Genomic DNA, 72,089 nt, shown 5'->3' with positions numbered 1-72,089 from the left:
GAGAAGTTATAGGACCTTAAGCAGACCTGGAGCCTCTTTGTTCCTTCTTTTCAAAGGGAGGAAATGATACTAAAGGCCTCTAGGTTCTTTTAGATTTTAATAGGCTTTGCCACATGTTTTATGAAAGGGACACACCAGAGTTCCTTTCAATTGAGTCATCAATAGTCAACTGATGCCAGAGAAATATAGAGGATAATAAGGGACTATTAGGAACTATTACATGCTAACATACTGGATAACTAGAAGAAAGATAAATACCAAGAAACATACAGTCTACCATCGCTGATACATAAAGAAATAGAAAATCTAAACAGACTTATAAAAAGGAAGGAGATTGAAGCAGTAATCAAAATTTCCCCAACGAAGAAGTGGGACAAAATGGTTTCATTGGAGAATGTTACCAAACATTTAAAGAATTAATTCCAATTCTTCCAACTCTTTCAAAAGTTGAAGAGGAGGGAACACTTCCAAACTCATTTTATGAAGCCAGCATTACCCTCATACCAAAGTCAGATAAGGACACTACAAGAAAGGAAAATCAGAGGCCAATATCCCTGATTAATACAGATGCAAAAATCTCAACAAAGTACTAGCCAATTAAATTCAACAGCATATTAAACAGATCACACAACATGGCAAAGGTGTATTTTTCTCTAGAATGTAAGCATGGCAACATATATACAAGTCAATAAACGTGATATGCCACACTGTAAGAATAAAGGATGAAAATCATGTTATCATCATAGTAGATACAAAAAAAGCATTTGACAAAATTCAACACACTTTCATGATACAAATTAGCTATAGAAGGAACATACCTCAATATAATAAAAGTCATATGAGAAAAATGCACAGTTAGTGTCATACCTAATGGTGAAAACCTGAAAGCTTTCCCTCTAAGGTGAAGAATGAGACAAAGATGTCTACTCTTAGCACTTCTATTGAACACAATATTGGAGGTCCTAGTCAGAATAAGGCAAGAAAAGGAAATACAAGTCATCCAAATCAGAAAAAAGGAAGTAAAATTCTCTCTCTCTCTCTCTCTCTCTCTCTCTCTCTCTCTCTCTCTTTCTCTCCTATTTGGAAAAGAATCTCATTACACTTCACTAATTGTTCTAGAAAAAATTTCAACACTATGTTGAATTGTAGTGGTGAAAGTGGGCATCCTAGTCTTGGACTAGAATTTTTTTAATTTTTTTTATATAATTGTTCATTTTTCAACAATATTTGATTTCCCCCCATCAGGTGTAGTCCCCATAGAATTTCCTTCACCAACGCACCCATGCACCATCACCACAGTCCCCTGTGCACCTCCCTCCCCCAGACCAGTAAGTATATTATACCATATGCAAAAATTAATTAAAAATGGATCAAAGACTTGGACATAAGTCCACAAGATACAAAGAAGAAAACATAGACAAAACTCTATAATACTGGTTTGAGAGTACTCGACTACAAAGGCAAGAGAAACAAAAGTAAAAATGAAAAGTAAGATTACACAGAATTTAAAAGTTCCTCCCTCTGGCGCAAGGGGTTAAGCACAGCACTATGAAGCTATGCACAGCCTCTGCAGCATGAGTTTGATCCCAGGCCAGCCAGGGTGCTACCCACAGAGTGCAGTAGACCTTTCCTGCCTTGCCCGCTGCTCCCCTCAGCAGTGTATTTCAGTCAGTCTGCCTGCAAATGAAAGAAACTTTTTAAAAGAAAATGCTTTAGGGGTTGCAATTGTATGGGGAATATAAAAATAAAATTTAAAAAAAATAAAATTTAAAAAATTAATTAATTGAGCATTAAAAATGTTCCTTTATCAAATGGAAGAAAATATTTGCACACCATACATTTAACAAAGGATTAATATTAAAAAAATCTTCAAAGAAGTCCTCCCTGGTGGCACAAGGGGTAAAATCTCAGCACTGTGAAGCTAGCAGCAGCTACTGCAACATGAGTTCGATCACTGGTCAGGGAGCTAAGCCATATAGCAGAGCGGACCTCTCCTATCTCATCCACTTCTCCCCTCAGCAGTGTATTTCAATCAATCTGCTTGTTCTGTTCCCCATTCTGTCTCTGGTGAATCCTCTCACCCCTCACACCTCTGGCCTGTACCCCAGGTCTTGTGTGCAGAAATTAATAAATCTTTTTTTAAAAATCTTCAAAGAACTCAATTCAACAATAAGCAAATAACCCAATAAAAAAATGGGCACAAGAAATAGACACGTCACCAAAAAAAACATAAGATGTCCAATAGGTATATGTAAGAATGGTCAACCTCATTTATTATCAGGGAAATGTAAATCAAAACCACAGTAAGGTATCAACTCTTACCTGTGAGAATGGCCCATCTCAAAAACTTTAGAAACAAGCATTAGCAAGGGTATGGATAAAAAGGAACCCTCTTATATTATTGGTGGGAACACAGACTAGTCTAGCCTCTGTGGGAAAAAGTACGGTTTTTGAAAACATTAAAAACTGATCTACAAAATCTCATACAACTCAACAAGAAGAAAACAAATAACCTGATGAACAAATGGTAGTGAAGTACCATAGTAGTGAAGTACTTTCTCAAAGAAGACATACGAATGGTCAATAGGACCATGAAAAAAATGTTCATTGTCACTTGTCATCACAGTAATGCAAATCAAAACCACATTGAGATACAACCTCATACCTGTGATAATGGCACATATCAAAAAGAACAGAAACAAGTGTTGGTGAGGGTGTAGAGAAATGGAAACATGTACAGACTCTTGGTGGGAATGTAGATTAGTTCAGACTAACAGTATGGAGGTTTCTCAAAAGATGAAAAATAGATCTCTCTTACAGTCCAACTCCTAAGTATCTACCTGAAAGATGCTAAATACTAATACAAAAGGATATATGTACTCCTATGTTCACTGTAGCACTATTTACAATAGTGAAGTTAGGGCAGCGCCTCGGTAACCAAGAACTAATGAGTAGATACAGAAAATGTGGTCTATATTCAAAATGGAATATTGTTCATCTATTAAAAATGATGAAATCTTGTCATTTGTGAAAATATGGATGGAACTAGAGGGGGTTATGGTAAGCAAAATGAGTCAAAATGAGAAAAACAAATACTGGCTTATTTCATTTATATGTGGAATATAAAGAAGCAAAGGAACAGATCTCTAAAAAAGCCAGAACAAATCTTTGAAATCTGACTGCATAGACATACTACCAGGGGGGAGAAGGGAACAGGATAAAAACAAGGGTGGGAAGAGCACAAGGGACCATGGTGATAGTTCACTGGTGAATGGGTGGTGGGAATTTTACGGGGACTGTAACCAAGATGAAAATGCATGCATGGCACAAAAATGATGTAAAATATATATAAAATAATTAAAAATAAATAAATAAGAACATATTAGAAAAAAATAATTAAAAAAGGAAATATGACTGCATAACTAAGGTTATCAGAATGCAAGGGTAGGGAGGGAGCATAAATAGGGGAGGAGGCCCAATGGGATAAATAAACAAACTTGAGATTTTGGTGATGGGCATGGTATGGTAACATACATTTGTAAAGTAATGAACCTTTATGCCAAAACATACAGTATTGTAAACCAATGTTACTTCAATAAATATAAAAAGAAAACATGAATTAATGATTGAACATCATGGACTTGAGATTTTTTGCCACTGGAAAATAAATCATATACAAAAGTCAGTTGAATCACAGTATAACAAAGCATCAAAAAAAGATATAAAGGAAAATTCCCATTTATACCAGTATCCAAAAGAATAAAACACTCATGAAGAAATTTATCCAAGGAGGTAAAGTTGTACAAACTGAAACTATAAGAAACTGCTGAAAGTAAATAAAGAAGACACAAATGAAAAGATATACTGTGTTCACACAGATTAGAAAATTAATAATGTTAAAATTTTCATACTACTCTAAGTAATCTACAGATACAATGCAACCTGTCAAATTTCTAATGGCATTTTTCAAAGAAATAGAAAAAACAATCCTTAAAATTTGTATGCACCACAATAGCCAAAGCATCATGATAAAGAAGAAAGCTGAAGGTGCTATACTTCTTGAATACAAACTATATTGCAAAGCTATATTAATCAAAAGAGTTCAATATATTAAAAACAGACACACATTGTTCAGTCAGTATGGGAAGCTGTATGGAGATTCCTCAAAACACTAAAAATAGATCGACATATTATCCAGTGATTCCACTCCTGAGCATATACCCCCAAAAACCCCAAAACACTAATTCAAAAGGAAATCTGTACTCCTATATTTACTACATTATTTACAAGAGCTAAGATACGGAAACAACCAAAAGTCCCAAAACAAATGAATGGATCAAAAAGATGTGGTATAGATACACAATGGAATGCTACTCAGTGATGAAAAAGAGATAAACTCATGCCGTTTGTGGCAACATAAGTGGAGTGGGGAGGAATTCTGCTCAGCAACATAAGTCAGAAGGAAAAAGATAAATATTATAAGCTTTCACTTATATGTGGAATATAGAGAAACTGAACAAATGATCATGGGAAAAAGACAAAACTTGCAAGGTGACTACAGATCTGAGTCACACGGCAGGGGGGTGGGAGGGAAGAGCATAAAGTACGGTGGTGATGGATCACAGGTGCTACAGTGGTAGAAGAACTACAGGGACTACACCTGAGGGGAGAAAACAAATACGGTACAAAAATGAACAACAATGTAAGAAAATAAATTTTATTTAAAAATAACAGATTCATAAATCAATGGAACACAATAACCCATGCATATATGGTCAAGTAACTTACAACAAAGGAGCTAAGAATACATAATGAGGAAAGTATAGACTCTTCAGTAAGTGATGATCGGAAAACTGGATGTCCAGTTAATATGACACCAGAAGCACAGGTAACCAACTCAAAGGTAAGCAAGTGGAACTACATAAAACTAGAAAGCTTCCACTCAGCAACAATCAACAAAATAAATGGACCTCTTTTTGATGCAGCGGGTTGAGTCCGCAGCTTCTGCAGTGCCAGTTCAATTCCTGGCCAGCCAGGAAAATACCCACATGGCACGGCAGACCTCTCCTGTCTCACCCCCTGCTCCCCTCAGCAGTGCTTTCAGTCTGTCTGCCTGTTCTACTCCCTACTCTGACTCTGGTGAATTCTCTCACCCTCCCGCACCTCTGGCCTATACCCCAGTTTTTGTATAAATAAATCAATCTTAAAAAAAAAAATCAGCAAAATAAAAAAGCAACCTAGGAATGGGAGAAAATATTTACAATTTACAATCTGGCAAGCATTTAATAGCCAAAATATTTAATGACCTCATACATCTCAATAGTAAAACAAAAACTAAACCAAGACCTCTATTTAAAAATGGACAATGAAACAAAATAAACATTTTTTTTTCCAAATTAGACATACAAATGGCCAGCAGATATTCAATACTGATAATAATCAGGGACATACAAATCAAAGCCATAATGAGGTATCACTTCATACCTGTTAGGAAGTCTATCATCAAAGAAATAACAAATGTTGGCAATAAAAAAAAAGGGAACATTTGTGCATTGTTGAAGAGAATATAAATAGTTACACTTATTATGGAAATTAGTTTGGAAGATTCTCAAAAAACTAAAAATAAAATGACTATATGACCCAGCAATCCCACTTTTGTGTATATATACAAATGAAATTAGTATCTGAAAGAGATATCTCTAATTCCATGTTCACTGCAGCATTATTCACAATAGCCACGATATGGAGACAACCTACATGTCCATTAACATATGAATGAAGAGGCTTCCCAGGTGGTGCAGTGGTTAAAGCATCAATGATATCAAGCTGTAGCCAAATACTGAGACATGAGTTTGATCCCCAGCCAGGGAGCCAACCTACATGACGTAGCAGACTTCTCGTGTCTCACCTGCTGCTCCCCTCAGCAGTGTATTTCTGCTCCCCACTTTCATACATTTCTCTGGTGAATCCTTTCACCCCCTGCACCTCTGGCCTATACCCCAGTTCTTGCATGCATAAATAAATAAAAATAAAACTTTTTAAAAATGAGTAATGTCCTTTTATACATTAGAATACTATTCAATCATAAAAAGGAAGGAAATTTTTCTTCAGGAAAAAGAATAACTATAATAAAGAAAATATCAAAATCACCAAGCAACTATAAACCAGAGACACACTGGGGGGGGCCACTGGGAAGAGGAGGAATTGGGGTCAAAATAAGGGGGGTGCAATTGTATGGGGAATATAACCAAGATGAAAATGCATACATTGTGCAAAAATGAAAAATGATGTAAGAAACATATAAAAAATTAAAAAAATAAAAAACAAATTTAAAAAAAGGAAGGAAATTCTGCCATTTGAGACAAAATGGATGGAACTTATGGACATTATACTAATTGAATAATCCAAACACAGAAAGACAAGTATAGTTCCTTGAATAATGTCATTTCATTCAGTGTTCTTTAGCTATAACTCAATAAGAACAAAGAAAAAAGCAATCACAGTTGATGGTGAACAAAATGTTATATTTTCATTATATATCAGTTCATTTAAAGTCACAGTTTCCAAGAACTTATCAATGATGTTAAGTGAAGACTTGCTGTTCTATATGATCTCACTTAGATGTGGAATATGAAAAAGTCAAACTCACAGAACCCGTGAGTAGAATGGCAGTTAGCAGGGATGGGGGAAACAGGAAGTATTGGTCAAATGGAACAAAATTCAAGTTATAAAATTAGTAAGTTCTAGGGATGTACTATACAGCATAGCAAACTATTGTATTGTATACTTGATATTTGCTAAGAGTAAATCTTAAGTGTTCTCTCACCAAAAAATGTAACTTTATGAGATGATGGATATACTGATGAGTTTGTGTTATCATTTCACAAGGTATACAAAGATTAAATCATCCTGGTTAACACCACAAAGAGATATAAATTTATGTGTCAATTATACCTCAATAAATCTGAAAAAAAATAAAATAAAAGGCCAAACCCACCACCCACCTCACCTAGCTGTTATTTCAGCTCAGCAGTCAAGTGAAAACATAAATCTCTGGAGCTCCGAAGTCTAATGATGCTTTGGATTTTATTCCCTTAGACAACTTGATTCCCTCAACCTTAAGAGCAGAGCAGCAATAACAATTTAAGCCCATTGAGGAGTTCTAGGAAGGTATAAAGGCATATCCATTTGTAAATAGAGTGATATATGCGTATGCATATAACCCTAGTCCCTAATGCTCATCATTCATGGATTTAATTCCTGATCTCTTCTTCCATGCTTGTACTTTTCTTAGTCCACCTTAACAAGACAGGCACCAGAGGCCGAACAGTCTGCCTCTGGGGAAGAGATACAGCTCTGTTGTCAGTTTTCATTTTACTCCACATGTAACATATAAACAGTGTGTGTGTGTGTGTGTGTACCCACGCACACAGGTGCGATTTTTAAGTCACTTTGTAAAACATCAAGTGTGACCCAGACACTCATTAATAACACCTAACTCTGCATTTCTGAGTAAATAACTAAATTGCCACTTTTCTTGTGTCATCTCTTCCAGTCTGTGTTGTCACTTTTGTACTTCAAGAGATCAAAATGTGGAAACTCTTTTAGTTCTTAAAAAATGTTACCTTCAAAGGCAAATCTACAACTGACTAGAGTTGACATGAATGGCTCCATATCATTACTCTCCCTACACAGGTTTCAAATTTTAAAATGCAATTTGATGGGTTTTTTTTCTGATATCGCACATAATAATTAGTTATAATTAGGAATAAATTGCTTCTAGGGATGAGTAAAGCATTAAATTGTATTAAAAGGAAATGTGCCTTTAATGTCAAGGCAACTTACCTATTTACATTAATTCCGGAGACCTAAGTAAGGAACCTGGGAATTTCTTTAGGTGAGGGTATAGACCCATTTACCTGAGGGCTTCTGAGAGGGGGGATAGAGCACTGGCCAAAGAAACTAGAGGCTTAGGTTCTAGAACACATGTCACAAGAGATTTGGATAAAATTAAGTCCAATGTCTAGCTGTTCCTCCTAAAAAGATTAAAACTAGAGATTCGATTAAAGGAAATATCTTGTGACACAGAAAACTCTAGAAATATTTGATGAGTCCAGAACACGTTCTGCTTGGAAAGTAGGAATATTATAGCCATAGGTATGAAACAGACACAAAATGGATGGAAGCACAAGTGAGTATATAGTATACCTCCACACATACTTTGGGAGCAAAACACTCTCAAGTTAAGCCTGGGACTACAGGGCTTAAGAATGAGAATGTAAGAGAAACAAAAGGGCTGAGAGACAGACAACCCAGACATCCATGGGTGGTGGTGTGAGTGAAATATCAATATTTCCTGTTGTGACTCTATGCTCCATAAATCCCTAGCTAATAAGGTACTTATGACAGAGGTGCTCTTTAATAACTCTGCGGGTGTAATAATTGATGGCATAGCCAGCTGGTTGCTGTGATCAGATATAAATTAAATCATCTTTATTGTTTTATGTTTCCTCTAACTCCATGCCCTCCTCCAGCCCCCAGCGTAACCACCTTTTCAGCTTCTCTCAACCAATCCTGAGAGAATATATCTGCATCACTTAACAAATGATAAGAGCTAGAGGGAGAGAGAGTAAAGAAGATGAGAAACAAGTTCTAAATGATTTCAGGTCCTTGGGCCAGAGATTAGTCTTTATTTTTTAACACTGAACAATTCCTTCCTTCCCATACTACAGGTCTAGTCATGGCTAAGCATCCTTTCATTTAACAAGTTAGGTCTTGAGGGTCCCTGGAGGGTTGGGCCTTGCACCAGACACTGGACACAAGGTGATTAAGACAAGCTCACTCCATCAAAGAGGTCAAGGTCAGTGGGGGAGGGAGATGCGACAGACACTTGTAGAGGGGCAGTGACCCCATTGGAGAGCTCACTGAGAGGGTGAGAGAAATGCAAGAAAAGTAGGGCAAAATCTGGACAGGATATAGAAGCAAATAGAAATGAAAAGAGATGGTGTCAGAGAACATCTAAGTCAAGAACAACAAGGCTTGTTCTTCGATACCTCCTTTCTTTCCCTCTGTGTCCCAAAACAAAAGGCCCAGGCAGCAATTCGATGTCTTTAAAGTAAAGAGACAATTCTGGTGGTCCACCCTGGATGCCTCAGTCCTTCCCCTTCTGTCTCTCACTCACTTAACAAATAAGTCCTGAGTTGCTGCTAGGTGCCAGGTAATTTGCCCAGAGTATGGACAAAGACACACATGATGCACACTTAGCCTTCGATGTTGCAGACTAATTAAAAAAAACAGCCATGTGAACAGGGAGAACACCAGCTAGATAACTTTGAGCCAGTCCTCCATCTCTGAGTCTCATTTACTTGCGTATATCATGGGGACAGCATAGTACCCACCTTGAGAGGTTGTTGGAAGGATTAGACGAATTAGTAGATATTAAAGTCTTAGAACAAAGCCCAGTACTTGTAAGGAAGGGCTGTGAAAGCACCACATAGAAGATACTATTAATAATACGAATGAGAGATTGAACTAGAAACAATGTGCCTTGCAAGCACAGAGGAAAGAGCTCTGCACTTGGAGATAGGAGGCCTTTCAGAGGATGGTATTTAGACTCACTAACAAAGAAGTCTTTGCATCCTTTGTTCATTGCACCTCCCCAGAAGCCAGCCAAACATCACTGCTGGTATAGAGAAGACAGAGCAAGGGACCCAACAAAGAGAGGAGAGGTCAGGCTAAGTGTGATGCGGAGGTGGCATAGCTGAGCAGATGTGTTCCTGAGCCATCAACATGTGACAGGATCCAAGCATAAAGAACCAGGAAAGCTTCCTATGTAAAGAAGTTCTTGAGAATCTTGCCTAAGGTGAATTATTATGTAAAAATCCATATTTATACATACATATTTTCACTATTTGTCTTTATTTGATTATAGAGATTTTTGCCTACTTGGGTGATTTAGACCTGGGGCAAGTTACTAAACTGCTCAAGACCTCATTTTTTTTTCATCTGGGGATAATAACAGTGCCTTTTTTTAGGTGGTTGAAATAATTTAAAGACACTCTTCTTATAAAATACTTGTCAGAGTGCCAAAATAATAAATACCCACTAACTGACAGTTACTGTATTAGCTTAGGATGATGGTGATGAAGGTAGTGATGCCAGCGATGGGATGAACATGGGACACAACACCCTAAATGTGTCATAAAAGGCCTACTTCATCTGTTAGTTCTTCCAAGGGTTTTGCACCTCTAATAATTGTAATCCCTCCATTCAGTTAACATTCTCTGTAGGCTGCCATTGTGTCTTTTCAAAGAAATGTAGATTAGACTTATTGTGATTGCATAAAAGTCTAAGAGGGTGAAAACTGTGAGATAAGGGAGAAACAAACACTTTTGTTCATTCTGAGACCTTAAAATGTCTAGCTCTGGCTTCTCAGTCGTAGAGGGTGGCCTAGCAGACAGGCGAACAGCACAGTGAGCTGGCTGTGATCACACGGGACTATCAATCATAATGCAGGTTGAAATTTGATGAAATGGGGGCATAATTTCATAATACAAAGTAATGTGGAAAACACAATCTTATAAAATAAACCAAGTTGCTAGTCACTGGGCAACAATTTCCTCCACCCCTCCCTTTGGGCTAGAGACACTTCCAGGTTCCCAAGAGCAATTCATGGACTCATAGAAACCATTCACTATATACCCTATTATCTAAAGAAGGTTTGTTAGCCAAAAAGGAAAGAAATGGAGGAAGGGGAGGGGGTGAGAGGGAACAGGGAACAGAGTGTAGAAAAGGGGGGGGGAAGGCAGTTAACACCTTTGTAAGAGGGTGATTTCCGGAAAGCAGGAGAGAACTAGGCTTAGGGATAATTGGGCAGCTGAGACCAAGGTTGCTCTCTGAGTACATGGCTGCCTAGCATTTGGTAATAAGTTTCAGGGTTCTAGGATATTGAGAAGCCTGTCCCAAAGCCCCACACTCTCTCCATTCCAACATGATGACACATGAAGCTGCAAAATGAAAGAGAAATTCTATTTTTGAAAAGCAGAACCCTACGCTCCAAAAGATAACCATTTGCTAAATTTTGGCATATTTGTCTGTTCCTGGTTGACAGTGAGTATGCTGGTTCAAGGGGGGTAGGGAGGGAGGTAAGCTTACTGTACCACACTGGTACTTAGAGTCAGGAAAGCAGGGAGAGGCACTGTAGGGACAAGAAAAGAAGCAGTCACAGAAAAGGGCAATAAGGCTACTGAGAATATTCACCTATTTTGAAGCATTATGTGCCACTGGCCTTGTCCCAAGTTCTGAGGAAAGCAGAGAACTGGGGGAGAAGGACAGAGAGAGACATGCAGACTTCCAACTTGGAATCTGTCCAGAGGTTTCCTGCCCACCCCACCCCACCCCCATCAAACATATGCAGATGGCAATGGTAATAAACTCAGATAATGATAGAGTCAGCATTTAAACTCACCACAAAATGCATAAATTACAGGGGAGGCTGTTACAGATGCAGAGGCTGGATACTTTATTGCTGGGGGAGAGGATGTTCTGATTTGCAGGTGCTGAGTATCCTGGACTAAACAGAGAGGTCTTTTCCTCTGGAACTCTTACAAGTCTTCTTACCAGAAAAGGATTCTGAGGCCAGGCTACACTGCTGTTGGACATAAGTTATTCCAGTAGGTTCAGTGGTCTTTATTCCAAGCAGAAAAAGCAACCCAGACTACCCTCTGCTCGTACCTGCCTGCTCACACCATGCCAGCTTCAAGGCTGCATTCCTGGAAATTGCCAAACACCCTATTATTCTGACCTTTTCCTTCTGCTTGCACCCTTCACCCTCCAGTAAGCATGCATTTTTCTTCTGTATCTGCTTCAGGTCTTTGCTCAAAGATCCCTCTCTCAATGAGACCTACCCTAACTACCTTATTTATAATTACAATCTTCCATGCCCTTTTACCCTTGTGCATAAAATTTAGCATATTTTAATATACTATACAACTAACTTTTTCAATATAATTTATATTTTATTGGGCATATTGTTTTTTGCCTGTTTTCCTCTGCTAAAACAAATTCCTTGAGTGTACAAGATAATGTCTTTGTTATCTCCCCCAGGCACACAAACATATATACAGAACCCCAAATGACTAGAACAGAGTCTGATAATAATTATATATTAATTATATGTTTGATAACACATGATTAAAAAATTTAGATGCTAAATTCCTTCTCTGAAGAACTTTCTTCTCAATAGGGGGACTAAAATTTCCAAAATGCTTATAATATTCCTGTCTCTGCACTCTCTAGTTATTTTTACTGGCTCAAGATAGAATATTCTTACCAATTAGTGTAACACATATGGTTTGGAAGCATATCATCTCCCAAGAATAAAAGAGAACAGAGAATCCCAAGAACCTGGGGCAAATATCAATGGTTCGATTTCTCCTGTGCTCACATAAAGACTAACTTGGAAAACCATTATTATGAATTTTAGGAGTTGGAATGAAATTTCAAGCTTTCCTATCATCTTTTTTGACAAATAAGGCACAGGGAGATTAAATGGCTTGCCCAGGCTCACACATCCAATTAGTTAGAGCAGTAAGACAAAAACCCATGTTTGCTCATTCCATATCCACATGTACTTATTTTCTCCACAATGTTTCTTATGTAGTTATGATACACGTGGTTTTTACCTAGGCATTGCATGTATTACCAAGAATGCACACTCTGAACAGTTCTTTTGAAAGGATTCTATCAGGGATCCACTTTTAACAGGACCAAGACCACTCTGTTTCAGCACCACTACATATGGACAGCAGCCAATGCAGTTTATTCTAGCCCCTGCATACTTTACTGAACATTTGATTCCTTTTCTTCTATATACAAGATTAGCCAGTGCTCATCCTTTGCCTTAAAAATTAAGCTTTTTCAGAGGGTTTGATGGTCCATGACCATTTCTTGGTAACTTGCCTGTCTAGAACTCTAGACAGAATTTCAGTCTATGGGGATTTGCAAATTCTGAAAACTAGTAACTGATTCTTAGGATGCTAATAAACAATTTGATGTTATCTAAATATACATATGCATATGTATATTCATATAAGTAAATGAAAATAACTTTCCTTTAGTGCCCATTAAAATGTGCATTAACAAATTTTTGAAAGAAGTGTGTAGTATTCGTTATTTCTCTATCTAAATTGACCATGAAGCATTTTATTGTGTAGCATCTCACAGATGTGAGGAGAACATCCTTGGAAAATGCTTCTCAAAGTATCATCATGATGATACTTTCTCCAGTACTACCTATAGCAAAGCAGGAACTCAAATAAATACAAAATAAATTGGCAGGCATTATAACCCAAAAATTAATGGAGTTGTGGAATAGTAAAAATATAAAGATGAATCAAGGTATCATCAGGTCCTTCCAGAAAAAAGGCTCCTAGATCTGGGAAGTGGAATTTTCCCAGAAGACGAAGTCCTTCATTAGCAGAGCCAAGTCTCTGAAGTTCTAAATACAGATCACCAAGGAGCTGAAATCAATCCTTAAACCTGTGATTTTAGCAGCTTATGCCTTTCCAGAAGAATTACCTTGCCTTCTGAAATGGCTCCTGCCCAGGGCTAGAAAAGTCTGAATAAAATGCATTTAGCTACTATCTAACAATCTTAAGTCACTGAGCTAAATGCAAGAGCCTTTTGTTAAAAATCACACTCAACTAGATATTGAGGTTTATTACATACTTTCTCCAATTTTACTTCTTCTTTTATGTAATCTCAGCTGGGCTGATTTGCCAGCATTCTTTCCAGTGGAATCTTCTTATTACTTCCAAGACACAACAGAGAATCACAACCCTGTACAGAGGGGCACATGGCTGCATCTGGATTAGAAAACGGGGGCTATTTATACCCAAATCAATAGACAGATTTTAGCATAACACTGCAGGATTTCTGCAAAGAGAATTTAAAAAAGAAAATGCAGTCTTCTTCCATTCTCCTTTACTGTATTATTTGCACCATAGTATGCTTGTCACATGGTCCAGAGCCTTGTGATCTAATAATGATAGGCCTGCTTGGCACAAGGGAGGGGAAAATTCAGCTGTACTGGGGGCTTCAGGGAAGACTCAGACAGCTGGACCAGCCCACACCCCCTGTGTATTTCAGGGTAAACTCAGTTACATTACTTTAATTCCTCTCAGTGCTAAACCTAACTCTGGGTCAGAACCACTCAGTCTCTTGCCTCTCTAACAACCAGAGGGCCAGAAAACTTTAGATAACGCCAAAAATAAACAAACCTGAGGCCACAGAAGTCTTTGATTCCATTCCAGTTGGGAGGCCCTCCAAGTTTGTGCTCAACCAGCCAGACTGTGACTTCTCAGTCCAGCTGTAAGGAAAAGCCAAACAGCCCATCTCTTTACACAGCTTTAATTAACCCCCGTGCCTTATCAAACCAGTGGGATATGCTTCATGATGAGCAATTCATACATCAAACGCTTTTTAAAATGGAAGTGTCATGAGCCCCTTCATACACCTGAAGGAGGCAGGAAAGAACATGGGCTTCCTCTGCATTAGTTCTGGGAAACAGGCAGGGTCATTTTTGCTGCTTCAGAGAAAACCATCAAAATGAACTTCCAGGACCCAGTAGAACCACTGGCCTTCAAAATCTCTTTGTGCCAACATTAAAGGTTGTTCATGTGCTCCCACCCAGAAACTTTTTTAAAACGTCCAACATAATGCATTAAAAAAAAATCTCTTTGTTCCAGGCTCTGCCAATGCCCTCTGTCATTCTCTGCACAAATTCTCTGCTTTCGTCTCTTTGCACCTGCTAAGTCTCAGTGCCAGCAACAGTAACCCACGTGTACTTAGTCAGTGCAAAAAGGCATGTAAGGAAAGTTCTGGCTGCTGTCATCCATTCCATTCTCCCCTTCATTTTCCCAGACACTAGTTCAGATGTAAGCAGTGACTTCTGGGAGAGATATGAAAGTCAGGAGACAGAGTTCCTGACTGGTTCTCCTTTTCCTCCTGACTGGTACTAACTTGTGACCCTAGAATCTAATCAACTCAGTGAAACTTTTTGATGTGAGAGTACACAATTGATGTAAGAGTACACAATTAACTAATAGGTTATCCTCTCCTAAAATTGTCATGATACTGCTATTTGGACAGAGAGATCTCTGCCAGGGATCCAAAGTGCTCACGTTCAAATATTGCAGGGTTCAAAACCATAGCATTAACCATGTATCAAGTCCCAGGAAGAAATTAAATAAAAAGAACTTTTGGTGGGCCTCCCTGGTGGCGCAGGCAGTTGAGCACAATGCTGTGAAGCTGTCTGCAGCCTCTGCAGTGCCGGTTCAATCCCCACTGGCCATGGAGCAACCCACATAGCGAACAGACCTCTCCTGTCTTGCCCGATGCTCTCCTCAGCAGTGTATTTCAGTCAGTCTGCCTGTTCTGTTCCCCACTCTGTCTCTGGTGAATCCTCTCACCCTCCCGCACATCTGGCCTGTACCCTCGTTCTTGTATAAATAAATAAATCTATTTAAAAAAAAACAACTTTTGGTATAGGAAAATGTAGCAGACATAAGACATCTAGAAGTTCTGGGGTTTTAGAAAAGCATTTTGTGAAGCCTGTCACAAAGATAAGATGATGGCATTCCTGACCTACATAGAAATGTTGTGGACCACATAGAAATGTACCTTCTTTATTCTATTAGGGAAACATCTCCCAGATAATCTACAAAACAAAGATAAAATAAAATCCTGAAGAATTACATGTCATTATATAAAGCCATGTGTCAGAAGGTAATTTCATTCAAGGACTCAGAATTAGAGGGGTATTAAAGATGATGGAAGTCCTCCCTAATGTTTTTGACAATGGGCAGGGAGGAGTATAGGCTTTACACAAATAAATACCTAGATTATCTAACTTAGGATAAAGCACACAGTTATAATAAACCAATTCCAAAATTCCAGCACCTTTACAAAATAAAAGTGTTATTTCTCACTTAAATAGCATCCTGATGTAGGTGTTTCTGTTAGATAAGCTGCTTTTTTCCATTTGGTGATTGAAAGACCCAAGTTCCTTCAAACATTTTGTGGCCTTGTTATTCCTCTAGAGCCTTGGAGCCATCTGTTCTACTCTGGCAGATGGAAAAATAGAAGGAGAAAAAATCACACCTCTTCTTAATATCTTTGGCTGTGATGTGACATCATTATTTTTGTTTATATTCCATTGGTGAGAACTAGCCACACGACCTCCCTAGGTGCAGAGCAATGGGAAAGTGTAATTCCTGGAGGTGTAGTGGTTTTATAGTGACAACCAAACCATATGGAAGAATAAGCAAGAATTTTCATTCAAACTTTGCCATCTCTGTCTAGAGATACATAACAAAACACACCAAGATGATCTTACTTAGCCAGGATGACAATATAGTGGTCAAAATGTTATCAATTATTTTGTGTTAAGTGACTGTAAGGAAAAAGTGGAAAAGACATGTAAACAACAAATTTTAATTGATTTTAATTTTTGTGGACTTTTCTCATTATTCTTATTCCCAAACTGGCAACTTTCTTTTGTTTAATGTTTAAGCTTTTAAACATTATAAAGGGATTTCCATGTAAAACTGGCAAAGTAAGGGAATTTTTACTGTATAATCCTTCTATTAAACTCATTCCCAAAAAATAATTTTAATGCTTAGTCTGTGAAATAACCAAATATTTATAGCTAATGAGACATATGTGCCAAATACTGGGAAATATAGACAAAGACAATAGAGGATATTGGAAGATAAAATTAGCCCTCTTTGGTCTTCAATAAGATCCCTAAAAACAATTATTTTAGAAAATCTAGTTAATAAGCCATCAGTCAAAAATATTTGGAGAAGCAGATAAATACCTAAAGGGAGAAAAATGTAAGAAACAGTACTGATATTCCACATACAGTACTGTAAGAAACAGCACTGATATTCCACATGTATTATCTTTAATTCCTAACCCCTTGCCAAGGAAGATCATTGAGGGTGAAACAAGATCACCAGATCATAAGTCACAAAGTCTATAATTTCAGAGACATGTCTTTAAACTGGATCACTGTTTTAAAAGTAGAAAATTGTGGGTATCAGTATGATTCCCAAAGCAAAATAAATAACTGAGTAAAGAAAATGAACAAAAATGAATTACATAAAATTATATGAAGAGAGTCACCAAAAGAAGAGAGTTATTTTGAATAATTATTTCCTTATCTTCAAAAAGTTACATAAAACTGGTTTGTCCCTTGTTAAATGATAACTTAAAACACTGATACATATACTTCAAGAGTAAAATAAGAGTGTGAAGAAAAAAAATGTAAAACTATAAAAGCTAAGAAAATATTCTAGGGGAGAAAAGGTCCTTAAATTCAGGTAACATAAATCTCCCACAGAATGTGCTCAAATAAATATGAGCCCACAATACAGGTCACAAACCTCAAATATTAAAGCCACCATTTGTGGTAGATAAGAGGGAGGACTCCACCATCAAGGTGAACTGTGGGTCCCAAGAAAGTGTGGGCCTGCTAGCTGAGCTGTTGGAAGCCAGCAACCTCAATATCCCCTTTTGGAATTGAATAAAGACAAAGGGAGGGCTCAGCAAACAAAGGTTGAGAAGGGCATGAAGGGGAAGAGACCAGCAGCATACAGAAACTCAGTGATCTTCAGGGACAGTGCCATCAATCCATCCACACCATCACTATCCTTGTGGAGTCTGGGATAACAGCGCTGGACTTAGTCAGGCCACCAATTTCTGACATCCCAGAAGGAGCATCCCAAGGAGATGCCACCAGCACAGTGGCACAGTGGCCCAACACATAGAACAAATTACAAAACAAACAACAGGGAGAAAGAAAAATATAAATAACCAAGCAAGCCCTCTAGGGAAGGACACACCATAAAAAGAAAATGAGCCCCCAGAACTCAACAACAATGACATGGAAGAACTTCTCTACCTGCCCGATAGAAAATTTAGAATCGCCATGATAACAAAATATAAAGAAGACAAAAAGGAAAAGGATGATATGAGAAATATAATTAATGAACTGAAAAATGAAATTGAGTCTTTAAAGAAGGAAATGAAGGAAATGCAGGCTATTAAAAGATTTATGGAAGAGCTAAAGAACTCTGAGAAAAGCAATGAAAACAGAATTGTTGAAATGGAAGAATGAATCAGTACTCTCAAAGATACAGATATAAAAAGAACCTAAAATGAAAAGGTAAGAGATGTACTAAGGAAAAAGAATGAAGAAACACTTCAAGAACTATCTGAAACCATAAGGAAAGGAAATATAAGTTATAGGAATCCCAGAAGGTAAGGAGGGAGACAAAGGAACTGAGAAATTATTCAAGGAGATAATCGAAGAAAACTCCCAAGCATGAAAGCAATGAAAATAGACATACAGGAAGCTAGAACACCTAATTACCACAATGAAAGGAAAACTGCAGCAAGACACATAGTAGTAAAGCTTCTAAGAGTCTAAGACAAGGAAAAAATAATAAAGCTGACAAGGATGATATAGATAACCTATAAAGAAAAACAATCAAGCTGATATTAGACTTCTCTGAAGAAACACTACAGGCAAGAAGGGAATGGAGAGACATATTCAACAAACTCCAAGTTAACAAATGTCAACCAAGAATACTTTACCCCACAAAGATCTCCTTCCTCTATGAAGAAAAAATACAGACCTTGTCAGATAAACAGAATCTCCAGAAATCATTACTATAAAACACCCATTCCAAAAAATACTATAAGTCCTAAAGCCACAATCAAAAGAGGAATTAATAAGAAGAACAGAGTAAGGTAAGGAATTAAATCACAAAAAGACAAACAAAATGATTACTACCAACATCAACATATCAATATTAACCCTAAATGTAAATGAACTAAAATCATCAAAGAGACATAACCAAATGGGCCAAAAAAGAAGTTAGGAACAGCTAATACTTATATCAGATGAAACAGACTTCAAACTAAAAAAGGTAAAAAGAGACATAGATGGACACTTCATTATGTTTAAGGGGACAATATATCAGGAAGATATTAACACCCATTAACATATACTCACCAAATAAAGAAGCACCAAAATATATCAGACAATTATTATTAGCTCCAAAAACAGACATTTGAGAAAATACACATATAGTAGGAGACTTTAACACTCCACTCTCACCAATGGACAGATAAACAAGACAAAAAATAAACAAGGATACTAGACCCCTAAATAAAGACCTAGATGTGATGAGTTTAACATACATGAAAGTAAGGAACCTTCCCACTTCATAGAGATTGAAATCCACACTACTGGAAGATCACTGGATTAAAGGGGAGATCAAAGAAGAAGTTAAAAAGTACTCTGAGATGAACAACAATGAGGACATAAGTTTTCAGAATATATGAGACACAGCAAAAGCAGTAATAAGAGGAAAGTATATAGCAATACAGGCTCATATCAAGAAACAAGAAAGCACTCAAAAATATAACCTAATCTCCCATCTCAAAGAACTAGAAAAATAACAATTGAAAAATAGTAGAATAAAGGAAATAATAAAAATCAAAGCAGAAATAAGTGAAAGAGAAACTAAAAAAAAATCCAAAAGATCAATGAAACAAAAACTTGGTTCTTTGAAAAAAAAAAAATAGACAAACCCCTAGCCAGGGTCACAAAGGAAAAATGGGAGAAAGTACAAATAAATAGGATCACAAATGAAAAAGGAGAAATCACAACAGACACAGCAGAAATCAAAAGAATAATCAGAAACTACTATGAACAGTTATATGCAAACAAACTCAACAATTTAGAAAAGATAGATAAATTCTTATAACTCTACAATCTCCCAAAGCTAGATAAAGAAGAAATAGAACACATAAACAGACCAAATGCAAGCAGTGAAATTGAAATGGTAATTAAAACCCTCCCCCAAAACAAAAGCCCAGGACCAAATGGATTTACAGATGAATTCTACCAAATATTCAGAAATGAATTAGTGCCTATTCTTCATAAACTCTTTCAAAAAATTGAGAAGGAAGGGATAATACCAAACACAGCCAATATTACACTAATACCAAAATCGAAAAGGACAACATAAAAAAAGAAAACTACAAGCCAATCTCTCTAATGAACACTCATGCAAAAATCCTCAATAAAATCTTAGCTATCAGAATCCAACAATGTATCCATAAGATAAGTCACTATGACCAAATAGGATTTATTCTGGGGACACAAGGATGATTCAACATCCAAAAATCAAACAATGTAATCCAACACATCAACAAATAGAAATATAAAAAGCATATGATGATATCAATAGAGAAAGCTTCTGACAAATTACAACACCCATTTATGATAAGGACCCTTGAAATTCTTGGGATACAAGGAAAATAACTCAACATCATAAAGGCTATATATGCCAAGCCAACAGCCAATATTATTCTCAATGGTGAAAAGCTGAAAGCATTTCCATTAAGATCTGGAGCAAGACAAGGATGTCCACTCTCACCACTGCTTTTCAATATAATACTGGAAGTCCTAGGTAGAGCAATAAGACAAGAGAAAGACACACAAGGAATCCAAATAGGCACGTAAGAAGCCAAACTATCACTATTCACAGATGATATGATAATACACATAGAGAACCCCAAAAACTCCACAGAAAAACTAATTAAACTAATCAATCACTTTAGTAAAGTAGGAGGATACAAAATCAACACACAAAAATCAGTAGCCTTTCTATACAAAAACAATAAATCTGAAAAAGAAGAAATCAAGAAAACCATCCCTTTTATTATTTAAACAAAACAAAATCAAATACTTGGGGATAAACCTAACAAAAGAGGTAAAGGACTTATATAAAGACAATTATAAAACACTGTTAAAAGAAATAGAAAAAGACACAAAGAAATGGAAAGACATCCCCTGTTCATGGATTGGAAGAATTAACATTATCAAAATGGCCATCCTACCAAAAGCAATTTACAGATTCATTGCTAGTCCAATAAAAATTTCAATGACATTCTTCAAAGAAATATAACAAATATTGATGAAATTCATATGGAGCCACCAAAACCCCCAAAGAGCCAAAGCTGTCTTAAAAAAAAAAAAGAAGAAGAAGAAGAAGGGAATGGAGGCATCACATTCCCAGACTTCAAACTATACTACAAAGCCATAATCATCAAAACTGCATGGTACTGGAACAAGAACAGACACATGGACCAATGGAACCAAATAGAAAATCCATAAATAATCCCACAGATTTACGGTCAACTAACCTTTGACGAAGGAGCAAAGAATATGCATTGGAGCAAATAATGTTTGTTCAATAAATGGTGCTGGGAAAACTGGGTCACTACATGCAAAAGAAAGAAGCTTGACTACTACCTCACACCATGCACAAAAACCAATTCAAAATGGATTAAAGAACTAGACATAAGACCTGAAACTATAAAATATATAGAAAGAAATATAGGTGAAACACTACATGACATGCACCTCAAAGACATCTTCACAAACATATCACCCAAAGAAGTGATAATGAAGGCAAAGATAAACAGCTGGGACTACATCAAATTAAAGAGCTTCTGTACAGCAAAAGAGATAATAACCAAAATGAAGAGAAACCCCACAAATTGGGAGAAAATTTTTGCACACAACACTAATGATAAGGGACTGATCACAAAAATCTACAAAGAGCTGATGAGACTCAACAAAAATAAAGAAAATAATCCAGTCAAAAAATGGGCAGAAGAGCTAAAAAGAAATTTCTCCAAAGAGGAAATGCAAAAATTTCTCCAAAGAAGAAATCTAAAGATAGAGCTTCCATATGATCCAGCAATTCCACTCCTAGATATTTACCCAAAGGACACAGAAACATTAATCCAAAAGGGCACCTGCATCCCTATGTTTATAGCAGCACTATTTATATTAGCTAAGGTATGGAAACAACCCAAATGCCCAAAAATGGTTGACTGGATCAAGAAGATGTGGTTTATATACACAATGGAATATTACTCAGCAACCAAAGATAAACCAATGCAATTTGCAACAACATGGATGGAGCTGGAAGGGATCATGCTCAGCAAAATAAGCCAGAAAGAAACAGAAAAATACTGGATGGTCTCACTCATAGCAGGAATTTAGAAAACCTAAATAATGTATCAGGAAATAGACTAATTATAATAAAGAAAAAAATCAACAAGAAACTATAAACCAGAGACACACTATGGGGGGGGGAGGAGAGAAGGGATTAGGTTCAAAATAAGGAGGATGGGACTTGTATGGGGAATATAACCAAGATGAAAATGCATACATTGTACAAAAATGAAAAATGATCTAAAAAATATATAAAACAAAAATAAAATTATATATATATATATAAAGATAAGGCAACGATTGATGAAATTCATATGGAGCCACAAAAAAACCTCAAATAGCCAAAGCTCTCATAAATAAAAATGAGGAGAATGAAGCCTATCACACGCCCAGACTTCAAACTATATTACAAAGCCATAATAATTAAAACAGTATGGTACTGGAACAAAAACAGACACACAGACCAATGGAATTGAATAGAAATAAAGCCACACATATACAGACATATATGGACAATTAATCTTTGACAAAGAGCAAAGAATATGCAATGAAACAAGGACAGTTTGCTCAATAAATGGTGCTGGGAAAACTGGACCCCACATGCAAAAGAATGAGACTAGACTACTACTTTATACCATGCACAAAAATCAACTCAAAATGGATAAAAGAACTGAACATAAGACCTGAAACTATAAAATATATAGTAGAAAATATATGTAAATTTACATTACATGACATACATCTTAGTAACATCTTTAAAGACTCATCCCCCAAAACAAAGAAAGTGTAGGAAAAGGAAAACAGCTGAGACTCCATCATACCAAAAAGCTTCTGTATGGCAAAAGAGACATTGGATTAGAACACAAACCCAACTTTTAATTATCTCCAGGAGACTCATCTAAGCTCCAAAAACAAGAAATACTTAATACAGAGACAGGCATACTTGCATCAGATAAAACAGACTTTCAGCTTAAAAAAGAGTAATAAATAGGGATGGGCATTATATAATGATTAAGAGATGAATTCATCAAGAAGATATAACACTCTTCAATATACATGTGCCAAATGAAGGCTGATCAAAATATATAAACAACAATTAACACACCAAAAAAAGAGCCATTGACTGTTAGCAACACAACAGTTGTAGGGACTTCAACATCCCATTAACACCAATGTACAGTTCAACCAGATGAAAAATCAACATGAAAACAACAGACACAAATGATGAATTAGATCAGAATGGCTTAAAAGCCATTTCTTTTTTTTTTTCTTTTTTTTTTAGTTTTTTTTTTTTATATATATATATAGAGGCACTTTTCTTTCTTTCTTTCTTTATTTGTTTGTTTTTGTTTATACATGCACTGGGTACAGTCAGAAGCGCGGGAGGGTGAGAGAATTCACCAGAGCCAGAGCGGGGAGCAGAGCAGGCAGAAGGACCAAAGAACACTGCTGAGGGGAGCAGCGGGCGGCAAGAGAGGTCTGCGCGCCATGTGGGACCCTCCTCTGGTGGCCGGGGAGCAGCCGGGGATCGAACCGGCGCCTCAGAGGCCGCGGGCAGCTTCGCAACCCAGCGCTCAACCGCTGCGCCACCGGGGAGGCCCTTAAAAGCCATTTCAACCCCTCATCCCAAAATGAATATACAGTCTTCTGAAGTACACGTGGAACATTCTCAAGAAGAGACATGTTAGATCAAAAAACAAGTATCAACAATTTCATGATGATTGAAATCATGAAATTACAGTGGAAATACAGAATACTTACTAACCAAGGATTTCCCCAGCACAGCTAACATAGTTTCTCCATGCTACTTGATAACTCTACCCAAATGCTCAGAGTCCAAATAAGCTTTTAGGTTCTAGCTTTCAATCATTAACCACAGCAAAGGTTTACCAGATATACAAAACAAAAATTTCTAACCTGGAAGGTAAATAAAGTTGAGCAGATGGAGGACAAGGAGCAATTTGTATAAAGCATAAATTATTAACATCCCTAGAGATGTAAGGAGTGAAAAGGTTTTGAGGAAACAATAACAAAATGCTAGAATAAAAGGATCATACATAAGAACAAAATTGAGTGTCTGAAAACAGAAAATTAAAAAAAAATCAAGAAAGGGGATTGTTAAATATATTTAAGAAATTTTACCATAAAATAAAGTAAAAAGACAATAAGTTTATCACAGTACAAAAAATATATAATCAAATTAGAGAATCAGTTCAATATCTCCAGCATCCAAAAAAGACAAAAAAAAAATAATAAAAGAGGATATTATCAATGAACTAATTTAAGGATATGTAAAGGAAATGAAAGATACAGTTTTCTAGATTGAAAGTAACAGTGCAATGGATGACAATAAGCCTAGTCTAAGTCATATTACTGTAAAAATTCACGACACTAAGACAGAAAATAGTTTTTAAAACTTTCAAAGAGAAAAAAACAGTGACCTAAGGTGAACTAGATAGAATCAAGAAACACAATCACATCAGATATGAGAAACTAGCATGTGATTGAGCAATGCCTTCAAAAACTGAAGGAAAATGCTTTTTAAGTTTGATTCCTATACTAACCAAATACCAATGAGAGAAAAAATATATTTTCAGACATGGATACTGTGAAACTTTTTCCTGCAACATACCCTTTTCCCAGAAAGCTACCAAAGAATGTGCCCCATGAAACTAGGAAGTAAAGCAAGAAAGTGAGATACATAACATCAAATAGGCTCAATGCAAAAAAAGAGATAAAAGGTATCCCCAAGATGAAATTGAATGGGAGACAGAAGATGGCAAACAAGCTGAATTGGACCACATTTGAAATAGATCACGTTGGATCACGTTTCCTTTTACAAGGAAAATTCAGTATTCCATAAAACAGGCAACCTTCCCTCTTAATATACAGAAGAGCACAATCACAATCAATGTATAGATGATGTCCCAAAGGTTGCTAGTGTAAGGTTGAATCTGAAAACAGGTAACAAAGAATACATTCCTAAAATGAGTAGACTTACTAAGCCTACTGATTCCTTTTAAGTCAACAAACTTCTGATACTCACAGACGAAAACACAATCTGGACTATAAGAGAATTCGTCCTACATATACTTGTACATGCATAGAATATCTCTGGAAAGGTAAGTCTGATTGACTTTTAAGGCAGAACTTGGTGAAAGGAACATGAGGGAGTGTTCTCTTTCACCATTTACTCCTTGTTTCTTTTGAATTTTATAATATATGTACATATAGCATAGTCAAAATGGATAAAATAAAACATTATCTACACCTTTTGATACAAGAATGCCTTTTAGTAATTTATCCTAAAATGCATATGCAAAATTATTCATGCACAAAGTTGTTTACTGAATGTGGTTTTTAGTAAAAAAAAGATTGGCTATCATCTTATGTTCCATGATCTTAAAAAAGAGGTAAGTTATACACATTCAAAAAGAATATACTATGCATCCATAAAAGAATGAAGAAAACTCATTACCTTTTGACATAGAAAAATCTCCAGTGCTTAATAAATTATAGTTAATATTACTAAACAAATTTTAGGTGTCACTAAATTTGAGCCAAAGAATGTGAATTAGTGTGCTACCGTTATTTGTATTGATTCAGAAATGAACATGGTAAGTCTGCCTCAGTAAGGAGGCAGAAGAGGCCAGAGCAGACAGTGTCTCTTAGCTTCAATTTTGTCATGTCTACAATAAAAGTATATTACAATAAAAGTAATCTCTAAGGACGTCACAGCTTATAGTTCTAAAATTCTTTGATCTGTGAACCAAATCTAATATGTATTCTATGTTTAGAATTGATACATTGTTAGATCAGCTGGGAATAGCTAAAATCACATCATCTATTGATTTATATGAAGGGTTATGGTAAATGACCTTGGATAAAGAATATAATCTAAAATAGTATTTGTAACATTAAATGGAGTGTAAAGATTTAATGGCTTACACTTTGAACTGAGGACCCCTTAGACTCATCTATTTTTGTACTGTAAGGGGTCTGTAGAGGCCAACTTGTCAAAACTTCCAACCACTGCATCCCCACAATGCTTACAAACTGGCTGGAATAAATCTGATAACAGGGGCCTCACTGTTTCATAAGATATCTTTTTCATTTTAGGAATTCTGTGGTTGAAGCACTCTTTGATGTTGTTATTTTTGGAACCAAAATTTTTTGAGGAAAAAATATTTCCTTCTTGAAAATAATGGTCTTTCATGTTTGAAGCAACCATCAAGCTTCTCCTTAATCTCTCTTTCGGTCACATTAAATACTTAAACATGTCATTCATTCATTCTCCATGTAAATAGTTTTCAGACCACACAAGCATCCTGAATACCTTCCTCTAGGCCACTTTGTAACTCAGCTAAAATGCAGTCCCTGAATTAGTCAAATACTTCAAATGTGGTGCAATGCCCTTCTTAATATAGTGGATGGGACACAATGTCCATCTTAATATTGCCAAAGACTTGGAATGGACATTTCTATAAAGAAGATATATGAAAAGCCAACAGGTATATGAAAAAATGTTCACTGTCACTAATCACCAGGGAAATATAAATCAAAATCATAATGAGATTATCACCTTATACCTTTCAGGAATGCTATTATCAAACACAAGACAACAAATATTTAGGAGGGTGTGGAGAAATGAGAACCCTTGTACACTATTGGTGGCAATGCAGTATGGTACAGGCACTATGAAAAACAGTATGGAGTTTCCTCAAAAGACTAAGAATAAAACTAATAAGTGATCCAACAATCCTACTTCTAGGTATTCTCTGGAAGAACTGAAATAGAAACTCAAAATGGTATTGGTGTTCCTATGTTCACTGCAACATTATTCACAATTGCCAAGATGTGGAAACAACATAAATGGCCACTAAAAGAAAAATGGATCGGCCTCCCTGGTGGTGCAGGCAGTTGAGCACTGTACTGTGAAGCTGTCCACAGACTCTGCAGCGAGGGTTCGATCCCAGCCGGCCAGCGAGAATCCCACATGGCATGGCAGACCTCTCCTGTCTCGCCCGTTGTTCCCCTCAGCAGTGTATTTCATCAGTCTGCCTGTTCTGTTCCCTGCTGTCTGGTGAATCCTCTCACCCTCCCGCATGTCTGGCCTGTACCTCAGTTCTTGTATAAATAAATAAATCTTAAATAAAAAAGAAAAGAAAAATGGATAAAGCAAATATATTACATACAAACAATGGAATACTATTCAACCTTAGAAAAGGAAATACTCAAAAGAAGGATGTCCACTCTCACCACTGCTTATCAATATAATACTGGAAGTCCTAACTAGAGCAATTAGATGAGAAAAAAAATACAAGAAATCCAATTTGAAAAAGAAGCATCAAAACTATAACTGTTTGCAGATGATACAACATTATACATAGGGAGCCCTAAAAAATCTACAGAAAAACTAAAACAATAAACCAGCTTAATAAATTAGCAGGTTACAAAATCAATACACAAAAATCAGAAGCCTTCCTATATGCAAACAATCAGTCTGAAGAGGAAGAAATTAAGAAAACCATCCCATTTACAATTGTACCAAAAAAAAAAAAAATACCTGGGAATAAACCTACCAAAGGAGGTGAAAGATCTATAAAACTAAAATTATAAAATATTGTCAAAAAAATAAAAGAAGGTACAAATAAATGGAAAGACATTCACTGTTCAATTGGAAAAATCAACATTATCAAAATGGCCATTCTACCCAAAGCAATTTATAGATTCAATGCAATTCTAATAAAAATCTCAAAGACATTTTTTAAAGAAATGGAACAATTATTGCTGACATTCATATAGAATCACAAAAACACACAAATAGCTAAAACCCTCCTGACTAAAAAGGGCAAGAATGGAAATATTACACTCCAGGACTTCAAACTGCACTACAAAGCCATAATAATAAAAACAGCATGGTACTGAAACAAAAACAGACACACAGACCAATGGAATCAAACTGAAACCCCAGAAATAAAACCACACTAATGATTTTATAGAGCACTCTTTGCTCTACAACAAATGAGCAAAGTACACTGGAACAAGGAAAGTTTCTTCAATAAATGGGGCTGGGAAAACTGGACTGCCATGTACAAAAGAATGAAACGAGACTACTATCTCATACCACACACAAAAATCAACTCAAAATGGATAATAGTCTTGTATGTAAGATCAGAATCCATAAAATTATAGAATCACTAAAAAAACACCATTTTTCCAGATGAACTGAAATATAGCACTGGAGACTGGCCATGGAATATAGCACTGGAGACTAATGATTTAACACAACACAGCAGGGAGCATGTAGAACAGTACCTGGTACTTAATAAGCCTCATATTGTAAAGAAAGAAACAGTGAGGAGCAGAGCCTGAGCCAGGGGGTGGCACTCAGCCAACTCAATGGTAGAGATGGAGCTACTATCAACAATTTCCTGAGGAGAGGTCAGTGGAAAACAGGGGTGGAGCTGGTGTTTTGGCAGTTAAACTGCTGGGGATTTGGCAGTAAAACCAATAGGTGCCTGAGTAATCAAAACTGTCGGTGAGGAGCAGTGTCTATGGAGAAGCTTCCAGCTTGCCATGTGCAATTTCAGCTTGAACATTAGTATCTGCTTCACAAATATAGTGAAGCATCTGACAGCATCTGACCAAATGCCAGTCAACAGTATCTCTCTGTCTCTCTTATTCTCTCACCTCCCCCTTTTATCACTACATAAATAAATCTTGTTTATCACACTGTGTCTGCATTTGAATCTTGTCCTGTAGTTGTAAATGCACAAGCAAAGAAGCACCAAAACTGGGTCCCCTGGGTTTGTCCCATTTTAGTTTGGCAACCAACATGGGGTCAGACACCTGTGGTTGGCTAGCTCAAAGGTCTTGTCATTGTGTTGGCACTGTAAGTATACTACAATTCAATTGCTGGACATGTGACAGGATTTTTCTGTTCCTAATTTAGGAGTTTAGGATTTAGAGTTCTCTGTGTTTGTGTTTTGATTCAGGCATGGGTTTGATCTTAGTTTAGGAAGTTCTGCCCCTTCTACTTCTCTTCCTTTCAGTTTTGGTTAAGATGATGTAATAAGGACTGGTGTATGGAAGCTGATTTTAATCTGATGGGCAGTCCTGTGGACCTGCATGGGCGGGGGGGGCTCACTTTCAACTTCTGCTTTAGGGCTTATCTTTGAGGGGACTTCTCAGGAGTGTATGTGAGCACTTTGAACAACTTTGTTTTGGTCTAAGAGGTGTTAATATTTGTCCTCTGGTTGAGAATCTGCTTGGACAAATTCTGACTAACTGGAACAAGTTACAGCTGTAAGTCAGTGTTAGGAAGATTATTTTTTTTTTTTTTTTTACATAACACAGGTTGGCCTGCATTATCACTAGAGTCAGAGGGAAAATGACCTTTCAATAGAACTTTGACCTATCAGGCCATTATGCAATGGAAGAAATTTTGTTAAAAATCAGGCATATGGGATGAAATAATTATATATGCATGCCTTTTACCTCCTTCCAATAATTAGATTTAGAGATATCACGGACTCATCTGATGGTAGTAAGAAGAGGGGACAAGCCTCTTGCATTTCCACATTGTACTCACTCAGGAAGCTCCACCCAAAGGTGAAGTGCTACCCCAGAATTCTACAAAAGGGTAAAATGGTTCAGGCTGATGAAACTCTGGTATATGCCAAAAACACAAACCCTATTAAGAACAGAAGTAGCAGAGTGAGCAATCCCAAGGAGAATGTAATATTGTCCAAAGGAAGAGAATTTGTTAGGAATTCTGCCAGTAACACGAGTTTTTTCAATACATTCTCATTTGTCCCTGCCTCTCCCCTATAACACTCCAATTTTATCAGTTAAGAAATCCCACATGAATGTAGTTTTCTCAAGGATTTCATGGCCTGTAATGAGAAAGTCCAGGATACACAGCCAATCATACCACACACATTCAACATACTGTCATACCTGGGGATTTTGGCTGGTTTGCCATAATGGATTTCAAGGATGCATTTTTTGAATCCCAATGCATGCCTGGAATCAACTATATTTAGTTGTTTTTGAATAACAGCACCCCGACTCCAAAAGCACTGTGCAATATTTCCACAAAGGCTTAAGAACTCCCTGTCTATTTGCAGGGAAATATTGGCTAGGGAATCTCACAAAGGCCCAACTAAAACTGGACATCCTCTTATAATATGTAGATGATTTATGAACTATTGGTTCTCACATTAGGAATCTTGTCTGGAGAATACCATACTGGTTTTTAAAACCACTTGAGAAAATGTAATAACAAGGTATTGTCTCAGAAGGCTCAGATAGTCAACAAAAGGTGAAATGCTTGGAATTTTAGATTTTTTTTTAAATAATAAATTTTATTTTTATATTCCCCATACAATTGCAAACCCCCATTCTGACCCCAATCCCTCCCCTCCCGCCCCCCACCCCCCAAAAAGTGTCTCTGGTTCATAGTTTTTTGTTGATTTTGATTTTCACTTTCTTATAGTTATTCATTTTCCTGGTCCCTTATTTAAGTTTTCTAGATTCCTGCTATGAGTGAGACCATCCGGTATTTTTCTTTTTCTTTCTGGCTTATTTCGCTGAGCATGATCCCTTCCAGCGCCATCCATGTTGCTGCCAATTGCATGTGTTTATCTTTTTTGAATGCTGAGTAATATTCCATGGTATATATGTACCACATCTTCTTGATCCAGTCATCTATTTTTGGGCATTTGGGCTGTTTCCAAAGCTTAGCTATTGTAAATAGTGCTGCTATAAACACAGGGGTGCGGGTGTTCTTTGGAATTGATGTTTCTGTGTCCTTTGGGTAAATACCTAGGAGTGGAATTGCTGGATCCTATGGAAGCTCTATGGTTAGTAGGTCCAGAAATCTCCACACAGCTCTCCATAGTGGTTGGACCAGTTTGCACTCCCACCAACAGTGCAGAAGAGTTCCTATTTCTCCACAACCTCGCCAACATTTGCTGTTGCTAGTTTTTTTAATATGTGCCATTCTCACTGGTGTAAGATGGTATCTCATGGTAGTTTTGATTTGCATTTCCCTGATTACAAGTGATGTTGAACATTTTTTCATATGTCTGTTGGCCATTTGCATTTCCTCTTCAGAGAAGTTTCTTTTTAGCTCTTCTGCCCATTTTTTGACTGGGTTATTTTCTTTGTTGTTGCTGAGTCTCATCAGCTCTTTGCAGATTTTTGTGATCAGTCCATTATCATTAGTGTTGTGTGCAAAAATGTTCTCCCAGTCGGTGGGGTTTCTCTTTGTTTTTGTTATTGTCTCTTTTGCTGTGCAGAAGCTCTTTAATTTGATGTAGTCCCAGCTGTTTATCTTTGCCTTCACTATCACTGCTTTGGGTGATGTGTTTGTAAAGATGTCTTTGATATGCAAATCACATAGTATTTCGCCTATATTTCCTTCTATGTATTTTATGGTTTCAGGTCTTATGTCTAGTTCTTTAATCCATTTTGAGTTGATTTTTGTGTATGGTGTGAGGTAGTGGTCAAGCTTCATTCCTTTGCATGTAGCAACCCAGTTTTCCCAGCACCATTTATTGAACAGACTTTCTTTGCTCCAATGCATATTCTTTGCTTCTTTGTCAAATATTAGTTGACCATAAATCTGTGGTTTATTTCTGGATTTACTATTCGATTCCATTGGTCTGTATGTCTGTTCTTGTTCCAATACCATGCAGTTTTGATGATTATGGCTTTGTAGTATAGTTTGAAGTCTGGGAGTGTGATGCCTCCATTTCCTTCTTTTTTTTCAGTAGAGCTTTGGCAAATCCCGGTTTTTTGTGATTCCATATGAATTTCATCAATAATTGTTCTATTTCTTTGAAGAATGACATTGAAATTTTGATTGGAATAGCATTGAATCTGTATATTGCTTTTGGAAGGATGGCCATTTTAATAATGTTTATTCTTCCAATCCATGAGCAGGGGATGTCTCTCCATTTCTTTGTGTCTTCTTCTATTTCTTTTAACAGTGTTTTATAGTTTTCTTTGTATAGGTCCTTTACCTCTTTTGTTAGATTTATACCCAAATATTTGATTTTTTTTTTGTTTCGATAATAAAAGGGATTTTTTTTTATTTCTTCTTCAGATTTATTGTTTGTGTATAGGAAGGCTACTGACTTTTGCGTGTTGATTTTGTATCCTGCCACTTTACTGAACTGATTGATGAGTTGAATTAGTTTTTCTGTGGAGTTTTTGGGGTTCTCTACGTATATTATCATATCATCTGCAAATAGTGAGAGTTTGACTTCTTCTTTTCCTATTTGGATTCCTTGGATGTCTTTCTCTTGTCTTATTGCTCTGGCTAGGACTTCAGTATTATATTGAAAAGCAGTGGTGAAAGTGGACATCCTTGTCTTGTTCCAGATATTAATGGAATTGCTTTCAGCTTTTCACCATTGAGAATGATACTTGTGGTTGGCTTGTCATACATGGCCTTTATGATGTTGAGGTATGTTCCTTGTATCCCAAGAATTTCAAGGGCTTTTATCATGAATGGGTGTTGCACTTTGTCGAAAGCTTTCTCAGCATCTATTGATATTATCATATGGTTTTTATATTTCTTTTTGTTGATGTGTTGGATAACGTTGATTGATTTTCGGATGTTAAACCATCCTTGTGTCGCTGGAATTAATCCTACTTGGTCGTGGTGAATTATCTTATGGATACGTTGTTGGATTCTGATAGCTAAAATTTTATTGAGGATTTTTGCATCAGTGTTCATTAGGGAGATTGGCCTGTAGTTTTCCTTTTTTGTGTTGTCCTTGTTCGGTTTTGGTATTCGTGTAATGTTGGCTTCATAGAACGTGTTTGGTATTGTCCCTTCCTTCTCAATTTTTTTGAAGAGTTTGTGAAGGATAGGCACTAATTCATCTCTGAATCTTTGGTAGAACTCATGGGTAAATACATCAGGTCCTGGGCTTTTGTTTTTGGGGATGTTTTTGATTACCATTTCAATTTCGCTAATTGTAATTGGTCTGTTTAGGTGTTCTATTTCTTCTTTATCTAGCTTTGGGTGATTGTAGAGTTGTAGGAATTTGTCCATCTCCTCTAGATTGTTGAACTTGTTTCCATACAACTGTTCATAGTAGTTACTGATTATTCTTTTGATTTCTGCTGTGTCCGTTGTGATTTCTCCTCTTTCATTTGTGATCCTGTTTATTTGTGCTTTCTCCATTTTTTCCTTTGTGAACCTGGCTAGGGGTTTGTCTATTTTATTTATTTTTTCAAAGAACCAGCTCTTGGTTTCATTGATCATTTGGATTGTTTTTTTTAGTTTCAATGTCATTTATTTCTGCTTTGGTTTTTATTATTTCTTTTCTTCTATTGGTTTTTGGGTTTTTTTGTTGTTCTTTTTCTAGATCTCTGAGCTTCGAGATTAGGCTGCTTCTTTGAGTTCTTTCTTGTTTTTTGATGTGAGCTTCTATTGCTATATATTTTCCTCTTATTACTGCTTTTGCTGCATCCCATACATTTAGGATATTGGTGTCCTCCTCGTCATTCAATTCAAAGAATTTTTTAATTTCTTCTTTGATCTCCTCATTAGTCCAGTGGTCTTCCAGTAGTGTGGTTTTTAATCTCCATGAGGTAGGATAGTTCCTTGCCTTCTTTTTATGGTTTATTTCTAGTTTGATGCCTTCATGGTCAGAAAAGATGGTTGGTATGATTTCAATCTTGGTGTATCTGTTGATGTTTGTCTTGTGCCCCAGTATGTGATCGATCCTGGAGAATGATCTATGTGCGCTTGTGAAAAATGTGTACTCCGGTTTTTTTGGGTTTAGTGTTCTATAGATGTCTGTTAAGCCCAATTGCTCTAGGTCCTTATTTAGAGCTTTAGTTTCTTTACTTATTTTTTTGTCTTGTTGATCTATCCATTGTTGATAGTGGTGTGTTGAAGTCTCCCACTACGTATGTGTTTTCTCTGATGTCTGTTTTCAGAGAGGACAACAGTTGTCTGATATATTTTGGTGCTCCTTCGTTTGGTGAGTATATGTTAATGAGTATTATTTCTTCTTGAAGTACTGGCCCCTTGATCATAATATAGTGACCATTGGGGTCTCTTTTTATTTTTTTGAGTTTGAAGTCTGTTTTATCTGATATAAGTATAGCTGTTCCTGCTTTCTTTTTTGGTCCATTCGCTTGTAGGATTGTTTTCCATCCTTTAACTTTGAATCTATTTTTATCTTTTGCAGCTAAATGTGTTTCCTGGAGACAGCAAAAGGTTGGATTTTGTTTCTTAATCCAGGCAGCAACTCTGTGTCTTTTTATTGAAGAGTTTAGTCCATTTACATTTAGAGTTAATATTGATATGTTAGCATCTGTATTTGCCATTGTGTTTGTCTTTCCTTTGATTTTATTTATTTATTCTTTTAATAACTTTTTTTTGGTCTTGTTTCATTGTTATTCATCCCTCTGAGGTTCTGGCTTTAGGATTCCTTGTAGTATTTTTTGGAGTGGGGGTTTAGTCGTAATGAAATTCTGGAGTCTCTGTTTGTCTGGGGAGGTCCTTATTCTTTTTTCATAGAGGAAGGAGAGCTTTGCAGGATAGAGTATTCTTGGTTGGCATCTGTTTTCTTGGAGTCTGTTGACTATGTCCCTCCACTCTCTCCTTGCCCATAGTGTTTCTTCAGAGAAGTCTGATGTCAGCCTGATTGGCTTTCCTTTGAATGTTATCTGTTTCTTCCCTCTTGTCAGCTTCATTATTTTTTCCTTGTCCTGGATTCTTGGGAGCTTTACTATTATGTGTCTTGCTGTATTTTTCCTTTCGTCGTGGAAATTTGGTGTTCTTCTTGCTTCTTGTGTATCAATTTTCAGCTCCTTCTTCGCACTTGGGAAGTTCTCTTCAATTATCTCCTGGAATATTTTCTCTGTTCCTACATCTTTCTCCTCTCCTTCTGGAATTCCTGTAACTCTTATATTTCCTTTCCTCATGGAGTCAGATAATTCCCGAAGTCTTTCTTCGTTCTTTTTCCTTCGTACTTCTCTTTCCTTTTCTGTTTTGGTTCTTTTTATTTCTATGTCTTCAAGAGTACTTATTCGTTCTTCCATTTCATCTATTCTGCTTTCATTGCTTTTCCCAGAGTTCTTTAGTTCCTCCATTAATTCTTTGATCTCCTGCATTTCTTTCACTTCCCTCTTTAGGGACTCAATTTCATTCTTCTGACCATTGTTTTCCCTCTTTAGGGACTCAATTTCCTTCTTTTGATCATTGTTTTCCTTTATGACTTCTGTCACTTTTTTAATCATTGCAATTTTAAATTCTCTTTCTGGAAGGCTCAGAAGTTCTTCCAAGTTACAATCGTTGCAATCTGGGTGGTGGTTTTCTTTTTGTGGTGTGCTTCTTTCCTGAGGAGTTGTTAGGTTGCGTGTGGTTCTTCTACTCCCTACTGTCTGTTTTCTAATTTGTCGTATGCATTGGGACACTGTGTTGCTCGGACTGGCCGGCATCTTGGGTGGACTTCTCCGCTCCCCTCTGGCTCCTCCAGGAGCCATCTCTGGCTTCTGGGGGAGCTTTCTGCTGGTTTTAGGCAGTCTTTACTGAAGAAATGTCCCTGATCTAAAATGGCGAAGCGGGACACAGTCCCTGTGCATCCGGTCTCAGGCACACTTTTCTGCGCGCCCAGTCTGCCCCGGACATGGGTGCCTGTTCCCTCTGTGGGCTCAGACTGCTGGTTGGAAGGGGCCTGGCGTGGGCTAACTTCCCAACTAGCCACTGGGTCCTCCAGAAGCCTTCTCTCCTTTTCAAGAAGTCTTTTCTTAAGAAATTTCCCTGTTCTATGGGGTGTTAGTGACTTTTTTTCCTGGTCGCTAGGTGGCGCCAGAGATCTCTCCTATTGTCCTTGGGGGGCTGCTTTTCGACAACCCCACCCTCAGTGGGACAGGGAACAGAGCGAGAATTGTAGGGTAAACCTCAACGGCTTTGGGGTGCTGTGTCTGCCTTGTGCCCCACCATCGTGGAGAACCCACGCCCCGAATTTCATGCCCCGGCCCTCAGGTCCAGGACGCGGGCTGTAGCCCAGTTCAGTGGCGCGCAATGGCGCCTTTTGCACCCTGCTCCCGTGCCTGGGCGCCTGGTTCCTGCTTACTCAGTGAGGGACTTTCACCTCAGTGAGGGCCTCACGTGTCTCCCCGCAAGCCTAGGTCGCAGGCGCGGGGACCTGGGCAGCAGCGATCCCGATCCGCGTTTGCTTTTCAAGCGTGCCAAGTGCGCTGCTTTTCCGGGCAAGCTTACCGGCCGGCCTGGGGCTGAGTGCAGGTCTCCTCCAGAGTCTCTTTGTTCTCTAATGGCGCCGGGAGCCGTTCGCTCACCGCCGCGGCGAATCCTGCAGGGTTCTCCACAGCTCCCGTTCACGGGGTGTGGTGGCTGCAATAGTTCCTTTCCACTCACAGTCCCGCTTGCTGAGTATTTTGTTCTTGTTGGTGGTTGTAGTTTGTTTTTTTTCCTCCTCTCTGCTGGTCGGAGAGTGCCGACTCTGTGGGTGGGGGAGGGGAGCAGGGTTCTGCGCTTTCCTCCCTTCTATTCCTCTTTTATGGCAACTTTCTTCTTCCGGCAGTTTGCTGGAGTCACCCGTTTATCTTCCGTGTCCCAGTTCTCACTGGGACCTGCCGCTTTTCCTATTAACTTTTTTTAATGGGAGATCTTACTGGCAGCATCTCCTCGCCGCCATGTTGCTCCGCCCCCCCCCCCAAATTTCAGATTAATAAAGGTGAAAAAAGCCTCATGACTAAGAGAAAACTGATGATTTCAGCTCTTAAAGTCCCCAACAACTGAAGGAGATAAAGCGGATTTAGGGGAATGTGTGGGTTTTGCAGAATTTGCATCCCCAAATTTGGACTAATAGCAAAACCACTATATGAAGCCCTCAAAAACCCATATTCCAAACCTTTGTTCTGGGATCCTGAGTGTCAACAAGTGTTTGATAAAATAAAGGAAATGTTGATCTCATACCATCCTTAGAGCTGCCAGAATCCAGGAAGTCTTTGCAACTCTGTGTATAAAAAACAGAGTTGGCCTAGGAGTATTAATCCAATTGTTGGGATCAGAAATGCAGTCCAGTTCACACAACTGGGCTACACTACCAAAGGGCGGCTTCTATGTTTGCAGGCTGCAGCTGCCACTTTCTCCTACATTAATCAAAGAAATTTACCTCAGGTCATCCCATCAATGTGTATGGTTTTGGCATTGCTGACACATTGTTGACCTGACACACCAGGTTTTGACATTACTAGAATAGAACTGTGGACTTTGGTTGACTGCTGGGCACATGGGAAAAATACCAAGCAGCTCTATTAGATAGCCCTAATATGCAGCTGCAAGGTACTAGCTCATTAAATCCATTCCCTTGCTACCAATAAATAGAGATCCTTGAGGATGGACTCTTAACCCATAACATCTAGAAACTACTGAAATAGTGTATGCTAGCTCATCAGATTTGTCTGAACAGCCCCTGCCAGATCCAGAGTGGGAGCTATCTATAGAGGGGAACAATTTTATGGAGTAATGCTGTCAACATTCAGGGTATGCTGTGGTGATACTTCAGGATACCCATTCCAGAAAGGACATAGCATATAAAGGTGAATTGATAACCTCGATCCAAGCCCTGGAATAGTTTCAAAGAGGGAAAATGTAGACACTGACTTCAAGTATTGTTTCATGGTTTTACATGAACATAGTACTATATGGAAGGAAATGGGCCTCCCTTATTGCCAGCAACAAAGACAACAGGCAAGCACCCACTAGAGATCTTAGCCTTGCTGAAATGGCCTGTAAATGGGGATTTACTAACTTTGATCCCAGCTCTACTTGGAGAATTAATTCATAAAGCATGATATTCCTCCCATGGGTCCTAGTCTACCCAGTGTTGAAATATCTACAGGAGATACACCACTATGGGAAAGCTGCCTTGTTAGAGTCTACGTACCTATATTTAAATATTTAAATGGCCTTGAAATTTGCAGAGTGGCTAAACAGATCACCCAATATTGCTATTTATGCACCAAAAATAAACCCATACCCTAAACTTAACTGGAGTTCAATACTAGAACATGTACCTTTTTGAAGACTGGCAAGTGGATTTTACCCAAATGCCCAGAACACTGGCGATTACAATTATCTTTTGACCTTTGTAGAGACCCTCTTGAGGTGAGTGAAAGCATTCCCCACAAGGACAGAAAATGTTTTGGAGGTTGCCAAACAACTGCTGAAAGAAAAAAATTCTCACTTGGGATTGTCCAACTATATTCAAAGTGAAAACAGATCTGTTTATTTGAGAAGTCACTCAGAAAGTTAGTAATGACTTACAGATTACTTGGAAGACACATGCTGCCTGAGCCTGTAATCTATAGGACAAACTGAGTAAATAATTCACACTCTACAGAAGAAACTCAGTAAACAAAGTGAAGATACATCTGCATTGGGATCAGGTATTGTCTGTTGTACTCCTTCAGATAAAGACTGGCTCCTAGGAGCGTAGCCAATAGTAGGAAATTGGCTCCTATATTTAAACCCCTTTAAAATTGTCTTTGGAAGACCATTCTGAGTTATAGTATTGAGTGAATAATTTTTTTTTCTTCTCTTCTACTTGTGTCACTGGTACACGCTGCATAGAAGCAGCCTAAGATAAACTGAGTCTTTAAATGACAGGTAAAATAGAAGTTGAGAAATTAATCATTTTTTATTTTTTTTATTTTAACATTTATCATTTTTTACATTTTTAGACAATATTTGCTTCCCCCCACCCCCTCTGATTGAGTCCCCATAGAATGTCCTTCCCCAGGGCACCCATACACCATCACCACAGCCCTCCCTGTGCTCCTTCCTCCCTCCCTCCCTCTCACTCCTCTCCCTCCTCCTCCCCTGCAGTATGTCTCTGGTTTATACTTGTATGTTTTTGCTTTGTTGTGTTTTGTACTGTTACTATGTTTTTCTACACTGATGCTTTATTGGTTCCTCTATATTCCTGTTATAAGTGAAACCATTGATATTTTTTTTTCCTTCTAACTTATTTCACTGAGCATAATTCCTTCTAGCTCCGTCCATGTTGCTGCGAATGGCATGAGTTTATCTTTTTTGATTGCTGAATAATATTCTGTTATGTATATATACCACATCTTCTTGATCCACTCATCTATTTTTGGGCATTTGGGTTGTTTCCAGGTTTTACCTATTGTAAATCATGCTGCAATAAACATAGATGTACAGATGCTCTTTTGAATCACTGTTTTTGTGTCCTTTGGGTAGATCCGTAGAAGTGGAATTGCCAGATCATATGGAAGCTCCATTTTTAGTAGACTGAGGAACCTCCAGACAGCTTTCCACAATGGTTGGACCAGTTTGCACTCCCACCAGCAATGTAGGAGTGTTCCTTTTTCACTGCATCCTCGCCAACATTTGTTGTTGCTTGTTTTTTTTTTTTTGATATGTGCCATTCTTACTTGTGTAAGGTGGTATCTCAGTGTGGTTTTGATTTGCATTTCACTGATAATCAGGGATGTTGAACATTTTTTTCATATGCCTGTTGGCCATTTGCATTTCCTCACCATGCACAAAAATCAACTCAAAATGGATAAAAGAACTGGACATAAGACCTGAAACCATAAAATATATAGAAGAAAATATAGGTAAAACACTACAAGACATACATCTCAGAAACATCTTTAAAGACTCATCACCCAAAGCTGTGACAGTGAAGGCAAAGTTAAACACCTGGGATTACATCAAACTGAAAAGCTTCTGCACAGCAAAAGAGACATTAACCAAAACAGAGAGACACCCCACTGACTGGGAAAAAAATCTTTGCACTCCATCCAACTGATAAGGGAATGATCACAATGATATACAAAGAACTCACATGGTTCAATAAAAACAAAATAAACAATCCAGCAAGAAATGGGCAGAATTAAGCATTTTTTAAAGATTAAAAATTCCAAATAAGTAATCAAAATAAAGGTTAAAATTTGGCTGTCAGCTTTGTGCGGAAGGAGTCTAGCTGTAGATGTGGCAGTCATTTTTAATTTAGATTTTTTTTTTCTTTTCCTAATACTCGTAATAAAATTTCCCAGAAATCCAAACTGGGAAAAACTGGTATTTTTTTTACTGGATTGATCAGAGGAAATTTTATGCAATTTCAGTAGACCTTCTCAGACACTACATAAAATTTCTCCCTTCCTTTATGAGAAAGACATTACAGGAATTCAACCTATTTGGTATTTACCTGATAAGTTGAAACTCAGTTGGAAGCATTGTTATTTTGAGAGAAATGTTTTATCTTAGCATATCCATGAATATTAATATTAGTGTTCTAAAAATTGTTATGTAATAGTTCTCAAGTGTCTAATATGTTCTCATATAATATTGCTTGTCAATTCTAGTTGTTGTTTTGGAACTTTGCAAGTTATAATGCTGAACAAATCTCCTTGTCAAATATAATATCAGATCTTTAATTTTGGTTATTTTAGAGTTTTAACATTTCCATATATTGTTTGGAAAATAACATAAGAACTCAATAATATTTTAATCCATGCTAACTGGTGGAACTCAAGATTGAGAGTTTTCTACATAGGACTGAATGAACTTGATATGTTTAGTTTTAAACATTACTGGGGTGAGTTTTTTTGTTCATTTTTATTCAAGGAGAATGCTTTTAGTTGACCATGATCTTCAGCAACATTAAATTGCATTTTGTGAACAGAAATAAATTGTGTTTTCATTTTCTACCTTTTTGATACCATCATGTGGAAAAACGGTTATAAATATTCTTATAACTTTGTTGCAATGTGCCTATCTGTGCATGATGTCAATAAGAAATGTTGTTTCTCCTTAAATAGAGAATTGGAAATATGTTTGCATTACTCGAGCTTTGATTGGAGTATCACACTTGAGACCTTCTGGAAGTTGAGATGAGAACCAAGCATCTGCCTCTTTGCCTGTAAAGTTCCAGAGACCTCTCAAGAGAGCAAGAAATTTAGCTCCTTTGAAGATCTGGAAACCTCAAAGAGAAAGGAATGTACCCAAAGATACAAATGTTGCAAGGGGAGTCTGTTGAGACCCCTACTGCATGGCACCAGAGGTCTGCCTGGGCAGGTCAAATCTTGAGAGCTCAATCTAAGATCCCTTACAGAAAGCTCTAACAATGCAAACAGAGATTCTACTTGATTATTCTGTCCTCTGAGTTTATGCAAAAACAGATCAAATAGATTGGAATTAGATTTAATTTACAAACACATTTTGCTGTACTATTTGATAAAATTAGGATGAAACTGGAGAGAACATGATTTTAATAGTAGACTCGCAACCATTTTTGAGATTTTTTTTCTTTTGGCTTAGGCTGATTGACTGTTTTCTAGAAATGGAAGACTTCGCCACATTGGCTATACATGGATAATACCTCATGACTGACTGTTATTTTCTTTGAATACACTGCAATCTCAGTGACAACTGTCTTCTGACACTGTACCCCAGCATGTACATTTCATGACCATAGAAATGGTGATCAAAAAATTGAAAATGGGGAAATTGTAAGAGGAACAGTGAGGTGCAACCTCCAAGCTCACAGTGTACTCATAGCCAACCCAAGAGTCCATTCACTGACACCCTCAGCATAGGGGGCTGATAGGAAATAGGGGCAAAGGGGACATTTGGCAGTAAAGTTGCTGAGGCTTTGGCAGTAAAACTGTAGGCGCCTGGACAATTAAAACTGCTGGCAAGGAGGGAAGGCTGTGGAGAAGCCATCAGTTTGCCCCCTGTAGCTTGGACTTGAACCTCTGTCTCTGTTCAATTACCAGCCGTCAGTTCAAGCCTTCCCAATCTTGACTCACAGTTAAATTTCTGTACCTAAATCCAAGACATCAAGTTTTTCTATATTTATTTTATTTTTTTCTTTCTTGGTATGGACTCAACATTTAGCATTCAGGTTTAAGATCATTTTGAATCTTGATTCTCTTATCTTTTCCTATAGCTATCTCTCCCAGACTAATACCTGAATATTGGATAAGCAAACATCCTGCAACTTCATCCATGTCACCTGTCTCTTGATACTGTGATAACAGAGGTAAGAGGTGATGGGGGTGAGGAGAAGTGGTCACATTTCGGAAGAATGTTAAGATTTTTCTGGTGGATCATGTGAAGGTTGTCAAAGAAAGGGAAGAGTTAAGACTGAGTATCAAGATTGCCTTTTATCCTATCAATTTAAAGTACAAGGTTGTATTACCTGAAATGAAGAAAAGAATTGTTTGGGAGTTGCTTTGGGAGAACAACTCAAAACTTAGCTTTGAGACACAGCAATCCCTATTAGACATCCAAGTAAAGATATCAAATAAGAAGCAGGGTATATAGCTTTGAACAATGAAGAAATCTGTCTTGGATATGTGGACTTAGTTTATATCAGCACGGAGGCGCTATTGCAAGCCATGAGTCTGGACTAGAGCATGCATAGAGTGACTATAAAAAGAATGGGAAAACAGAAGAGGTTTGAGGATTAAGGACCAGGGCACTCTAAAAGATGTGCACTCTAAAAGATGAAGAAGTGCGGAGAAATCAGAAAGAAAGAAAAAAAAAATCTACGAAGGGACATCTAAAAAGATAGAAGGAAAATCAAGTAATTTTGTTATATTGGAAGCCAGGAAAAGAGAGTTTCATGAACAGATTGAACAGCTGTGCGACAAGTGTAGAGGTTTTAAGCAAGATAAAGACTAAGAATAACCATTGTTTTCAGCAACATGGAAATCTAGGGTGGTTTGACAAGTACAGTTTCAGGAGAGTAATGATGATGAAGGTCTGACCGGGGTAGATTCAGATGAGAATGGGAAGAAAGAAATTTAAGACATTTTGAGAAGGAAATAACAGAGTTAAGAAGAATGAGAACGGAGTTCAAGAAAGGTTTTCTTTCTTTTAGGATGGGAGCAATGATGAACTGTATGCAGCAGAGGGAGAAATATTCAGTAGAGAATATTCAGCAGAGAATGGGAAATTAATGATGGAAGAAAGAGGGGGAAAGTTGCCAAACTATGTTCTTGAGTACAATTTAGGGAATGAAATAGCACAAGCTATGTGGGAGTGATGATCAGGCAAAATACAGGCAATGGTCTGACACTGGGAAGACCACTGGGAAGACACACTGCCAAGGAAGGACGTTACAATGAAGGCAAGGATCAGAGCTATAGTTTGTAGAGACCAAACAGGAATAAGCAGGCCAATCACGAGTAAACAGGACCAGAATGAGAACAGCAATCGAGGGTCACTATGAAGTCAAGGCAAAGGAAACTAGAAAGTATGGGCTACAGAACCAACACTACTGCACAGAAAGCATTTTTTTTGTGTGTGTGCCAAGACTCCTTTTAAGAGTCTACAATCTTTTCCCATGGATTTTTTCCCTCTGGTTCCTGAATCTGATGGCGAATATATCCTTTTTAGGAGATTGCCTTTATCATAATTTTAATGAAGAGTTATATTTGTATACAAAAAATGTTATTAGGTGTGTAAGGTACCAAGACCTCTGAAAATCAACTGGCTATTCTAGAAAGTCTCATCAATGCTTCCAAACTCACAGAAGCAATCATACAGTATAAATGCGAAGGTGGCAGAATATGGTCACCAAACCATTTTCAATTTCCTGGGGACTCACCTTTTGTCTCTGCCTCTGTCATTACAGACACTTAAGTATCAGAGTTGCAAGAAAAAAACAATCTCAGACCCAGAGTCCCTGGTCCCCAGAAGGCAACAGTGCAAGAGGGTTATTCTATCTGCATCAGATTCTAATAAAAACAAGGCATCAATCTCATTCATATTAAGCCACTGACACTTGTTTTTTTCCACTGTACACCCCAACATGACTGTGACTACAACACAGGTACCATCATAGGAAAGATAACCAGTTGGTCTATAAACGTCTATCCTTTAAGTCATAGCAAGTATCACAGATGCTTAAATAACAAGTTCCCTTAGGATATAAAACATAATTTGATCCACAATTTGGTTTTCACACAGCACATCTGGTTTTCAGGAACCCATCTATGTAAATTGAGTTACCTCTATAATGATATTGTGGTTGCATCTGAGGAGTTGGAAAGACAAGATTGACTGCAGGTTAAATAAAAAGTTCCTAGGTCTATCTTGATTTGCTCTCCAAGCTCCTGTGATAACATATGTAAACACCCTGTAGGTAATTAGATTCTAAATTCTTCTTTGCTGTAATTATCCAGGTGTTGTTGGAATGATGGTTTAAAAAAAAAAAACGACATTTTTCCTACATAATATTACGGCATGATTTTTCCCCATTTAATTAAACCTCTGCATAGTGAATAATGCACCTGATTTACATCTTCAAATCTTTCCAGAACCCCCCAACTCAGCTAAGAAAGCCAGTCTAGCTGATTCAGGTAATTGTGTTACCTTAAAAATACTGTCCCCAAAGAATCCTTTATAGCCACTAAGAACAAGCATAGAGTCAATTATTAAGGTTTCTACCTGTATTGCTCAGTCTGCACTTTCTACCTTAGCATTGTCCCTATTAATCTGCTCAGGAACTATGTTGCTACTTTTAAAGCTGGGGTAGAGACAGTTGAGGTGTTTGGATTTTCCATGGTTTCTTAACATTGGAGGAGAACAAAAGTGCTAACAGCAGACTGATGTTTGGGTTTAGGCCAAGCCACCTATCCCAGACGTTAAAGAGAGGGTCACTGGAATGTGTCCTGCATTGTGAAACTCTTATTGAAAGTACTTTCTACTTCATTGATAAAATGACAAGATTTATTAACCAGAATTTATTTCTACTGGCTCTTTTATTACCAGCAGTAAGTTTCCATAACAGCATCACCGTCCCAAACATTTGTTAAAGGCTTAAACAGTTTCAAATGTGTGTTCCTTTATTTAATTTACAGCTGTTTCTAAAAATGCATCATTCAGTGTTAGATGAAACAGTTTATGCCTCCTGTCATATTTCACATTTTGTTTTATGCTTTGGTAGATTTCATGGTGATCTTTTTTTTAACCAGTAAAATTTGTTTTAGAGAAGATACATTTTCTTTAAATAGTCTGCAGAAAGAGTCCTATATCATGAAACCTTTTCACTGACCTAAATATCAACAGTGGGTCCTGAAGACCTTTAAAAAATATTTGGGCCTCTAAATTCTCATAGAGCTTGGTTCCATTCCCTCATGGCTTCATTTCATAAAAGCCAATGTGGCAGAATGGGAGGCACACTGGACCTGGACTCAGTATACCTGGGTCTAAATCCTGGCTCTGCCACTTTCCAACGTGAACTTTGGGTAAGTCACTTAACTTCTCCGAACTTCAGCATCATCCTCTGTGATTCAGAGCCAGAAATACTTGTCTACAGGGTCATTCTAAGGAATCAATACACTACTCATGTAAAAGTGCTTAGCACTGAGCCTACCCAAAAGAGGCAATCAAGTTCATTATTAAAATCTCCAGGATACACACAATTCACCTGCATGAGATCATATCCATCAATAATTTACATGGAATCTCCTAAAGTGAAGTGATATGGGAAACTCCCAGAAATTTAAGATATTCTGACCATTTAAGAGTTACCTAATTTATACATTTACCCTTTATCTGTTCTGCTTATCCTTCAGCAATATAGTTTTTGCAGTTCAACTTACTATGATTTTGTCTTGCAGTCTTTTATTTTTACCTCCCACCAAGGAACAGCCCTACATATTTTCCACCAAAATTCTCATTTCCTGTCTTTTCCTACTGTCTCTTCTTCACTCAGCATCTAGATAGCACAAGCCATACCCAGCAAGACTCTTTTAAGCCAAAAGATCCAAGTAATCAGAACTGAAGTGAGTAAGGCACTAATCTTTCTTTTTCTGAGATTTCACTTGGAAGAAACTATGTCTCAAGTACAAGGGAGTTTCCTCTGAACATGAGCTGTAGGAACCCACTTGCTGCCAAGGTCAGGGACTGAAAGGAGCCACTCAGGTTCAGTGATTAGGAGCTCAATCACAGTAATACCGAGCCCTGTATCTTCAACCCATAGGCAAGCACTTCTGAGTCAGAGATCAGCTTGAAATAACAAACTTGAGCCTTCAATCTAATCTGTACCTAGCTACATACAATATCCAAACCCAACCAGTGTCTTTGGGTAGCAGGGGCCTTCATCTAAATCAGCTTGAGTCCTCTTCTCTTACTCTTACCATTATTTCCCCTCTGAATGACTTTCAAACTCCATTAACTATAACCCACAGTTAGATACACTTTAATTTGTGCTCTTTTTTGCAGCATCTAGTATGAGGATGAAGACTGGTCTATGAAATCAGACAGTCCACATTTCAGAAAATGTCAACATACCCCTGAAGGGATGCACTGTTACTATAAAGGACCCCAGAGGTTCCTGCAGAGGAGCTTCAATCACATCAATGTCAAACTCAGAGTCCTTGGAAAGAAAAGAAAAGGCTCTAGGTTGACAAGTGGTGGGCAAATAGAAAGGACCTGATTATAGTTCATACTCTGTTGTCACGTACAGAACATAATTTAGGGTGCTTCACCTGGCCTCCCTTACAAAATGAAATCTATGTGCATTCACTTCCCCATCAACACTGTTGTTCAGGAGAATGGGTTTCTGGTTCACAAAGTTTCTTGGGCAAAAAAATACATTTACATCTTTCGGATGAGGCCTGGAATTTCTTGTTTGGTAGCTTAAGCCCAGAAAATTAAGTTAATTCTTAAAGGAAACAACATTGAAATGGTATAAAATTCAGCTGCTTTGATTCAGCAAACCACAATAGTTAAAAACAAGGATATCATGAAATTTTTGGATGGTAATTATGTTTCTGAAAAAGGAACAGTTCAGCAGGCTGATGAATAAGATTTAAGTCTGTAGCTGGACAGCTTCAGACACAGCAAGATACTGAATGATTTCTCAGATCTATTTGCGAAATATCTTTAAGATGCAATAAAAATCATTACTATTTTGGGGAAAAACAAAGCTACATTTTACTCTGCAACCCAGTATAAATAAACACACATATGTGCGTGCACACACACACACACACATCAAAAACATTATGCAACAAGTCTGGCCCTTAATACATACAATGTGCTCTTTTTCCTACTCATTTCATTTCAATTTTTAAATTTTATATATATATATATATATTTACATCATTCTTCATTTTTTTGTACAATGTATGCTTTCTCATCTTGGTTATAGTCCCCACAAAATTCCCACCACTAATTTTCCCATGTACCATCACCATAGTTTCTTGTGCTCTTCTGACCCATTTTGATCCTACTCCCTTCTCCCCCCGAGAATGTCTCTAGTTTATAGTTGCATGATTATTTTGATTTTCACTTAATTATAGTTACTTCCCCCCCAATTCCTTACTTGGATTCTCCACATTCCTCCTACAAGTGAAACCATCTGGTATTTTTCTTTGTCTTTCTGTCTTATCTCACTGAGCATGATCCCTTCTACTTCTATCCATGTTGCTATGAATGGCATGATTTTATCTTTTTTGATTGCTGAATAATAGTACATTGTGTATATATACCACATCTTCTTGACCCAGTCATCTATTTTTGGGCATTTGGGTTGTTTCCATAGCTTACCTATTGTAAATAATGTTGCAATAAACATAGGGGTGCAGGTGTCCTTTTGATTTAATGGTTTTGTGTCTTTTGGGTAGATTCTTAGGAGTGGAATTGCTGGATCATATGGAAGATCCATTTTTAACAGTTGGAGGAACCTCCACACAGCTTTCCATAGTGGTTGGATCAGTTGACATTCCCAACAGCAGTGTAGGAGAGTTCCTTTTTCTCCACATCCTTGCCAACATTTGTTGTTGCTAGTTTTGTTGTTGTTGTTGTTGTTATGTGCCATTCTCACTGGTGTAAGATGGTTTCTCATTGTGGTTTTGATTTGCATTTCCCTGATTATGAGTGATGTTGTACATTTTTTCATATGTCTGTTGGCCATTTGCATTTCCTTCTTTTTAGCTGTTCTGCCCATTTTTTGACCGGGTTGTTTGTTTTTGTTGAGTTTCATCAGCTCTTTGTAGATCTTTGTGATCAGTCCCTTATCATTAGCATTGTGTGCAAAAATTTTAAACATTATTAAAAGAAGTAAAAGAAGACACAAGAATGGAAAGAAATGCTCATGGATTAGAAGAATTAACATTATCAAATTGGCCATCCTACCAAGGGCAATCTACAGATTTGATGTTATTTCAATTTTAAAATGCTGGTCAAGACTTATCAGACTGACTTTTTGACTCACTAATGGGTCACAACCTGTAGTTTCACAAAAATATTTATCCAGGTATTTAATAAGTAACTACTAATTTGTAAAAGAAGTAAATGAGGATAACATTCTAAAGCATATGGAAGGTTTAAATTTTGTTAAAGTATATGTAAAGTTGTGGTAATACAGAAAAGATGTATTTTAACCTATTTTTCTGACTAATCACAACTAAAAGCTGAGAATTATATATAAAATAAGCATAAGAAAATAGAATAAGACAGACTCTTTAGAAAACCACAGGCAACCTGGAAATGTCAAGGAGTTCAAGGAAAAAATCAGCTCTCTCTAAACAAAGAAATGAGAAAGAGCGGTGCCTATCAAGACATAAAACATTTAGACAATAGCCACTTTATGATAGACACAATCAATAAAACTGAAGCCCTTCTCCACCCAGGACAATGAAGGCCAAGAAGTAAGGCTAGATGAAGCTATTACAAGGCACCCTAACCCATCCAATTTGGTGATGTCAGAGAGTCTGAGTAGGAAGCAAGAACTTGCATACCTGTTGGGTAGTAATGAGTTCCTCTTTCCCTCATCTACTATGTCATTAAAGACATTGTGAAGAGCTTATGCTTTCAACTCCACACAGAAGCATCAAGGAAAGTCTGCATTTCCACTGGGGGTAGTGTTAAGAGAGTCCTATTAAAGAGCTAGGACATTTTCTAACCAGCCGCAATGTCAAAAGGCCATCTCCAATATGCTCTCAGTAGAGACCATGCAAGGAGCAGTAATGAGGAATTTTCATTTCTCATAACCAGACATAAGACAGAAGCCATAATTCCCACCCCTGCCCAGAATTAAGAGGATGTCCCCTGATCTGTCAATTATATTTGAGTGGGGAGCCTTAATTTTTACCTCCAATAATGAGTTGGTGAGCCTCCTTGTTTTCTAGAGGGGTTTCATAGGAAACCAACTAAAACCAAAACTTCAATAGGTTCATATAATATAAGACCTAAAATAGCCAGATTAAAAATCATTCTTCGTGCAAAGAACTAAGATGTCAGTGAATAAAGATAATACATGCCATTACTGAGATAATAGATGTTTTCATTATCTATTTTTAAAGCATCTACCATTAAAATTGCTTCAGTTATCAATAATAAATATTGCTAAAACAAAAGAAAAAGAATGTAAAATTTAAACAAAAACATAGAATCTCCCTACAAATAAACAAAAGATATAAAGATGAGCCAATGAAAATTACAGAATTGACAAATGCAACAATCAATCTTTTAAAACTCAATAACAGAATGAATGAAGGAGAGTAAATAAACAATGAGTTGGAAAATAGAATAATAGGAATTACATAATCTGAACAATGACAAAATAAAGTGAAAGACAAAAGAACAAAAACAAAGCAGCAGAGGAAGTGAAAAAATTCAGAAAATAAATAAAAATAAAAGCTATTGGATAGTGTTTCCTATACATCTATCTTTTGGAAATTCTAGTCATGCAAAAGACAAGAAAGTTAAATATTTATTTGTTGGAAGAAAGAAGTAGAACTGTCTCTAGGTGATGCGATTGTCCTCATTAAAAAAAAATCCCAACAATTATACAAAAACAGTGTTTTTACTCCTAGAACTAAGTGAATTAATTAGTGAGTTAATAACTGAGTTCAGCAAGGTTGGAAGATATGGAGAAACATACAAAAATCAGTTATAGTACTATATACTATCAATGAACATATAGACACAAAAATTCAAAACAAAATACCATCTGTAATCATTTAAAACATCTGTACCCATCTAGTACACAGTTTATCAATAAATGTGTATTTCTTAAACTAGGAAATGTTAATCAGTCACACTGATACTTTCACAAGGCACATATGGAATATCCAGGCTAAAGTTGATGTAGAAGTGTTATGGCAGAATTTCTCCCCTTTACAAAACAGAGTGCACATAATTTCTTTTTCTAGGAGGGATATCTTCAACCTAACAGATAAATCAACAAGCAAGATTTTTATATACTTTGTAGTTACAGTTGTCAAACTTCATGCACATGTTATACAGATGCTTTACCAACATTTGGAATTTTAATCTGACAAATGGGCTTTTCTAATTTTGTGTATAGGTTTTTAATAAGGAGAAGCATTCTTTTCTTCATATCTAAGTGCAGCAGTCAAAATGTATCATTGTAAAAGGAATTATCACCTACATGTATAGTTTCCATGAAAAATGTATAAAATGTTTTTACTTCTGTGTTCTCTTATTGTATTTGTCCTGAATTTATTTACTGTGTGATTTACTTTCTCAAATCTAATAAAAGCAATTTGCTTTTTTTTTTTTAAAAGAAATGCTTGCTTTGGCAGCACATAAAGTTGGAATGATAGAGATTGGCATGCCCTTTGTGCAAATACGATGTGCAAATTCATGAAGATTCCTTAATTTAGTTTTGGTAATAGAGATTTAGGATGCTGATATCAATGCCTAATGAACACCGGAGGGTCATTTTAAATTGATAATGCAAAAGAGAGCAACTATTCCAGAAACGCATCCATAGTTGGTGACTGACTAACCCTAGATTGCCTAGCTCCTTCCAAGATCTGAGAATAAAGAATCCCTCCCTGCATCCCCTCACATCCTCAAGTCCCCTCTTTTCTAATATAACCTTTCTTTGCTTGCCACTCATTGAAATGGTTTCTTAAGAAATATTAATTGCTGTTCTCCCAGGGTGACACCATATATTAATAAAGGGCTTTCTTTGTGGAAATAAATGGAAAAAAATCTAAGAAAACATACAGGACTGATATGCTAAAAACTCCAAAATGCTGATAAAAGAAATCAAAAATGTTCTAAATAAATAGACATACAATGTTAATGAATTGAAAGACTCAACATAGTGAAGAAAGCAATTATTGGCATCTTGGTATGAAGTTGTTATGAAGTTTAATGGATTTTACAGAAATGTATACATTCTATAGAAATATGTATAAAGTCTGTATGTACACAGACAAGACGACTGTGAAATTTATATGCAACACAACAGCGAAAAATAATTTTGAATAAAATTAGAGGAACCATTCTACCTGATTCTAAGGCTAGCATATAACCCTAGTAATCAAAATGTGGTATTGGTGGAAGAATAGACACATGGATCAATGGATCAATGAAACATAATAGAAGACATAGGCATAGCCCCACATAAATATGCCCAACATTTTTGACAAAAGAGCAGAAGCCATTCAATAAAGGAAGGACGACAAACCTTCTACAAACAGTGCTAGATCAATTGTATATTCAGTGACACACAGAAGGAAAAAAAAAACACAAAAGAAATGAACCTTGACCTTAATCTCATCCCTTCTACAGAAATAATTCAAACAATATCACAGCCCAAAATGTAAAGTATAAAATGATGAGGTTTTTTGAAAATAACAAAGGGCATCTCAGAATCTATAGTTAGGCAAAAAGTTCTTAGATTTGACATCAAAAACATGATACATAAAAGAAAAAACTGATAAATTGGACTTCATCAAAAATTTTAAATAATGCTTTTCCAATTATCTTATTAAGAGAATAAAAAGACAAGATACAATGTATGGAAACAACATATTCAATGAAGAACCAGTAACTAGAATATATAAAGAACTCTTAACAGTATTTATAAAAACAAGAATGCAATTAGAATAATGGACAAAAGACATTTCATTAAAGCAGATGTATAGATGGCAAACAAGCACATGAAAAGATTTTCAGCATCATTAGCTATTAGAAAAATGCCCACACAAAGCCACAATGAGATCATTTCACATCTATCAGAATGACTAAAATTTTACATAATGACAACACCAAAGGCTGACAGGGATGTGGAAAAACTGGATCACTCGTGTATTGCTGATGAGAATGTATAATTGGTGCATCCAATCTGGAAAAGTTTAGTACTTTCCTACAAAAAGCTAATGATGCAACCACCATATAACACAGATACTGCATTCCTGGTATTTACCCAGAGAAATGAAAACTTATGGTCACACAAAAATCTGCATGAATATTTACAACATCTTTGTTATATGCCAACCTATACATATGCAATGGGTGAATGGTTAAACTGTGGCGAGGCATCCATGCCAGGGAACAGTACTCAATAGTAGAAAACAAACTACTGCTGCATCTTCAGATAACTAGTTGAGTGCCTGAGTGAATCCCAAAAGGCTGCATATGATTTTGTTTATATAATATTCAAGAAATGACAATTATATAGAAATGAAGATTAGCGGTTGCAGGAGTTAAGGAATGGGTAGAACAGGGGACCAGTGGAGTCCATGCGGTGATGGAGTTTCTGTATTTTGACTGGATCAGTGTTAATACTCTGGCTTTTATATTATGCTACAGTTTTGGAAAATGCTATCACTGAGGAAAATTGGATAAAGGGTATAATAGATCTTTTTTCAATATTTGCTGCAGGGGCATGTAAATCTACATTTATCTGCCCACCCAAAAAAAGGTAATTTCTTTAAAAATTATATGAACAGCATGGACTTGAGATCTAACTCTTTAATGTTCATCCATGTACCCTAGCAAGTTACTTCAGCTCCCTGGGCTTTAGTTGTTCCTAAATTTGGAACAAAATGGCAAAAGTTAGCTCAAAGTTCACTTGCTCTTGATGCCATATATAAATGTGGACAGTGAAAGCAAGATTAAGGAAGTATGCACACTGGGCAGTATTACTGGTCTTGACTACCTCGCATGGCTGTTTTGAAAACCAAATGAGATAGAATGTGTGGATGCGTCTGGAAATCGCAAAGCATCTTAACAATATTGGTCATTATTCTATTCTTTCTAGGTAAAGGGGGTAGAGAATCTGGAAACATCCTGAAGGATATAAAAGCAATTAAATAATTGAATTAAATTTCCTTTAATTACTCTATGGGAAGAACACCTGATAGGACTTCAATGCCTCCTCTTCACTCTCCTACTTCCTGCTACTGCTTTTACCATCTACGGCTGCCTGAGGATGGACTGATATCCACACAGACAAATGCTGTGAGGCTTGGGGGTGTACCCATCCTCACAGAAGGAAGGAAGACTAGTATTACACATAAGCAACAACCTCCCAAAAGTTAACCACGTCTGTCAGCTCCCATTTTAAGACATCATCCATCTTGTTCCATTCAAGAAAATATTTTCTGAAAAAACCTTTCTTATAGGTTAGGGGTGAAACAGAGGTTGGAATTATGCGATAAGAACTAGGAAGTCTCTGACTTACCATTGTGATGGGCTCTAGAACAGCCAACAAAGTGTTCTATTCAAGGTCAACCACAAAGTCAGGTAGAAAGGGAGATTAGGAAATAAAAGGAGGTATGAAAGACAAAGGTAGCTTAGCACAGCAGTCTGGAGAATTATAGGCTCTTTCTGAGATCAGACATGTGGGGAAAAGCACAGTCCAACACTACCAGGTAAGAAATTAATTTCCCACCCATCATAAAAACACAGCAACAGCTGCTTAGAGGTACATTTATAAGCCCTTAATTTCACAGATATGCAGGAGACAGCAGGCCCAATCTGTCAGAGAGAGAAAGTGGAGGGTTTTGTTTTGTTTCTTCTAGGGCACCTGAAGTAAAAGAGGAAAGAGGTCTTAGAACACTCAAGGGCCAGATGGAAAAGGCCACTTACCTTTATTGAAGATGTGAGACCTTCCAAGGGCCTTAACACCTCTACGCAATCAAGGACAGGGCCTCACACAAAAAAGGAAAGAACCAGGGCAAGCTAATAGGTAATTACATGTGAGACAAATGCCTTTGTCTCAACTGGCATGGACATTAATTATTCAAATAATTTCCACAGTTCCTTACTTATTGACACTTACAAGTAAAGACATGGCTGGTTTTGTAGGTTTTCAGAACTTTTGAAATGTTAAAGAAGCACCTTACAAAAAAGAAATGGATTACTTTTCTAGGAATAATTTAGGATTTGACAGTAAAGAGTATGTCCTAGCAAATGGCCTATTCCAGGATGTAAAAGAGAATTCCAAAAGCCTTGAAGAGATACTTCAACTCAGAGAGAAAAAAAAAAAAATGTTTTCTTCTACATAGATTATTCTTTTTTTCCAGTTTTACTGAGATACATATAACATTATATAAGTTTAAGATGTACAACTGATGATTTGGTACAATCACAGACAATTTTTTTTAAGATTTATTTATTCATGCATACAAGAGCTGGGGTATAGGCCAGAGTTGCAGGGGATGGGGTGAGATGATTCACCAGAGACAGAGTGGGGAGCAGAAGAAGCAGACTGACTATAATACACTGCAAGGGGAGCAGCAAGCGAGACAGGAGAGGTCTGTTGTGCCTGGGTAGTTCCCACCAGGGATCAAATTCATTCTGCAGTGGCTGCCATGAAACCTTCCCCATGTACTATCACTGAATGTTATTTAAGGGGGTTGGACTTTCATCTTAACCTGTGTGTAAAGAACCATTCTTCCCTCTCCCACCCCTTGGCTGGTATCAGAGGAGGTGCTATAGAGACAAAGAACTTAACCAATCAGCCAGTGATTGGTTTACAAACCCCCCATTGGGGCTTGTAAAAATTGACAAGTCATTCCAAAATTCATATGGAAATAAGAGGACCTAGAAAACAAAAAATGTTTTTTAACAACGTAGTTGGTGCAATCATTTACTACCAGATTTTAATATTTAAAACAAATTTTCAGTAATTAAGACACTGTGATATTGAGGTAAAGATAGATACCTAATGGAACATAACAGAGAAGACAAGAATAGGCATATACATATATAGACAAAGGTTTTTAAACAAAGATTCGAAGATTATTCAACAAATATTGCTGGGAAAATAAGATATACATATACAAATAAAAAATTAATTTCGAATCATATCCTGCCTCCCTTTAATTCAAAAACATTGGATCACAGAGCAAATGGAGAATTATAAAATGTGTAAAATATAGGAGAAAATCTTTATTTCCTCAAGTTAATCAATTATTTTAAAATATGACACAAAGCATGATCTATAAATAAAAAAGAGCACCTTTTTCAATGCCTACATATGTGTACACATAACTGCCAATATTTCATATTCGATTTGGTCAGTTTTCTAACTTTTTATGAACCTGATATTCTCCTGAATTTTAAGCACTGATTCTACATATGTTGCCTTATTTTTTTTTCCTTCCACCAAACTACCTGTGTCTGTACCCCATCTGCCTCCCTCCCTCATCCACTTCATCCTTTCTCCTATCCCCTCTGGTAATCACTAATTTTGTACTTTATATATTGCAAAATAATTACAACTGGGTTAGTTCTCATCTTTATGTGATGAGAACACCCAAAATCCGTTCTCCTGGCAACATTCAAGTACATAATAACATTCATGTACATAATGCAGTATTGTTAACCACGGTCACCATACTAGACAGTCAATCCCAAAGCTTATCCTATAACCAGAAACTTGTATGCTTTGATCAGTATCTCCCATGTCCCTCACTTTCTAGTTCCTGGCAACCACAAATGTATCTGTTCCCATAACTTCAACTTTTTAAAATGAAATATATTTCTTAACTAATTTTCATTCCATTCCAGTTCACGTATCTGGGCCTCCCCAATGTAGCAGCAGTTGAGCACTGGGCTGCGAAGCTCCGATTCATGTATCACTTGTACTGCCCTAGAAATATGAGAACAAAAAAATTTCTGTCTGTGTCTAAATATATGTTTATAACTAAGAACAAACCAAAGAGCCCTATATATAGTATATCGATAACAGCCTATAGATTTCAATTTATTAAAGATAGCTCAGAGATTACATATATATTTTTCCCATAGAATATTTGAAAAGGGAATTTTCCTCTTGGTTCCAAGTCTATTCATTCAATAAGTTTACATGGAGCCCTGTTATATGGTCAGCAGTGTGCTGACAAAGGTTTACAAAGATGACTATGATATACAGCCAAATACGGAAGAGAGGGGCACTTTTAATTACAAAATCATGAGATGTTTTGGGATGGTGGTAAGCACAAGAAAAATTAACTAAAAAGAAGTAATGATTAAACTCCCTGGCTGATATACAAGGTGCAGTGGGAAGATGAAATGATGGTGGAAAGATAGGAAGGGAATTGACAGTCAGTGGCCACTCCTTAGTAATGACATATAGCTGGTTTGAAACAGGAGGGGAAATTTTACAAGCATGAGCTAGGTGAATGATTTCTTCTCGCTGAACAAATTTCCAAACAATGATAATAGTTATTTCCCTGGTATTCCCTGGATATTTTTGATTTATGTCCCCCAAATTAAAGAGCAACATTAGATTGGCTTCTTCCATGGAACTTGCTTTATTTAGTCTGAAGAGAGTTATGATAAATTTTTCACTGTAATTCTCCCTTCTAGCTTTTTATAACATAGTATTTATCTAAAAATAATTGCAAGAAGAGATGTAATCATCTTGACTCAGGTCACGAGACCCCATATTTCCTGGCCATGTATCTCTTTCCTTTAAACTTGGTACCAACCACAAGTATCAGTAATCATGAACAAACATCTATGGAGATGGCGGTTGAGTGTATTCCTGTAAGACATAAACTTGACTTCATATTTCTGGTCTAACACATGATTTGAGCTGTTTACAACCTTTTGTGGTATTTCTCAAGAGAACTGAAATAGGAAACCAAAGTGTGATTTTAGAGCAAGCAGCATTGGGCCATCTACAATGAGGATTTCATATAAGAAATCAGAGAAATCTATCTAAAGCCAGAAGCCTATTTAAGTTTAGCATGAGGCAAGAGTAAAATCAGAGCCACTGGCTAGAAGCCCCAAGTACACAATTTTCTCCTTTATTCATGTTTTCTGAGACACGCCCATGCACTGATGAACACTTGTATTCTGCATTTTGCATTTTGCTTTGTTTGTGCAGACCTAGAGAGATTTGTGGACACTGGGATAAATTATGTAAGATGTGACTATTCTTTACTGCTCAGGATGATGAGCACTTGGACATCCAGAAAAATTTTCAGAAAATGAGCAGTGGCAGCAGATCATGTGATGAACTCTGGGAACAAAAATAAATTGTAATCTGAAATGGCTTGGACATTCGTTATTCCTGATGGAGCTGGGCCCTCATTTGGGTTTGGAGGTTGCTGTGATGTATGAACCTCAGGCAGAAAATTCCTCAAACCTTTGTTACAAAGTGAATTCACGAGCTGAAGTTGAGGTATGAGACACCCATCATCCTAAATTTGAGAGACATTGTTTTCCTGGTTCTTGTTTCCATATTTACAATGTATTGGAAAAGAGGCCTGAAAATTAACCTTTTGATCAATACATGAAGCCACCAGAAATTGTGGTTTAGATAAGGTTACAAAAATTTCAAAGTCCTTTCTCTAAATTCACAAAGTCAGACACAAAAATGTCTCACAAAGATAACTGAAGGGCTTTTATTTTAAGGAACAGAATAGGAGCAACAGATCTCATATTTCATTGGATAAAGCCATTCAAAATCAAGCATTTTATCTGGGGGCACTGCCGATGCATAATGAACCAATTAGAAGATGTTCTGTCTTGGTTACATGATAAAAGTCTAGGTGATCCTCGGATGTTAACATTTCATGAATCGGGGCTTCTATCTCAGAATAATATATTTAAATCAACCAACACAAAAAGTTTCAGTTTGCTGGCAAATAACACTATTTTTTGTACTTCCTTCCTAATAACTATCCCAGGCATATCACATTTTATTTCCTTCATTTGGATCTCATTTTTGGCCTCATGCCCATTGGGACTGGTATGTCCAAGGACATTTGGGAATGTATCAAGTGCACCTGTACTTTTATACATCTGCATTTGGGTGAGAAGGGATTCCCAACATCTGCCCCCAGGATTGAGGCCTTGCTCAACAGAGGTCACCTACCTCTCATCCTTGTGTTAGGAGATTCCAAGAAGCCAATTATGACTCAAGAACTTAGCTTTCGGAAACCAGCTGATTTGATTTATTACTTTTCTGTCAACGCTATCATCTGGAGCTCTGATGAGATTTTAAAGCAGCGCATATTGGTCAGCAGAAGGACCAATATCCAACTGCTGTGTCTAGTAGGAAAAAAGCAAGACACTTTCTGCCTGTGGGATCTGGCTTAGGAAACTTGTCTGATTGCTTCCACTGGGTACCCTAGCTCCTCCAGTTCAAACATACACCTTATAAAGTTTTTTTAGGAACCAAAAAGAATAATATATAAGGTCACATGACAACCCTCATAAAGAAAAAGATACATGGGCTTTATACAGAAAACCTCAGAGCTGGTCTGATAACCCAGCAATATCTGGAATATGTGCTCTCAAGAAGCATCTTGCGCTGGTTTAACTGAGAGCATTCAATGATTTGGAATGCCTGGGGCTAGCTTAGAAGTCTGTGCTACTGTGACCTCCAGAGAACATTGATAATTAATGTTCAAGAACTCAGTTTAACCCACAGATTCTTGGACCTTGGCAGCGAAGGACTCAACAGAGTGACAGGATTCACTATGTAAACTGGTGGCATTGAGTGGGACTGGGGAGCAGCTAAAATGATGGGGAGCACTGCACTACAAAGTGGCGAAGAGCTTTAGAGCCAAGGTCACAGGATTTAGATTTTGGCTATATTATTTACGACCTGGGGAACCTGAGACCAATTATTTAAACTTTCTAGCTTTTGATTTTCTCATCCATGTATTAACCTGTTTGACAAGTGTATATTGTGCAACTACTATGTGGAGATGCTGTTTTAGGAGTTAGAGCAATGAACACTCTTGCAGAGAGTGCAAGAACCCTGAAGCCTAGTTGAGATAGACAAAGTATGAAACAAGCAAATCAAAGCATGTTAGATGGTGAAGACTCTTGAAATAAAGCAGGTACTGCTTCTTAGAATTGTTGTGCAGATTAAATGAAATAATATCTGGCCCTAAGCAGCTTCCCAATATTGGTACTGCTACTATGATTAAGACTGTACTAACAGTAAACATTATTTCTACTTAGAGTCCATCTTCTCCAACAAGCTTATAATCTACTAAATTGAAGAAAGCAGAGCCCAAAGCAGCCAAAGATATCACACAAAATATAACTTATAAAGGATCACCACTCTGTCCTAGACCTTTCATATAAACCTAAAGATTCAGGTCCCCTGAAGACCTGCCAACCCACCAAGCCTAAGACAAAAGTTCATCTCCAATACAGACTGCAGGAGGAATGCAGTCCCTTCTATGCATTTTTTATGACATAATGCAAAACAAACCTTATGTCCTTTACATTTAATCAGTTTTTCTGCTCTCCCCAGAGGAAGGTAATCACTTAACCATAATTATAAATTTGGGGAACCTACAAGAGCTCCAGCTCTTGGTTCATAATTTGGAGGTAACATAGCTGGTGCAACTATACATCTACTTAGCACTGTCTCCAGTCTGTGTTCCTAGTTTCAGGGGTATTCAGAGACCAGATAACTTCAATCCTGTACTCTTTTCTCAAGACCCCATCCTCAATCCCTCTCCTTTTTCTACACCCTCCAGGCCTTTGTTTCCCAAACTTTGTTACATGGACCAGCAATATCAGTATCATCTGTTTTCATTTCTTAAAGATTCAGACCTTCTAAGTAACAATCTTTAAGAAAACTCTCAGGAGATTTGTATGCATATTAAAATTCAAGAAACATTGTTTTTTCTCTTGCAGTCTGAAGACAGGACAGCAGGTGTTAAATAAAGATAATGATAATAAAATAACAAAATTACTACTACCAATATTTTAAATAATAATAATAATAGGATTTATTGAGAATGTTACCTGAAAGGACCAAGCTAAGGACTTTACATTCATTAGCTCCTTTATTTTTTTTTCCCCTGATGTTAAACTTCATTACAAAGTTATAATAACCAAAACTGACATGAAAACATACATATAGATCAATGGAACAGAATCAAGAGTGCAGAAATAAACCCACTCATATGTGGCTAACTAATATTTAACAAGGAGCCCCAGACCACTCAATAGGGAAAGGATAGTTTCTTCAACAAATGGTACTGGGAAACCTGGATAACCACATGCAGAAGAATGGGATTACACCCCTGTATTACACCATTCATACAAATTAATCCATTTTAAGTACTTTCTTTTTGGCATACAAGTATGGTATTTTTTTTGATATGTCTTTTAATTTCCTTTTTTCATATATATAGTATAAACTTACAAATATGTATGTTTTTTTTTCCTCTGCCAAACCACCTGTACCCAGAGTCACTTCCATTACTATCTCTTGCCCTCTTAAGTATATTCTGAGAGAATTCAGTCCTCCACCTACAGGTAAAGGTAATAATGTCTAGAAAACACACACACACACATACACACACACACAACTTGACTGAGTGTATAGGCAGAGTCGAGGGCAGGCAGGAAATAGTTTATAGTGACTGAGATGGGACCATAACTCAGGTTTTCAAACTTCAAGGTCAGACTCTCAACTCTTAACACTTCTTAACTGTGCCTCTACATTCTGCCTCCCCTCACCTCGTAAGGACAAAGCCCCAGGAATGGCAGGATGCTGTAGGAGACTGTGGTTTGGCAGGTGGTTGGGTTTCAACAAATGAACCCAAGGTCATGTGTTCAGTCTCCATATGGGCCAGACCACAGTTGTTCATGTCCACAGACACACCCTCCAGAACTAGTCCACCATCCTGCACCTAGTTATAAGTACAGAGGAGCTGAGTGAGAAAGTGGCTGCAGATGAGCATATACAGTCCCTGACACAGTACACTCCCCAGTTCTGAAGGCCAGCTGTCTTGTGATCATGTATGAAAGACCACAGTATTAGTCCATGTTCTCCTTGAAGTCAGGGTGTGAATATTATTTCTACCAAGCAGTGTCCAGTACAATGACTAACATTACGGGTAATGAGTACCTGACTAGTAAAGAGGAAGAACAAAGAGTCATTTTTGGACTAAGCTGATGAAAGGGTTAACTTTGCCATTCTTCAACCTAAGTGTCTTTTTACTCAGGCTTTTCTGTCTGTTCAAATAAAGACAAATGAAGATCAGAAAGATAGAATATTATCACTCCCTCCTTGGATCTTGGAAGCTGTTTTCCTACTGTTGTTACAGCCCCAGCCCAAGTGACATCAGCAAGACATTGCCTGTGTCTTAACCCCTACTACACTATAAACCCAATACAGGGGGTGATGAGCTGACAGTAGTCCTTGTACCTATCACATACAACACAATGTCTAGAACAAAGCAGGGACCCAGCAATTGTTTATTTGGAGTGTTAAGCCCTCTGACCCACTGGAACTTAGAGGCAGTTGGGCTATACCTTTTCTAGGTTCCGGATCACAGATATGAATGAGTCTCAGCAGCTACTTATTATCAGGAGCTGAAGTCAACACTCATTTGGGCTGTCAATCATTATCTCATATGCTTAACCTAAACGATGTATTGATCCTGATTGCCTGGAAATGCACTTGGAAAGGGCTAGGTGACATTTCCAAGGAGAGACAAGATACTTGCAAGTCAATTAGAAGCATCAGAAGACTCAGCGCACAGGGGAGGAACTCACCTCCAAGGAGCCCTGAGAATGAGAATTGAATTAAGACCTTCTTATACACCAAGCCCTCTAGCAACCTCCTACATCTGAGAGATAGAGTTCCTTGCCCCACCACCAGCACCACAGCCAAGACGTCATGGCTTTTTGCACCAGACCTGTAGAACACAGGATAGTTGTGACAGACATAAGGACAGTGCATAAAATATTGACCAAATTGAAATCCCAGTCTAGGTATCTAAAATCTCATGTTTGGAAGGTGTTTGTTTGGACATTATAAATAAAACGTGCCTTCTGCTTACAAAGCATGCAGTACATTCCTTACAACTTTAACCTCATTTAACCCCAATGGTATCTCAGAATCTACAAGAGACCATGGACATTCATAATCACCCTCAGAAGAGAGATGAGGAAACTGGGGTCTAAAAAAAGATATAATGACTTGGTCAAATTCATACAATTAGACAATGTCCAAATTTCAGACAATCAGAATTAGACAATGTCCAAATTTCAGACAGAGTACCCCAGAGATGCACAATTTTTATCTCACAGGCTTTAACCCTGAATGTAAAAGGGAAAATGTGTTAGGAAAGGTAAACTACTCTTAGGGATTTTAGTTCTGTGCATGAGAGTTTAAACAAGACACTATCAGGGTGGCTCATTTACTGGACAGGCCTTCAATCTGAGCTACAGACAGGTAGCTCAAGTCCTGCCCTGAAAAGCAAGAAGCTACCAAGAGCCTGGATTCCCAAACACAAATCAAACACAAGGAACAGATTCAGGATTTACCAAGCCTGACACCTACATAATGTGGGAATTCCTCTTTTAGAAAAGAACACAAAACAGCCTTTTCAAAATTAAATGTAAAAACAAATATTTGTTTAGAATGAGAAAATTACATATTTTAAAAAGCTGACAAATACCACAAACATCAAAATTTTTAATTTTTAAAAAATTAACCTAATACATTCATTAATTGCCAGACACATCTCTACGTTGCTTCTTTTTTCACATATTATTAAAAGCATAATTACCTCCTCAAATGGCAGTTTCTATAGAGAGACTAGAAAGATAATTTAGTCTTTCCTCTACATAATTGATGGGCATTTGTTTTTCATTATTGATAGTTTAGAGAAGTTTCTTTCAGCTTCACAACTTGTAATTAGTGATGTCATAAAATTTTTAGGGTTGCTGACAAATTTGGGAAAACTGTCAGGTTACCTTTCATATGTGACTTGTAAAATTTAAAAGAATCTTCCATAGACTAGCTTCTAAGTCTGTACCTTTCAACCTTCATTTCTCCTCCACCAACCACATACTCCCAGTCCCAGGCATCATGGCTTCATATCACATAATGACTTCCAGGACTACAATCTTTAGAGGCTGCTAAGTTGGCACAGCAGGTGGCAGAAGTATTCCTGGAGGCCATTTCTATATAAAAGCAACTGGCAATAACTTCACTACGCACAGAAGCAACAGTGACCTATATTAACATCACCATAAGCCCAAACTCACCTCAGTTTCCCTTAGTTGGATTCCAAATGTTCATGGACATACAAACATCTCATTGCATGGGGAAAAGAGACAGAGGGGACCATAGAGTTAAAAGACAATGATCTTAATCAATTGCAGCAATTAAATAAAAAAACAGTATCCAAAATGTATTATCATGTACATCGCTTACTAGGTCTCTCCTAGAATCAGGAAAGGGTCTGTACTAGCAAGAGCTATGAAAATGTCCCTTTGATGGTTCTGCCCATCAATAAAATAAGGTTGTCAATCATTTGTACCCGTGAATTAAATACAGTTGAGTGTGACATGACTTCACGGGGACTAAACATGGATCTCAGATCCTGATTCAAATGCCTGGCATCTGTCACACCTATCCTCAACTCAAGATTCAGGATAAAACACAAGATCAAATGAATACTGTGTGAGGTCTAGAAAGCACTTTACAGTCCTTGGAGAAAGGACAAATAAACACAAGTCAGACCAAAAAATACAAAAAGCTTGTTTTATAGATTCCCTGGGGCCTGCTATAAAGCCTGCTTCACTCTGCTACTGAAAGGCTGGTCAATTAATCCCATTGCACCCTGGCATCCTGACTTCCATGCCTCTCCAGCATCCAGCCCTTAATGCAGACCAAGATAATAGCTCCCTCTTCTCTCCAACCAGGGCAGGAAGTCTAGTCTCACTTTACTCCAACAAACCTCTTACAGCCCCAGTAACTGCTGCCACTCACTGCTTCTTTAAGGGTCTTAACAAAACTAGCTTAATCCTCCTGGCATGCAATCCAGCTGCAGCAGGGCAGGTTTTATGGAGTGTGTAATCACAGGATTTTGTGCCCCTCGTTACACAGCTCCAGCTTCCTTAGCATGACATGCACTGCCTCCCACAGCCCTGTTCGCCATGGTGTGCACCATCCACTGCCCTCCTGCTGCTGCTGCTGCCTCTGCCACCACTGCCTTTCTGCTTGGACTGAGTTTGAGTTTTGTGTTATTTTGTGCAGAAAACAGACAGCAGATGGGGTGTGGGGGGAGGGAAACAGAAAAGGAAGACAGATGTAGAAAAAAGACAGAGGCAGAACTAGGAGAGATTGAAGAAAAACTTAGAGAAAACTGTATCATGTCCCCAAGGAAATCAGATGGAGATGTTCTTTTAACTCAGTCTTAGGAAAGAGCGAGTCTGTGTTTTTAAGCCCGCAGGCTGTTGGCAAGGAAAATAAACCTCCTAACAGACCCGGATTCCTATGGCAGCAAAGAGGAAGGGAAGGGAAAGGATGACAGGTGAGTGGGAGGAGGGTTGGGTTTTTCTCTAAAGGATAGAAGAATCCTGTGAAAGCAGAGTTGTTTGACTCAGCACCAACAGACATGGGTTTGCTTGATTTTTCCACAAAGGTTGTAAATCAGTGAATTAAACCAGCATTTCCATGGATGTAGAAATCATATGGATGGATTCTGGGTGTCTACTGAATCTGGGGATGTCACTGGGAACACAGCATGCCAGGCCCCAATTGTTATTTACTGTCATCACCATCATCACTCTTATCATTATTGATCTTTTAGATGGAAAAATCCTTCAATAAATGACTCCTGTGCTTCCAACTTCCCTTCTATAGGGTAAAGAAAATGTCAGGCTTTTCTGCCCTCCCGCCATCAGGATAGATGATGGATCCTTGCAGTCCTGAATGCATGCCAGATGGCAGGCACCTGAGTAGGGTGTGGGCATAGGTAGATGGGATTCACCTGGGCTAACACTGGGCTTTTAAGGGCGGTGTCACGGGGACGCTGCAGCAGCAGCAGAAGCTGAAAGAGAAGCTGAGAGAGAAGCAAAACCTGAGAGAAGGCCGGAGAGCCCAGATAGAGTGAAGACTTGCTGGGGGTTGGGAGGACCGCCAGCCTCCCGGCCCCCCAGCACCCTTACCTGCTGTGTACCGGGTAAATCCCAATAAAAAGACCTGCAAAAAGCCACTAAGGACTCTGATTCCTCCTTTAACCCGTCTGCATGGGATCAGAAAACCTGCACTGTGGTCCATTCCTGCCCCCTACACCTTCCCACCCTAAGTCTTCTATGTAAACTGACCCTAGGACACAGCAGCAGAGACCTTTCCCTTGAAGTTCTCTCCCCATCCCTGCAATGTCCTTCAATTATGTATTTGATTCCATGAATTCGAAGTATTCGATTATGTGTATTCTGGAATGAGTATGGGTAGGCACCAGGAAAAAATAGAAGGTAAGACCAAGGAAGAAGCAACAAAATTTAAAGTTAGAATTGCCTGAAAAGCTAGAACACTGTTTATCTAGGCACTCGGAAATGATATGCAGATCACATGCAAATGAACCCGTGGCCCTCGTAACTAATTTGATACACCTGGATGTGGCTCTGAGGAAGTCTAATGGAGACACCTGCTATGAACACTAAAGGAATAGTCCCCTTGGTGGTATTTCAACCCTGTTTCTGCTACCAATTCTAACTAGGAGAAGTAATGAGCTAGTGCAAAACAATAACTAAGAGTTGGGAAAAAATAGTATAGTAGCCACTGAATTTTATTCAAGCTGTCATCATTATTTTGTGTTGAGAAATTAACAAGAGGCAGCAACCTACCCATCCAATCTCAAAATGCAAGAAGACACGCTTTGCATCCTGTGACAAGGGATGCAGGGCAAAGAAGTCAGAGGCAGCAGTGTTTCCAGGCACTACCTTCTGTGATGAGAGTGGGAGGAGCCCAGCTGCTGCTGCCTGGAATGGGAGAAAGGAGCTTCAGCCTTCAAATCCCAGCCAGCTCCTAGCAGTCAGCAGGGGGCAGGGGAAACAGTTGAATGAAGCTGCTTTCTTTTTTGAAACTTTCTCTGATCTTGGACTGAGCGACAGGTCTGTGAGGCTCCAACACCACAGTAAGAGAAAGCAAAGTATGCTCCCTGCTTCCTCTGCCTCCCCACACTGGAGGGGACGCTATCAGGATCTATTACACTGAATTCCCAGCTGGGCCCTTTCCTTGAAGTCTCCCTCCCACCTGGCTCCCTCAGAGAAGTTGGTCTATTAAGCTTAGAATGATTCAGGCCCATCTCAAATTTCCCAGAGAACCAAGTGCAGAAGGGAAGCAGGGATGAGGAGTAGGGAAACAAGTACAAGTTGACAGATAGCCTGAAAAGGGCTTTTCTTTTTTTCTTTGTTTTGTTAAAGATTTATTTATTTATACATGCAAGAGCTGGGGTGCAAGCCAGAGATGCGGGAGGTGAGAGGATCCACCAGAGACAGAGTGGGGAGCAGAACAGGCAGAATGACTGAAATACACTGCTGAGGGGAGCAGCGGGTGATTCAGGAGAGGTCTGCCGCGCCATGTGGGTAGCTCCCCGGCAGGCCAGGGATCGCACTTGTGCTGCAGAGACTACAGATTGCTTCATAGTGTGGCACTTAACCCCTTGTGCCACCAGGGAGACCCTGAAAAGGGCTTTTCAATGCTAATTCATTGTCCATGAAGCAAAGATGACTTCCTGTGTGGAATATATGAGGGATGATGAATGACCATTTCCCAAAATGAAAAATGGGGCACATGTCTACATGCGCCAGTGGTGAGAGCACTGTCTTCAAGTCTCTATGCTGTGGTGTTAAGGGGACTCAGTCTTAGGGGATTCACAGGGTTCACTTCTCTTTTTAATTTGCATCCTTCAGAGTTCAGTCAAATAAACAGAATACCAGAAGAGCTGATAGTCAGTTGGGTAGATGGGTAGATGGACTATAGGTAGATAGATTTCTTAAAGGAATTTGACATCATGTGAGATCTGGTTAAGTAGTTTTCTTCTGGACATGTGTAGAGCTGATGTCAGAGCTGGTTGGCCATGGGGAGGCTGTCAGGAAAGTGATGGGAGAGGGGGGAGGAAAAGTAAGAATGAGAGCAAACACATAAGCCCACAAAGATAGCCTGAAATGCATGTCAGTTCTTGTCTCTGGCCTAGGGGTGCCACTGTCCTGTAGAAGCCAATCCTTTATCATCAAGCCAAACACACAGCTGGTGTAGGAGTCAGGGATGCTGCCACATCTAGCAGAAGGTAGAACAACTGCAGGCCCATTGCTGTTACATGTGGATGCCGTGAGTTTGCAGATCAGGGACAACAATGTAACAATGTACCTGAGCTACTAAATTGTTGTCGCTTCACTTTCACCCTCCAATTCTCTCACAAGATTCTCCCCATGGTTCACCTTTGCTAACAGGAAAGTTCTTGGGGCAATATAGTGCAGCCTACCCAAGACCACATGTTACAAAGTCACCACACTAATTGAAGCCACTGTCTCTCCCATGATTGATGGGGCCCTGGTTTCAGCCACTGTAGCAGGCTGAGTTCTAGCAGGTGCTCTGGGCTTGGGCTGGAGACAGGACAGAGAAACACATCTGGGTGGAAGAGTTTGCAGAGTCACCCAATGGTACCACAAACCAGTGATGGAGAGAGAGGCCTGGCTTCACACAACCTCCTCTTTTCCTCCCCAGGCCCATGGCACTTGGACCATGTGAAGTGACCACACTGTCCTCTTTCCACCCTCACTGGCAGGTGTTGCTCTCTCCTCCCGGGCTGGGGCTTGTTCATTTCATCATCCAGCTCTGACTGCTGTAGAAGCGGGCTCCAGTCCTGCTGGAGGAGGCCAACTGTAAGACTCTCTTCATCCTCAATTTTCACTTTGATAATAATGTGTTTCATTGTAAGGACTTGCAATTAGCTGGATCCTACTAACGCTACTGTGAAAAATGAAGAAAATCTGCCTGGTATTGGGAAAAAGAAGCTGGATGCTAGGGCCCTTGTTGGCAGGTACAGAGATTATTCAACTCCTCATCAGTTGAGTGTGGCTTCACCATGACCCTGGGCAGGTGGTCTGGACTTGAATACGTTCATGACTCACACAGGATGAGCACTTCCAAACTGTGACAGTATTGTTAAGGGGGAAAGGTGGCCAATTCCTGACATCTTGTTCAAGGAGGCAGGCATTGGAAATGCCTCCTTTCCCTGAGAGCCCTGTGGGAATGTCAGCTCTTCAATCCTAGAGAGGTCTGTTTTCAGCACAACAGACACGCGTCCCAGTGCCGATGCTCAATCTAACTTACCAGATGGCATTGAAAAGTCACAGCTTCCGTTTTTCTTACCCTGACAAGGTTTCAGAAGGGTAGAAATGAAACACTTCTTCCAAGTGAAATCATGTCTGTTCTGGCACATGAGGATGTATGCATGCTTCAGTCTGAACTGGGGGCTGGAACAGTGATGGGAGAGGATGTGATATTTGAAATTCCAGTCTCCTCTCCTATCCTTGCAACCTCCAGTGCTGAAAAATTAATAACTTGGGTCACAGAATGGTCACAGAGCACAGTTACACATGCATCAGTACAAGAAAATTAAAGTGTGGAAGTACTTAACTCAAAATCAGTCTTCACAGTCAAGAATATCAACAGTATCATCTTATTCAGGGCCATCAAGGAAAGTCAAAAAGCCAGGACCAATAAGGCTCCCAGTTGGAGCTCTGCTCTCATTGACAGGGTTTTATCTATTAGCAATCTAGCTATGTTGTTATAAATTGAGTTGCTTTGCAAAGCAATCTAGGGAAGCAGGTCCAGATCACCAAAGACATGAGAGCAAAAAACAAGTTTAGGCTGGAAAAGGGTAACAAATTAGTGTACTGTGTCAAAGTAGGCATCAAGAGGCTCAGATAGCAAAACTGGATTATTTGCAATTATGCAACTTATAGGCAATGACCAGGGCAGATCCTGAGTCTCAGTTTCTTCACCGTTAATATGAAGATAACAAACCTTTATCACAAGGTCTTTTTTTCCCCCAAAATGAATGAGATGAGGTATGCATAAAACTTTATACCCAACAAAGAAAAAAATTAAGCTAATACCTAAGACTTCCCAAATAACTGCTACTATTTTTCAAGTTAATTAGTTGTTTGATCCTTGAATGGTGTATTTTGTACTTGAGGAAATTAAATCTCTGGAGGTTAAGAAAATTGTCTGAAGTCACAAAGATAATATGGAGGATGGCTAAGATTTCACTCAGGCTGTTGACTTCAAAGCCTACTTCATCTTCGTCTCAGTCTGCCTACCCTTTAAAGCCGTGATGGGCCAGTCAGCCAAAAGAAGGTATTTCCCACTCATACTTCTGAGTTCATTCAGGTTTTATCAGACATGGGACTTTGCAGAAATGTAAGTAAACTTGATATTCTTATCACAGTGTTGTGAAGGCTGCAATCCAGTTGCAGCTCCCTTGAGCCGGGATTTTAAAACTTTTGCCTTCACTGACCCACACTTGAATCTTCAATTCTAGACCCTATATACCCTTCTTGGAAAAGCATGTTCCTAATTCTTTTCTTCGGAAAATATTTTCTTGGCTCTCTGGGAGCTCCTTAACCATTCTTCAGTATAAGTGGTCCTTTAACTCCTTCTGAGACTTAACTTCAAATTCTTTCAATATCTAAAAAATGTAGCTGGTTCCTATATTTTTTGTGTTTCATCTAGCAAAATTATTAGACCCTTTGCACCAGAGCTGGTCTCAGTAGAAAAAAAAAAATTATTCCTTCTTGATAATCCATGTCCTTATCCATCAAGCAGCAAGTGGAGCCACCATAAGGAAAGCTGGTGCCTACACTGGTCAGAACAAGAGCAGGATGTAGCCAAATTTTTGCTTCATTAAACTGGTCAACCAGCTGCAAGACATTACCAGCTGCCATGTTAATCATTAATGAGGCAGACAGTGCCTGTTGCCGGCATAGTGAACCACACATTATGACTTGGGTTTTCATTTCATTTAAAATTAACTCACTGAATGAAGAATCAGCCGCCAGTCTGTGAGAGATAGAGCTATTGGCACAAAGAAGAGACTGGCAGGCCAGAAGCAGAAAAGGAACATAAAGTCCCTCACTGGTAAGATCCAACTGTTTGTATGCAGGCCATGTCTTTAAATTCAACTCAATCTCAGCTCCTCAAAGCTGCCGCTTCAAGTATTTCTGTGTTCCCGAGCAGAACCTCCTGGGTCATGGCTCCTTCCTGCTGTGGCATGTGCTGATACTGCTCCAAATCACTTTTACTAGGCCCTAAAACCTAGGCAAAGTGGGAATGCAGTTCTACTCTTTATTTTCAGATTGTATTTTTCATATTCGAGAAAAACAAAAGCAATTTTAAAAACTTTTCATGTTTAAACACATACAGAGAACAGAATGGATCCCAATGAACCCACCATTCTCTTTCAATAAATTATCAACAATTTGTTAATTTTGTTGTATATATAATAAAACAATTATACATTTAAAATAGTTAAAAAATACATTTTGTTACAAAATGTTACTTCACGATTGTTGTTTTATATATAATAATAATAATAATTGAGTGTATATAAATATATATATACACACTCAATTATTTGCAGTTTACCTGGAACTTTTCTTTTAGCATTTCTACTTTTTACTTTATTTTTGATTTTTTGACAAATCAAAATGCTTGAAATATTTTAAAGCAAAACAAAGATAGGAATTCTAACTAGTAAGAACATTATCTAACCATGCAAAACCACCACATCATTATTACAGCTAGGATGAATTTAAAAAGTGTTTGTTATTACCATCATGTAATGAGAAACATTCAAATTTCTGTGATTGCCTCAAATATGTCAGTTTACAATTGGCTGTTCTATTCAGGATGTAAACAAGGTCCATAATGAGAAACATTCAAATTTCTGTGATTGCCTCAAATATGTCAGTTTACAATTGGCTGTTCTATTCAGGATGTAAACAAGGTCCATATATAGCATGTGACTGATAGGTTTTATTTTGACGCTCCTCCCTTCTTTTCCATATTCTCATTCTTTCAATTTAATGGTTAGTAAATCTGGATTATCATTCTCTCAAGTGTCTTATATTCTGAATTTGGTTGAGAGCTTCCTCAGTGTTATATAACTTGTTCTTCTATCCTCCAAGTTCCTTGTAAGCTGGAGGTTAAAGCTGGAAGTTTAATTAAAGTTCACTTTTTTCATAAAAATCATTCACAGATAGGCTATATACTTATTACATTACATTGTAAGATACATACGTCCCATTTTTAGTGATGCTATGATTGGTCGATGGGATTGGTGGATCTATACAACACTCTTCATTAATCTTTCACCTAAAAAAATATGCATCATTTGATCAAAATGATGCCCACTGTCTCATTAGGAGATGCAAGTCAGAATTTTCAACTCTATTATTACCTTTGCATTATTAACAGGAATTCTGTAAAGAATCACCTCTAATTTCCCTGAATATAATTCCTACAAATAAGCAGGATAATGTTTAATTTTTTCCCATTATTTACCAACTTCAGGTAACGACTGCTACTATACAAATCCTAGGCCCAATGGTGACCATTGTTAGGTTTTTTTGACTAGTTTCAATTTGAAATCATGGGTGTTTCATGTGTTTCAACTAAATGTAGTTACTGCTTTTCTTAAGGATTGATTAGCCAACTGGGAGTTGCTTCAAGTTGGTTTCACTATTCTTTTGATGTTACCATTAGTTTCTCTTAAATATTTTTATAATGGTAAAACATATACATAACACAAAATTGTTATTTTAAATGCACAATTAATTACTTCACAATGATTGTTGTACAATCATTACCAGTACCTATTTATTTATTTTTTTGTCACTCCAAACAGAGATACTATACTCACTAAGCAGTAATTC

The sequence above is a fragment of the Talpa europaea genome, assembly GCF_964194135.1.
Source record: "Talpa europaea genome assembly, chromosome: 12".
Lineage (NCBI taxonomy): Eukaryota > Metazoa > Chordata > Mammalia > Eulipotyphla > Talpidae > Talpa > Talpa europaea.
Note: the sequence above shows the minus strand (reverse complement) of the source record.